This window comes from Periplaneta americana, chromosome 10 (assembly GCF_040183065.1).
Source record: "Periplaneta americana isolate PAMFEO1 chromosome 10, P.americana_PAMFEO1_priV1, whole genome shotgun sequence".
Classification (NCBI taxonomy): Eukaryota; Metazoa; Arthropoda; class Insecta; order Blattodea; family Blattidae; genus Periplaneta; species Periplaneta americana.
The window spans coordinates 37288618-37360706 of record NC_091126.1 but is presented as its reverse complement, the minus strand read 5'-3'; positions in this window follow the sequence as shown (position 1 = coordinate 37360706).

Below are 72089 nucleotides of genomic sequence, written 5' to 3'. Positions count from 1 at the left end.
ATCAGAACACTGCACTATCGAGCTAGCGTCTCTTACCCGCGGACAAGACACTGCCCTAGCGTGCATTCGTGGCTGCTGACGGGTATGCTGTCTCTCCATCCCTTGTGCACGACGAAGCATAGTTCCTTACCCTCCATGCACTCTACCCATTTCAGAGAGTGCTGACGACCACTGCATTACATACTATCATTGACTTTTTTTTATTTTATTGGGTTATTTTACGACGCTGTATCAACATCTAGGTTATTTAGCGTCTGAATGATATGAAGGTGATAATGCCGGTGAAATGAGTCCGGAGTCCAGCACCGAAAGTTACCCAGCATTTGCTTCTATTGGGTTGAGGGAAAACCCCGGAAAAAACCTCAACCAGGTAACTTGCCCCGACCGGGATTCGAACCCGGGCCACCTGGTTTCGCAGCCAGACGCGCTGACCGTTACTCCACAGGTGTGGACATCATTGACTTAAACACAGACAACTTAAGCAACTATTTTTCTCATTATTTTGGAAATAATATGATGTATGTAGCCTATGTACAGTATATATATATATATATATACAGGGACATCATTTTATTTTTACTTGCATTTTTATTGTACCTGCGTTTTTGAATGTACTTGACTCCCACCCCTTTCACTAATGTTCTTGCTAACGTCAGCCAAACAAACTTACGGCCGCTGTTGCTAGCAGAGTACAGTGTGTTTCAGAAATATGTTGTATTTTCTATAGAAGAAAGAGCTTATATTATTGAAGTTTATTTTCACACGGGTACAGTGCGTAGCATAACTGAATTTATCTGTGTGGACTGAGCACAAGTGAAGATTAGAGTTACCGAAAGTACGGTACCCTATAATATGGTACGGTACTTAACAGCATTATTTAAACAAGAGTTTCGTTTTACTGTTTGTAGGTATGAAGGACGATGATGGAAATTGGAATTACAATATAACCGAATGTGAACAACAGTTTTTTTCCTGATTATATCATTACGGAATATATTCGTAGAAATATCATTAATTTGGTAGATAAATTTAGAGCAACAGTGTGTACAGAAAGGAAGAAAAGTGTAAGATAGCCAACAAAGATGACAGAAGATGCTAGAGAAAGGATGCAGCAAAGTCCTAATAAGTCGGTCAAGAAGTTAGCTGTAGAAATTGGGATTTCTTACGGAAGTGCTCACGAAATTCTCAGGAATAAATTAGGTTAGTAATATGCTGAAAAAAGTAGACATTACATAATGAATATTACCGCCTGAAGAGTCAGTTTATGAAAAAAAATTGTCACTGCTCTACTTTTTCTTTGGTAATATACCGCAAAAGTAATGATCAAACTGAGAATCGTAATAGGCTATTCTATTTCCCTGTAACATAAATGGATACACTACTTTTCTCTCCTCCTATAATTATTAAAATGATTTGTTTACATATGTAACACCAAACTCCTGTAATGGAAGGGGGTAACAGTGTTTCCGAGTATAGCCAGGTTAATGTTAAAAATGTTGGTAAAAATAAAGTGATGTCCCTGTATATATATATATATATATGTGTGTCTGTGTGTGTGTGTGTGTGTGTGTGTGTGTGTGTGCGCGTGTGTGTGTAGACACACACTGTGCTTAAATTTTAAATACTTACCTCTCGAGTTCCATTTTCAAACTCGTTCTTTCCTGATCCACCACCAATCCCTAGAACGCAATAGAGCACACGTGACAAAAGTTGACCTATCACGAATCAGCCTGTTCTAAGTATGGTGGTAAAAGCGACAAAGAATCAGTATACTGTAATGACTTTCATTCCGTTATTATTATTTCTCCGTCACTTGATATTTATTATTTTCTCATCGACAATGGATTGATTTCGTGGCAGTTTGTAAATGAAATCACAACCTGAGGGAATATTAGAAGTCATACATTCTCAACTTCGTCAGTATCGTTCCCACATTCACTTATATCTGATATTTCCAAAATGTCTACTGTAGCCCACTCTATCAATATGAGAGCACAATATTCCCAAAGCAGGCCCAAAATATGTGTAAATACTAAATATATCATTACTGTATAAAATAAATGCAACATTTACCGTAAGCCTAGAATCTTCTGTGTTGAGATTTGCATCAACGGACACATTATATTTCAATACCATAGCCCAGTGTAGGCTATATTTTAGCGTATATTATTAGAGAAATATAATCGTCCTCAAACTAAGGAACAGAGTTTATATTTTTTTGGATATTATTTGGAACATAAAAGTAGCCTACTTTACATTTACCGAAGTTATAACTCACGTTTTCTGTCATTATATAATGATAATGGAAAGAAACTAATCTAATTGAACGTAATCCAACTCATCCCACACATTCACACAACATTATTTCTGAAACTACAATAATTTGCTTTCAAATTCTTTCGAGGTGTAGAATACTCAACACTCGGAATAAATATTACGATGGTTAAAAAACTAATATTTACCTTCGGATTTCTAATAGTTTCGGGAAGCTTCCAAGAAGACTATTTCATTAATCTCAAACTGTAATTATGACTTCCCAGAAGGCAATGCAGGGAACGTGATGAACAGTGACCAATCATGGATCAGTCTGTCGTATTTTGGAAAGAGCAAATATGATTCAAATATACTGTTTGTGATTACTTGAATTCCCTTTTTATTTTTGGTCATTTGGTATCTATGAAGCGTCTTTAATAATTATATTATAACTTACTGGAATATTAAAAATCGACACCCCCAACCAGCGGCGGATTTTCAAGGGAGGCTGTGCAATACAAATAATTCGTACGAAAAGAACAGACAGCACTGTAACCTGTAAATGAAAGCTTCAAAATTACTTTTTCCAGGGAGATCTTCAATTATAAAATAAATTTAACAACTAATGGTATAATTTCTTTTAATTTACCTATATATAAACAGTTACCCTTGGTCAAATTCTGAAGGATAATTACTGCGCGCTCCCGACTTCCTTTCTATCATATTTTTAGCATATTTAAATTATTTGTGATCTTCATCATCAACACGAAATTTCCTTGCTGCAGTATGTAGGGGAGAGTCGGGTAGTATCGGACATCGGGTAATATCGGACAGTGCGTTTCTTTCATCTACCACCATATGGTAGTACCTGAATGACATGGTTACGTTTCTCTATGCGACATCACAGAAACGTAACCATGTCAATCAGGTACTATCATCGTGTGGTAGATGAAAGAAACTCACTCTCCGATATTACCCGATGTCCGATACTACCCGACTCTCCCCTAAAATTGAGAAAAGACTCACTGGGTTTTATGGAGTCAATTTTTTTTTTAGATTTGATTTTTTTATTATTGTAATTTTGTCGCACATAAAAAGAGACGTTATAGGAATCTGATAACTAAACAAATTGATTTTTTAACAGTTTTTAATTTAGTAAACATTGCTATTTTTTATTTGGCTATTTGGCGTCGTTGTATCAACTGCTTAGTTATTTAGCGCAGCGAGATATGGCCAAGAATTCGCCACAAATTACCTGACATTTGCTATACGTTTGCAGAAAACCTCGAAAAACACCCAACCAGGTAATCAGCCCGAGCAGGAATCGAACCCGCGCCCAAGCGCAACTCTGGATCAGCAGGCAAGCGCCTCAGCCAACTAAGCTATGCCGGTGGCAAGATTGATATACAGGATGTTAAAAAATAACGTTTACAACGTTTCAGGGATAATAGAGGCGGTAAAAACAAATATTTTTTGTAAGTGACAAAACTTTGGCAGATGCGCCTTTTATTGTGTACGTAAGTGTTAGTATAATCCATAAGGAACGAGACCAATCGTCGTTTTAGAGGTGGTGTTCAAACTGCCGTCCATTGAAGGCATTGCACAACTGGTACCTTCGTACTATGGAGTGTCTGCAACACTCAAAAAGGCCAACGTTGTCTCTAATAATATGTGCAGCTTCAACAACGCGAGCAACTAAGTCTTCTGCCGTATCGATCAGTGTCTCATACACAAAACGTTTCACGTCTCCCCACAAAAAGAAATCCAGTGGGGTTAGGTCCGGTGATCGAGGTGGCCACGGTACCGGTCCACCCCTGCCAATCCAATGATCGGGGAATGTAGCATTTAGGTGGTTCCTGACACGACGATCAAAGTGTGGAGGAGAATCGTCATGCTGAAACCGTATTCGTTTTCAGATGTTCAATGGGATATTTTCTAAAAGTTCTGATAGGACGTCGCGTAGAAAAACAAAATAATTACCATCACGGAGACTGTTAGGCAACAGATAAGCCCCTACACAAACAGAACTAACCAGTGTGTGTTGTGACGGAAGTCAAGTCATCTATCCTTCAGGCAATCTAGCGGCAAAACGGCGCATCTGCTAAAGTTTTGTCACTTAAAACAGAGGTTTATTTTTACCTCCTCTATCATCCCTGAAACGTTGTAAACGTTATTAACACTCTGTATACTGTAAATGAACGATCCTATTAAGCCCCGTCAAACAGTTGAAAAGGTCAGGAGAATATAAATTACCTTTTTAAAATTTACAAATGGTGTCAAATGTTATGTGACTCTAGTGAGCTGGATTAGCAGTCACTTTTAATAGAAAAGATTGTGATGCATTGAGATAATGCTGCAGCAGTAGGGGTACAAATTTGTGTATGAAAGTGACCCTATTCACTTCAGTTTTCAATACCAAATCTATTGCTTTAAAACAGTGGGCAGTTCATGCAATAAGTAATCCCAAAGCAATCGTAGATGGCTTAGTATTCAGATGAATTCCACCAAATTTTGTACTATGAGTTCGTATTTTATAAGTCGAAAATATAGATAGTTTGACATGTGGCTTAATAAAATAACTAACTTCGTGACTGATTTCAGATTTCTTCATTCACATTTCCTAAACATTTATTCAAATTACTTAAAATTATGATGTATCATAAAATTTCTTGAGCACACACTCTAGTCTTAACCCATATCTGCCCGGAACTTCTTCCTTCAAATTTCTTTATAAATTTCACATACCTTCATCGTAAGAACCTAAGAAGTTACGAGAAACAAGAATTTTAATTATATTTCAAGCATAAGTGGCCTCTTGAGGATAGATCTTTAACGACCTACTGGGAAGATAAGATATCTCTAGTGCTAAATAATGTTATGTACCGTAAACTGGGGTTACTTTGAACACACAGGAAACTTTGAACATTTTTTCAGAAAATTATATTTAGTTTTCTAGGTGCTACACTTGTTAGATGGAGGTAAATTTGGTATAAGAATGATTTTTATGTTAATTTACCTCCATCTAAAACAAGTGCAGCATGTAGAAACCTAAATATGATTTTCTGAAAAAATGTTCAAAGTTTCCTCTGTGTTCAAAGTAACTGAAGCGGGGAATTATTACAAATGACACCAATTTTTGGACTTTTAATCAGAATTGAGACTTTTTTATACCATGGCATCAAGTTTGTATCCCTGTGTCTTAGAAGTCTGTCGCCTCGGATCGCAACCAGTGTATGACAGCCATCTGCACCTCTCTGCTGTTGCCACCATAAGACAAATGTCTCAGTTCCGGTGGAGATTATGCTGAAAACTAGCTCAGCAATTGGTGTACTTGATCGAATACAAATTTGCATGAAATTGTTTCTTTTTCTGTAAATGGTCCCAGGGAATCATTTTTTTAGAGCCCTCGTATTTGCTCTCGCGTGGAAAAAATTTGTATAAGGACTTGTTTTGACTTTATTAACATGGTGGAAGAAAAAAGTTAAATTTTTTATCTGCCCCCACGAGAATGTTTGCTTGTTAGCTGTATTATAAGTAACAAAGCTTTCGATAGTTGTAAACTTTTCTGATAGATGAAGGTTTCTATGAAAATCTTCAACATATGTAGAGTGAAAATTCTAAATGGACTAACAAGGGAAGGGTTTCGGCTCGAACAGGAATTTTTGGTTAAAAATTTGTACAGATGCTTACCTCATAACGGTGATGAAGACCGTAAATGCATTCATTTGTGTAACTCTCCATTTGGTTGGTATTGGTCAATACACTTCTTTAAAAATGTACATGAGGATTCTCTATAAAATGCTTGAAACAGCATGGAGCAGAGCAATAAGCACAACACGCAGAAGCAACACCTGAACATTCTTCTGAACCACACTCCAGTGCCGAAAAATCAAATGCTACCTGAATTACATTTTTCAAGTCAGAGACTTGATCACGATTCAAGTAAAAAGCTGACTGCCAGGAATACTGAAGCATAGGGTGGTACACTGGAGCAGACAACTGGTTATGAATAACAGAGTGCATTTTCATTATAAACACTCGATTTCCAAGTTAAGTTCTGGATTATCAGCAAGAGTCCTTATGTAATCTGTTATCCTCCGAGCATATATTTTGTATTGTTAAGGAATTAGATATTCAGAGGCTGGCTATATTTAGTTTTTTTAGGTAAAATGATCATACATTCCATGTCCTAGCCTTGGAATGATTCGTTTATTAAGGTGCGTCCTTGTGCGCATTCAGTGACTCACACAACAGTGTATATTTTTGATTAGCTGCAATATTTTCAGACAGAACGTTGGAGAAAAATGTTCTTAAACGGGATTTAGACATTTTACCACTCGCACTAGCTTCTAGGCTAGGCTAGGCTAGACTTACGGGTAAGGTGTCCCATCCCCTCAGTGCTCTCCCCACCCCTCAACTTGTACAGTGCTCTAACAGACAAACCACACATTACACAAATGAATGCTTTTGGGAGCTTTACAGAGATGTAAAGATGGGCCTGTATACAAAATTTGGATACGAAATTCCTGTTCGAGCCGAAACCCTTCCCTTGTAAGTGTTTTAATAGAGGAAAATCAGAATCATTTATGTGCCAAGGCCAATGTTCCTCTAAAAGTGTTTTGTGCCTCGACAATTACAAACAATTCCTATGGCAACTCATAAATGACATTTCGTGTATCTCCGTCGTGTTTTGATTGTCTAAAGGGGTTAAGTGTAAATTCGTTCACTTGGGAAATATAGCTCTTGCTTCTTTGTTTGTTAGTTTATGTCTTAAGTACAGTGCATATTTGTGCATTTTTTACATAATTAATATAGAGGACACAATTGCTAACACTATGAGCACAAAAGCAGGAAGTAAAAGTGTTCTGATTTAAATTTTCACAGACTCTGGAGAGCAATTCTTGTAAAACACAGGTCTACAAAATAGTCAGGTTAAATGAGGAGCATCGTTTCAAAACGTATTATGTGCAACTTACAATTTTTTTTACATGAACGACGAAAAACTTGATTACTCATAAGCCGGAGAAGTTTGCAAAACACTACACAAAACCATTTTTAAGTACTGGTTTCACAGTTTACAAATATGACGACTTGGAACCATCAGACTTCACAGCATGAAAGATAAATAAATAGAAATTAACAAATTTAATTTCGTCCACTGGGGGACTTAATACGTTTTGAAACGATGCTCCTCAAATATTTTTTCTTTCCACCAGGTATTTTATCATGGTTTCCCCAAGCTATCTTTAAAGATCTTAATGTAGACACTTGCAAAACTTGCAATCATCTCAATGTACTCATGAAAAATAAGGATAAACATGAAATATTTTCATGTAAAATCTCAACTGCAGCCACATCTTACGGCTGAGTCTTCCAGAATATGAAAAAATGACAGCATTGGTTCTATTCGACCAGACAGTGATACTGGTACATGTACCATCACCACTGACTTACACAAAGTTTACTTCCTGCCTCATTTGTCTCACTAAACATGTACTACCTTCGACAGCTCAGATATTACAACTGTATTCATGTATGTGATACTGAAGATGAAATGATATGTACAGTGAGATGCAAAAAAAATGGAACACTATGGAAAACTACGATATTCATTGAAGTAAGACTATTGTAACAAGACTTTGCCACTTTATGAGCCTGTTTTGGTAAATTTAAGATTTGCACAATACTTTTATGGCTATTAACATTAATTTCGACAGATTAGAACGAAAAAATAAGAACAAAAACAAAATTACATTTTTTCTACTTTAACACTGCATTGTAGTGCATAAAAGGAAACTCCATTTTTATTGAACGGTTAATCGTTTCAAATGCCTTTTTATCACATTTAGCACATTTTTCACTTCACTAGACCAATCACCACCGTGTATTCCCTCCTCTAGCCGCAATTACAGCTTCCATCCTCCTAGGCATGCTCTAAATAACATTTCTGATCCAGGTTGTCCTATTCTTGCTGCATGGCTTCCCTTGGCTGGTGTTAGTCTTCTGGTGCAGACACTCGATTCCGTACACGTCTTCCCAGTAAATTCCATATGTTCTCTATGGGATTTAGGTCTGGACTGCGTGCTGGCCAGTCGATTCTCTCAATCCCCACATCTTGGAGAAAGTTTATGACACATTGTGCTATATGAGGTCGGGTATTATCATGCATGAACATGAAGCTGTCCCCAATGAAAGGTGCAAAAGGCATAATGTGGTACCGGTATGTAAGATTTTTTCCACATAGCAGCCGGTGTTTCTTGCATACTAATTCCGCCCAGACCATGATGGAGCCTCATTGTAAATAATAATAATAATAATTTATTTATTTAATCTGGCAGAGCTAAGGCCAGTAGGCCTTCTCTTCCACCCAGCCAGACTCTAATTCTAATAGAATACAATTGGTTACATACTTATTACATTAATATCTAGACCATAAAACAACATGAAAGTAAATGATGAAAGTTGGATAAGTAATGTTAGTGTGACAATAATAAACATTGGTAAGAAATAGTGATAATAATAATAATAATAATAATAATAATAATAATAATAATAATAATAATAATAATGAGATAATTTAAAATTTATTCTGTGATATATAAACATTGAGAAACCTGAAAGAGCTATTATTGTTAACAAGAATTGTTAGAAAAATATTTCGTTAGTCTATTCTTAAATTGGTTTGATGTCTGACAGTCCCTGACATTACTTGGTAGGGAATTCCAAAGTCGAGGAACAGCCACAGTGAAAGAAGATGAATATGAGGATGTTCGGTGGGAGGGAATGGATAATATTGAGGAGTGTTGTGATCGTGTGTCTAGGTTATGATGGGCAGATAAATTTTTAAAACGAGATGCAAGATAGACAGGAGAGGAGAAATGCAATATGTGAAAGAGAAGGGAAAGGCGGTGGAGTTTTCTACGATCTTCTAGACGGAGCCAGGACAACATTTCGAGGGATGATGTTACGTGATCAGCCCGGGGAATATTGCAGACGAAACGGACGCACATGTTATGAACACTTTGCAGTCTTTGCGCCAAAGTAACGCTTAGATCAGTAAACACTGTATCATAGAAATCGAAAGGCACTCTATGAGAGAAAGTACAAGAGAATGGCACTCTCCAGGCCTCCTCCACACTCTCGCCCTTCCATGTGGAGAACAAAGGGCAAACTTAGACTGTAAACAAGACATTAGACCACTGCTCTAACGTCCAGATAGCATGTTGATAAGCAAACTCAAGTCTTGCAGCATGATGCTGCCGAGTCAACAGGGGTCGCGTGGCAGGTCTTCTTGACTGCACAGTTGATTCGTGGAGACATCTCCTAAGTGTCCACAAAATCACTTCAAATTGACGGTCTAGACGAAGTCGATTTTGGACCTGGGCAGCAGTCGTACTCCTATCCTGCAATACTTGAAGCTTTGTAAAGTGGTTGTCTCTCTCGGTTGTGGCTTTGCTACGACCTGATCCTGGAATTCTGCTGTACGAATTTGTTTCTCTAATGCATCTCACAGCTCTGTGAATACTTCTAAATGCTGCTCCAAGTCTCTCTGCTATACAGCGATGTGATCTTCCATCTCCAATGAATGCAACAGCTCTTGCAGAGGCTTCCAGGCTTAACAGTTTTTTGATAGTATAACTTCTTCATAACTGTGTCAAACAGTGAACAAAACACGCCTCTTCGTTGGTTAACTTCAAACAGATTGTGCAATAAATGTTAATAAAGTTTGACACAGATGTACAAGTGGTAATGGTAATAAACAAAAAATGCCCTAAGGGTCTGGCAATGATTATTAGCGTAGTTTTTACACTAAATTTTTCGTTCAGAATATTCCAGTAGCATAGTAAAACAATAAAACTACTTCAGAGTTCAACAGAGAAGACTTTAATCCTTAGTATTTAATCACAAAATAACTTTTTCTCTAGCATTCCACTTTTTTTACACCACAGTGTATTTGGCATCAAGAGAAATATTCAAGAGGTGAGAATCGGATGGCATCTTGTATCCATCTGGCAGTTAATGACATTAACAACTCCATCAATAACAAAGGTAACCTGCGTGTATGAAAGCAACAACTGTATTGCCCAAATAAAACATTGCATGGTATTCTTCGACATGTTTTTAGTTACTACAGGACAACTTAAGAGACATGATGACGGTTGAGCACCATTTCTCAGTTTCAGACAGGGACTTCGCCCTTACCGAAAGAAGAGTGGAAAGTCTGAAAATGTTTAGTCCCTGATTATGTTGGATCAATCATCAGTAGTGCTACATCTGTGAAAGCTTTCAGGAGCATAAAAATGGAAGTAGAATTTTCAATTTTTATAAGGCACTTTCAGGAATCATAGACAGAAAATAAAACTGATGATTATAGATACGATGTGGATGTGGATAGAAAATTAATATCCTGGTATTGTGAAATACAAGAAAATATTCAGTGCATTGGAAGATTGGTCAGTTTGTAATGTACTGTGCAAAGGTTCTAGTGTCCATGACATAGCAGCTGTTAAGTTGGGTTTCCGCTCTGATCATAAACTAATTCGAGCCAAAAAGAAAGATTGCTGCCTATATATATGATAAATTCTAATGATGAAAGGAATAGTTATATCTATATTGATCTGTATGCTCAAAGAACTTTCGACAAAGTTCTTTATGGAGGAAAGTGACTACGGTACTTACAACACTTTTGTTTCTTCCCAAACACATTATTTTGTATAATATATTTTTTAAATGTGTTTTTGCAAATAACCTCGAGACATGGTAATGCCAACTTCACTGTGCATCCAGATGATTTATTGTGTGATACGTTATAAATTATGGAATGTATGCAATTTTACTTGATTATCTTAAAATGAATATTTTGGCATGTAGTACATTTAGAATTTCCACTATACATATGTCTTAAGGTGTGGAAGCAACTGAAGAGTAGGGTAAAGTTGCCTAATTCTGTGATACCCCTAATTCCGTGATACGTTTTTTCACTGACTATCACGGGATTGGGTATCTTGCTTGAAAGTTCACCGATGTCTCAAAAGTAGCTGAAAAATGCACTGTTTCAAGAAAGATGTCTGGCACTATGATCGAACAGCAAAGCTTTGACTGGCATTCAGTTTAAAAAAGTATCACCGAATTAGGGGTATCACGACATTAGGCAACTTTACCCTACTATCAATCACTTCAGAGTTTTCTACTCACCAAAAAAAATTCAAAACTTCTGATGAAATACACATGATGCAGTTATATACAGGGTAATTCAAGACTTCAGCGACAAACTCTGGGGATTGATATATCTCGGAATGAAGATCATTTTTCGTGAAACAACCCATGTTCTCCTATGTCTCCCTTGTGGCAAAGAGCCATCGAAGAAAATACAAGTTTCTGTGACATTAACAAATATGAAGGGAATTATTTTTCAATCATGTTTGCTGACAAGTTACAGGTGCTCAAAGTATCAATCCTGAATCGGATTATATTCATTACACCATCGTAGCAGTGATTATTGGACTCTGTCGAACATTACTGGTCTGTGTGGAATTTGATCAAATGTAATGAATATTGGCACAGTCAGTTCCTCTCTGGTATCAATTAGAATTGTGTACACTTGACATGTCCCCAACGAAAAAATAAAGAGTAGGGGCATGAAGTCAGGTGATCACACTAGCCACGCAACAGGTCCTACTCTCCCCATCCATTGCTCCCCGTAGATGTTCTTTAGATGTGCTCACACAACCAGGCTGAAGTGTGTTGGGACGTCATGTTGGAATCACATCGTGAAGGATACATCTTCCATGAGCAGCAGAAGCAATTTCTGAAGAACCCTCCTATGAATCAGGGCAGCAAAATGACAGGATTCTTGTAACTTCTTTGTAACGGTACTTGAAGTAGTAAATGATTAATTAATTAATAATTAATTGTAAATGTCACTAAAAATATCTTTTTTTCTTTCATGTCACATTGTTCCTAAATGAGGCATCAGAGAGCATAGGTTGTATCATAAAAATGATCCTTATTGCGAGATCTATCGCTCCTGTCCACACATGTGGAGTAACGGTCAGCGCGTCTGGCCGGGAAACCAGGTGGCCCGGGTTCGAATCCCGGTCAGGGCAAGTTACCTGGTTGAGGTTTTTTCCGGGGTTTTCCCTCAACCCAATACGAACAAATGCTGGGTAACTTTCGGTGCTGGACCCTGGACTCATTTCACCGGCACTATCAACTTCATTTCATTCAGACTCTAAATAACCTCAGATGTTGATACAGCGTCGTAAAATAATCCAATAAAATAAATCTATCGCTCCCCAGAATTTGTCACATAAGTCCAGAATCACCCTCTATTCATAGTCAACGTGTCTGGCTGGAAGTCTTTGAAAAAAAAAATAAAGAGCGCTAAAAGTTTGTGAATTTCCCAACCCGATATACATTTGAAGTATTACATGGACCATGAAAACATGTAAGGAGCATGTACCAAAATGCAATCACTCAGGGTCCAAAAGTGAAACAAAATGTAAATAATTCCTTCAATCATTTATAATCTTCATATCCACATTTGGAACTTCAAGCAGAACCTGAACCATTCCTTCACATCCAAACTCAAATCACTCAATCCATGCAAGAAACTCATCACAATGTCGTTGAATGTAAGATGGCCTAGAAGTATAAGATATCTTGTTTGAATTTAATTTTCGTTTCACTAGGTATCTAACAACATCCATCTGTCCCCTCTGAGTGATAGATTTCAAAACATGATTTTAATAACATCACAAGTTGCTCCAAAACTCCGACCAAAAGACTGAGTCGTTACTTGGTGAACATCAAGGAGTATCTCTGCAGTTACAACTGTGTGTCTTGTTAAAAAGTTTTTTTACTCTTCTTCATTTATCTGTGTATGAACATGACAGGCAAAGCTCAAATACTATGTTCATAATTTGCAAGGATACATGATTTTAAATACATAAACAAGGAAAACGTGACATTCCTTATTAAAGACATGCACATAATAGGAAAGAGAGAAATGAATAAAAAATGATGATAAATTTTGAAAGCAGCTTCAAATTATTTTATAAAAATTTTCTGCAAAACATGGTAACAAATAATTCTGAATTTTGAAAATTTAATATTCGGATGAGGATGTAGGCTATCTTCTTGTATAATTGCAACATTTGGAAAACGAGAATTTTGTGTGATTCAGTATTTGTCCTTGGTATGAAAAATACATTTCGGAATTTTGTATTGAGCATATGAGGTTATATCACAGTCTAGTATATAGAGTCGCGAAGCTCAATACGTAGTAAATATGCAAACATTAGATAGTTGCTCACCATTAGGATCGCTAATATTGCCTCATTACAGGCAATGCAAAATAGTACTGTCACAGTCTATTGTTTCTAGCACCCTCAAAACCCAAGCTTCGTGACTGTATATAGGAGACTGTGGTTATATAATAAAACGAGATAATACAGTTTAATTTATTGTTAATATATTTACGGGATTAAAGAATAACAATTACGTGTAATTTGCAAAATAGTGAAATGGATGTGTTCCAGCTTTGCATCATAACTCTCATAAGTACAATAATATAACCAATTAAGGAATTTCTTCTGAATTTTTCCTACTGGCACACTGAATCTGTTAGAAACTGGTTTCCGGATAACCTCAGCATATTCTAATTTAGATCTAACAATCAAATTATACAAACTTATTATAGTTGACATCAAATTTACAAGACCATCTCAAAACAAAAACTTGAACATTTTTTAAATTGCTTATTTAATGATGCTGTATCAACTACTAGGTTATTTAGCGTCAATGGAATTGGTGATAGCAAGATTCTATTTGGTAAGTTGAGTCTAAGGATTCGCCATAAATTACTCAACATTCTCATTAAGGTTTTGGAAAACCTAGGAAAAAACCCAAGCAAGTAATCTGCCCATTGGGGGGATTAAACCTGAGCCCGAGCACAACTCCAGATCGGCAGGCAAGTGCCTTAGCCGACTGAGCTGCGCCAGTGGCTACATAAACTTTTGTGGGCCAAATTTGAGGCGCCCGAGATCAAAATGGGCTATGTGACTTTTTTTCAGAAAATGAGTTATTGACGTCATTGGCAAGTTTGGGTTGAAGACTTTGCACTGTGAAAGGTGCAGTTTCAAAATGGTTTATTTTAGACATGTAAAATGCATCGAGAAAATTAGTACATGTATCAAAATGGGATATGTTATTATTAATGAATTAATCAAAATGGGATATGCCAGCCGTTATTTGAACAGATCAAAATGGGCTATATTTCATATGTTTACGTTATATTTCCAGAGTACATGAAACAGAATGGTCTATGTTTGCCAAAGTTTGTGTGGTTTAAGTTTTTCCGCTAGATTTTTCAGAAAACTAACATGGTTTAGACCTTAGTTACACAGTAATTATACCTCTACAATTCTGTTCTAATTTATAAGGCAAGGACTGTATTGCTATGACAAATATTTATTTAAACTAATGTAATAGGCGTTAATTTATGAATTACGGTAATACTACGTCAGACAGAAGATTACAGGCTTGACTGCTCAATGTATTCATCTGCTAAGAGTGAAAAGTTTTTATGAAATCAAGAATGAGATGTCTCCAGACCTTCTCACTTCGATCTACGATTGTCAGCAAAATTTGGCATTTCCACATCTTCTAACCAAGCAACATATTAAGCCAAGCAATATTACATGTACAATGAAACAGTAGTTGAGCAGAGATAAGACAAAATATTGAGACATAGTGCATTTTTTTACACATGCTAGAACATGAGGCTCCTAAAGGAAATTCTGAAGGAATAGACTGTAATGATATGAATGGAACTGAGAAAATTCTTTTGGTCTCAAATGGATGAGAGTCACAAAAATGCTACTATAATATCGATGATCTGTTGATGGTTCTACAATGAAGATCCATCATCCCTGATGTATGACGGGGTTCTATTCCCTCTTCTTGGGCACAGTTTTCTACCCTGCGACAATATATTCGGAGAATCAAATATAAAAATTAGAGGTAATTGTGTTGCAAAAAGAATATCATATTATCACTGGGAAACATGCAACTGTAATCAAGGTTGGCAATGAAGAATGTCCAGTCCTTAAGTGAAAGAAATTTACAAAAGACATGGTGAAACCGACCAGCTCCATTCTATTTAAGATCACAGAATTTAAACATCTTTTTTCTTCATCTTATTTAAAGGACAAGCATGTTTACGCTTTTAGAGCAAACAATATTTATCATATGGACTGTGCAAATGAGGAAAATTTTTCTGTAGGTTATCAATACATCGATACATCATGGATATAGAAGGATTGTTGTAGAAACATTTTGGATTGTTCTGGGAAGAAGAAGACCATTCACAGTTAAACCTGCAAATTCGTATGACCAGGAATGTGCCAACAAACGAACAAGATGGAGAAGAGGACGTTAATGGCCTTTGCACATGCTTTTCTCTTGTTAGGTTGGGTTAGGTCACGGTGGCTACGGGCGGTTAGGACGACCCTTTGCACATTGGTCATACTAAGACCTATTGTGCACCCCGAATTTATGGGATGAATGAGGATGAGGTTGTACCAGCCAACCGGCCGCATGTCATCCCTCATCTGCTCACCCAATGGAGGCCTCCTACCCTCACACCAATATGGTGACCAAGCAGCATAGGATCCCTTCCAACGGCCCTTCCAAGGTGTCGGAGTGCCCTTGGAAGTGCTCTTAAGGAATGAATCCTGACAGAGATATAGCGGAAGGTCCACACTTGTGGAGTAACAGTAAGCGCGTCTAGGTGCGAAACCAGGTGGCCCGGGTTCGATTTCCACTCGGGGCAAATTATCTGGTTGAGGTTTTTTCCGGGGTTTTCCCTCAACCCAATATGAGCAAATGCTGGGTAACTTTCGGTGTTGGACCCCGGACTCATTTCACCGGTATTACCACCTTCATCTCAATAAGACACTAAATAACCTAAGATGTTGATAAAGCGTCGTAAAATAACCTACTAAAATAAAAATAAAAAATATAGCAGAAGGGTGGGAACCAAAGAACGGTTGGCTATTGAATGAGGTGAGAAAGATGAATGATTTGATATGAAAATCTAAATTCTTTTTCTACACGGGGGGGAGAAGAGAAAATGGAACATTGCAATTAAAATTCCAACCCGGCGTTTGTCTAAGCAACATTCAGGTTAGTTGGTCTGGGAATCGAACCACGGACCCCCCGAATGCGAGTCCCATACGAAACGCTCGGATATTTTCCTTGTTAAAGATTCCTGTGAACATGTTTGAAGAGTGATTTTGTTATAATTTTCGTAAAACCATGCACTTACTCTAATTATTAAGTAAAACACTTCCAGTTTTTTAAGTTTCTTGTGACTGTTTTGGGAATAGTGCTATTAAAAATAAAATAAAAGTATTTCGAAATCTTTATTTTAACGAAATCATGTTCAAAAGCATAATTAGATCAAGTAATGTAAAATTAGAGTAATGAGTTTCAAAATAAATGCATCAAAATGGGATATCAAAATTTAAATTTTTTTACACAACGAATATTTGGACATTATGATTTGAATAAACATGGTAGGCATGTTTACTACTGACGTCTTCATCAATTAGAGCCATTCCCGCATTTGTATCTTTCTTGTATGAGATGTAGGACATTTTTGCATTTTTCTTAAAATTTACTTTGGATGACATAGCCCATTTTGATCTCGGGCCCCTCATTTACAATATAATTAATATGACAATAAAATGTAAAATTACTAGTAAATAATATGCTTATATTTTTACAATCCTTTCTGTTAGTAAAATACAGTATATGGTGCCACAAATTTGTATGAAAATTTAATTGAGGACCGTTTATGCAAAACTTGCTAACTCAAAAAACTAAATTTTACAGGAGACACAAAAACTGAATGGAGACAAGTAGGTTATAGGTGCAACCATCAAACTTTGACACACTACAATGAAGAGAAATAATTCAGTTTTACTAAGATAATTTTAACATCGTGTAGAGGCCTGCTTTATGTTAACAAATCCACCAAAAACTCAATTTTGCAAATTTTGCAGTTAGCAAGTTTTGCAAAAATGGTCCTCAATTGTATTCTTCAATGTAGGAAAGGTCACATGTAGCTATACATTAATATTAACACCATGTGTTTCAGAAAATTCTTTATTATGTACAGTTACAGCATTTTCTCCAAGGGAAGGTACTATTACGGTGTCATTCATCATCATCAGCAGCACTACAGCCCAGCGTGGGCCTCGGCTTCCTTTAGGAGTTTCCTCTACAGGACTCTATCTTTTCTATATTTTGATACCAAGCTTCTTTGTATCATGTGTTACACAGCCCATCCAATGGAGTCTAGGTCGTCCTAGTCTCCTTCTTAAATTCCGTAATCCTTTTTGGCAACTGACTATCATTGATCCTCATGACATGACCCGCACATCTCAGTCTGTATACCTTGATTACTCTGATTACATCAGAAAACTGTCTTACCTCTGGCTGGCTGACAGATGCAGTTTGCAATGCCTTTCTCTTCTCTATCAGATTTTGCATACATCAATCCCTAAATACCCTGCATCACGATTTCATATTCAATCCACACATCACAATCTGTATACCCGGTCATAACACGACACTCTATTGTCATCCCTCTTCACAGAACTTCCACATATTCTTCGTCTTTTAACCCTCAACTGGTATTACTTTTTAAATATACGTAAGGATATCTAGCCATCAGGTGCGTATATTGCTGGTGTTCAAGGTGTGTGCTGGACACCCTGTAAATTCGGTAATCTCATTTTTTATTTTAAGTTATTTTATATAATGCATCAATAATTTTAATTTATCACAATTTAAATGCGTGGTAATCTCATTGGAAGTTGACGTATATAGTTCAAGACTAATTTTAATTTATTACCATTTAAATATTTTAAATGCCTGCTGGTTGAATGTGCACACCATCCCCAGAACGGCTTTCGTTTTATAACATACGCTCTGCCTGACGAAGTGGGATGAGGTCTGGCCTGGTTGTCCTGTCCGTACAAAAGAACATCCCCTGTTGAGAGACTGCTATAATTCTCTGCACGCGCAAGGTGGCATGGTGGGGATACTCGTTTCTCTCAAGCTCGCAGGTCGTCCTGTATATAGGCAGGTCAACTTGTCAATTGTAACGTTACAAAATATTGTGTTTGACGTGTGTGTTTACTGTTTGTGTGAGTGAATTTACTGTGTTTAGGTTTTACTAGGGTTCATAGTTGTGTGCCAGCGCAGGTGAACAATTTAAATTACTTATTTAGTGATAATAGCACATGGAAAAATACACTGTAAAAGATCTTTTGCCATATAGTGAATAAGGGTAGACCTACCCCGCCACTTCCGAATTTAGTGCAACAATATAAAACAATAAGCGAACAATACACTAGACATTTTTCTATTTCACAATATGAAAATGTACAATAGTTAGCGGGTTGTGGAACTTCAAACAGGTTATTTTGCTGGTCATGCTTATTGTTTGATCATAAATAATGCAATTTTGAATAATTTATTTGTGGTTGCCTCCTTTCTCCGGCATTTGCAGGGCAGTCATTGAAACAAGGTGATTAATTTTTAAGACGTTGTGGTGTGAGTACTTTGAATAATATATAAATGTCATTTCCTTTTAATTTTATGTCATTTTTCCATTAGTTTAAGGGCATTTTAATGATCATTTTAAGTAGATTTTTAGATCATCAACACCCGCGCCATAGTTATTAAATATAAATAATACTAAATTATATATTAAAAATGGCAGTTAATGTTGACCCGATATTTCACTTAGGCCTATAATAATTGTGTGAGATAGACCAACTATATATTTTTAACAGAACACCCAGACTCCAGGTTCAGCATACGCCACTGCTAGCCATATGGGTCGATATTGACCTATAGATACCAGTTGGGGGTTAAAATTGACGCTATCCATTCTTGAAATTCATTATCTAAATATGTTAGGGGTTGCCCGACAAATGTTTTCAAGTCCAAAGTGAAATATCTTATTTTAGAAAGCTCAGTGTCCCTTCTTTCTAACTTCACTCAAACCTAATACTCCTATATCGTACTTCTTCATTTCTACCACCATCTCAACCTATTTCCCAACAATAGCCTCAATGTTTGACGTAACACATCTAAGCCCTTTTTTCTTTGCATAGTCGCCTTCTGTGCATCTGTCCCATTCTGAGGCTCTTATTACTTCTCTGAATCATTAAATACCAATGTGAGGGTCATTAGCCCAATGACATGGGCCTGGTGGGTACATCCTCACAGCATCCGGAGCCAGTGCTGGCATGTTTAAATGCTAAATCCCTTGTTGTTTAGGATTGTGGTCTGGCATTTCCTCCATACACACTCAGCAGTCTATGATTTTCCTGCCAATACTCGGGTAGCTAATTGCAGTGGTTTCCCACTGGGCGATGGGGTCGCTACATCCCTACGCCATGTTTATATTAAACCCCCCTAAATAGCTCATTCTAATAAATGAGCGAATGACAAAATTAAAATCTTAGGTAACGTAAACTGGGGTTACTTTGAACACAGAGGAACTTTGAAAATTTTTTTTAGAAAATCATATTTAGGTTTCTATATGCTGCACTTATTTCCTCCATACACACTTAGCAGTCTATGGTTTTCCCGCCAATACTCGGGTAGCTAATTGCAGTGGTTTCCCACCAGGCGATGGGGTCGCTACATCCCTACACCATGTTTATATTAAACCCCCCTAAATAGCTCATTCTAATAAATGAGTGAATGACAAAATTAAAATCTTAGGTAACGTAAACTGGGGTTACTTTGAACACAGAGGAAACTATGAACAATTTTTTTTAGAAAATCATATTTAGGTTTCTACATGCTGCACTTATTTCCTCCATACACACTTAGCAGTCTATGGTTTTCCAGCCAATACTAGGGTAGCTAATTGCAGTGGTTTCCCACCGGGCGATGGGGTCGCTACATCCCTACGCCATGTTTATATTAAACCCCCCTAAATAGCTCATTCTAATAAATGAGTGAATGACAAAATTAAAATCTTAGGTAACGTAAACTGGGGTTACTTTGAACACAGAGGAAACTTTGAACATTTTTTTTAGAAAATCATATTTAGGTTTCTACATGCTGCACTTATTTCCTCCATACACACTTAGCAGTCTATGGTTTTCCAGCCAATACTCGGGTAGCTAATTGCATTGGTTTCCCACTGGGCGATGGGATCGCTACATCCCTACGCCATGTTTATATTAAACCCCCCTAAATAGCTCATTCTAATAAATGAGTGAATAACAGAATTAAAATCTTAGGTAACGTAAACTGGGGTTACTTTGAACACAGAGGAACTTTGAACATTTTTTTTTAGAAAATCATATTTAGGTTTCTACATGCTGCACTTATTTCCTCCATACACATTTAGCAGTCTACGGTTTTCCAGCCAATACTCGGGTAGCTAATTGCAGAGGTTTCCCATCGGGCGATGGGGTCGCTACATCCCTACGCCATGTTTATATTAAACCCCCCTAAATAGCTCATTCTAATAAATGAGCGAATGACAAAATTAAAATCTTAGGTAACGTAAACTGGGGTTACTTTGAACACAGAGGAAACTTTGAACATTTTTTTTTTAGAAAATCATATTTACGTTTCTACATGCTGCACTTATTTTCTCCATACACACTTAGCAGTCTATGGTTTTCCAGCCAATACTCGGGTAGCTAATTGCAGTGGTTTCCCGCCGGGTGATGGGGTCACTACATCCCTACGCCATGTTTATATTATACCCCCCTAAATATCTGGTTCTAATAAATAAGTGAATGACAAAATTAAAATCTTAGGTAATGTAAACTGGGGTTACTTTGAACACAGAGGAAACTTTGAACATTTGTTTTAGAAAATCATATTTAGGTTTCTACATGCTGCACTTATTTCCTCCATACACACTTAGCAGTCTATGGTTTTCCCGCCAATACTCGGGTAGCTAATTGCAGTGGTTTCCCACCGGGTGATGGGGTCGCTACATCCCTACGCCATGTTTATATTAAACCCCCCTAAATAGCTCATTCCAATAAATGAGTGAATAACAAAATTAAAATCTTAGGTAACATAAACTGGGGTTATTTGAACACAGAGGAAACTTTGAACATTTTTTTTAGAAAATCATATTTAGGTTTCTACATGCTGCACTTATTTCCTCCATACACACTTAGCAGTCTATGGTTTTCCAGCCAATACTCGGGTAGCTAATTGCAGTGGTTTCCCACCGGGCGATGGGGTCGCTACATCCCTACGCCATGTTTATATTAAACCCCCCCTAAATAGCTCATTCTAATAAATGAGTGAATAACAGAATTAAAATCTTAGGTAACGTAAACTGGGGTTACTTTGAACACAGAGGAAACTTTGAACATTTTTTTTTTAGAAAATCATATTTAGGTTTCTACGTGCTGCACTTGTTATAGATGAAGGCAAATTATTATAAAATCATTCTCATACCAAATTTACCTCCATCTGTAACAAGAGCAGCATGTAGAAACCTAAATATGATTTTCTAAAAAAATGTTCAAAGTTTACTCTGTGTTCAAAGTAACCCCAGTTTATGGTACCTAGAACATACCCTGAAAAAGGTAAGAAGCTCTGTCTAAATTTTGAATTTTTTAAAATGTTTTTTGTTCTTTTCCACAACTTTGTAAAAGTGGAGCTACCTTGCTTTTGCAGGGAGCCCTTTGATTCTGTTACAAATAGCATCACCGATGGGAAAGGAAATTCAGGCTCCACCTGTAATACAATATTCGGGCGAATTATACTAGAAATATTTTTTTATGGTCAACTTATATCTCATTTCACGATATACCCTATATGGCAGGGGTTGGCAACCTTTTAAGCGTGAAGAGCTATTTTCTAAAATGTGTTTTACTCGGGGGGCGCTAAGCAAAGTGTTGACTTTCACATTTGAATTTCCATCTCTTATTTATTATTGTCCCGCACCATGGAGTTGCGGTCTAAGGCATCCCGCCTAGGACTCGCGTTACGGAATGCGCACTGGTTCGAGTCCTCATGGGGGAGAAATTCTCTCATGAAATTTCGGCCAGTGTATGGGACCGGTGCCCACCCAGCATCGTGATGCACTTGGGGAGCTATGATAGGTAGCGAAATCCGGTTGCGAATACCAGCTATAATGGCTGGGGGGATCATCGTGCTAACCACACGATACCTCCATTCTGGTTGGATGATCGTCCACCTCTGCTTCGGCATGTGGGCGTGAGGCCAGCAGCTGGCTGGTCGGTCTAGGCTCTTCATGGGCTGTAGTGCCACGGATTATTTATTAACAAAAACCACCTGATCATAGCTTATGTTTCATATAAAACAATTTTTGTATTGAAACGGAAGCAAAAACGGCCAATTTTTTTTTTAAGTTTTTTTTTAAATATCTCAAAGAATAACCCCTGAAATTAATGGCATTACTTAAGGTTCATTCTATAGCCTACCGGTATATAGACAGACCTACTGTTCGCAGTAGTATTGTGAGCCACACATTTTTTGATATGGGTCATTATAAGAAAATATGGAAATATGATAACAGAAAGGAAAAAGGTATGGAATGTTTGAAAATACAATTTTAATATTCTAAATTAAAGCTACATACATATAAATGGCAGGAAAAATAATGGTTACGCTGATTTAAAAAATCGAAGTTACCGGTATTTTTCAATTACAAAACAAATGTGCAATTTACACCAATGACATTGCCTGTTGCACCAGTGACACTCCCTGTTGTATCAGTGACTTACAATGTTGAATTGATTGCTTTTAAGGGGATCCGGTACACCCTATCTCGGCTATGTTAAAATCATTACTTTTCATGCAGCTTTTCTCAGGAACTGCTAGTAGTAGGCACTTGATTTTTTTACACGTTATTGTTACATATACTGACCTGAATTTAACACAGCCAATTGAAGGAAAAGTGCATAGTACATTAAATATATATTTTTTTGTACCGGTCCAAATTTTAAGTATAATTTTCAATATATATCAGTACATAATTATTTTCATAATTGAGATTTATTGAAAATCTCATGTTAAATTAGTAACAGGGCTTGTGGCAACGTGCTGTGAAAATTTCAAAGTCCTATGTGTAAAAGAAGCTGAAAAAAACTGCATTTTTTAAGAAAAAAACCAAACTTACAGAAAAACGTTCAAATAATCCAAAATATTAAAACTTTTATTTTCATTCAAAATATTACACCTTTTTTGTCATATATATTGTATACTGTAATAGTTTCATATATTGAATACTGTAATAGAGAAAAAAATTAAGTTGCAATTATTGCAAAAGTATTTTCTTACATATTGATACCTAATCTATACATTTCCCTACTAAATGAGACTGTGCTAGATTATCAATACATATGATCAAAATACAGTGAAATAACAGCTATAGAAAATATTTTTTGCCACAAAACTAATTTAAATTAAATAAAGCCTGCTCATTATTCGTGTGATTACACCATCATATTGCTTATATTAGCCATTAAAGTGCAAAATAAAATTTTGAGTCAGAAGTGATCATTCCAAAGACAACTATAAAACTAAACTTTGTATTCGTTTCTTCCCATATTTAATAAATTACTCCTAATAATATAAATACTAATATCCAGTAAAATTTCAGAGTTATCCCTACAAAACCTGCTTCAAAACAGATGATCAAAATTCAAAACAAATAAAGAGGAACTATTAAAACTATTTGGAATGTGAAAACTTACATGTACCATATATCATTCAAAAGTGGAGATTTCAAAGAACACGAATCTACAAAAAACCAAAAATTGAAAAATTCAACATTTTCAGCTGTTAATGTTATTGACCAAATTAATAATACTTTACCAGATGACTTACGTATAGCCTATCTCATCACATATTGCTATGTGCGTATGGCTTAAATTATAGGAACATGAGAGAAAGAAACAAGCTGCTCTCACAGAATCCTCCTACAAAATGTTTTACGGGAATTCCAGAATAAAACAAAAATATTTTGTCCAAAACTAAATGAGAAAAATACAGAAAAATATTGAAAGTTTTTAGAGTAAGTCTTAGTATTTAAAAGTCACATTACTGTGAAGTAGTAGCCAGCAAAACCTGCTACAAAGATTGAGGAATCTCTACATCACCAGATTGGAGTGTTTGGTTCTGGCATTAAGGAAACCACATCACTACCACGTGAGATCAACTTTTATTGGCCAAAAGAATTTGTGCTCTTTCAGTTAAGTGCAATGTGCAATCCATCAATATCTTGTACCTTTCCAGGGTAATAATTTCACTCATAACGAACAATTACCCACTTGTCAGTGAGTTCATTATCTAAACCTTCAATTGGTTGAAGGAGTCCACTTTCTAGTTACTCAGAACTGTGAGGTAGGTATTTCAGTATGATAATCAAATAAAACACCTTTCCTATGAAAACAAGAACATGTTTGCTGACGTATGTACCAACTAAGTTCTTACATTGAATAGTAAATTTCTGGACACTGACAATTTGATGAATCTTCATTGTTTGTGAAATACTTGCAAGGCTTGGAACATCGGCAAAAGTACTGTTCAGGAGCAGGCCGGGTATGAAAAAAGTTTGATGCTTGTACATTCACTTAGTTCCTTATAACCCACAATGTTTTAGCTGTCGTAATATCTGTACTATGACCAGTGTGTCAGCTGCTCTTTATATTGTGCCACCAATACCATCAGGACCTTCATGGCCATGCCCTGCCTTCCAGAAATTCCAAGAGGTTTTGGCGAACCCTTTCTTGTATGGGTGTAGTAGTTCTGGATGATGGAGCAGGATTGCTGGAAATGGAGATCCTTGAAGCAGCTGACTGAGATACCTGTGCTCCATCACGAATTTTTTTCTTTGCCCTATATGTTGCAGTATTTTCTCTCCACAGTCGTCATTGGTGCCTTTTGTCCTTCTCAAAACGTTCAACTGTAGACTTCTTCTTCTTCTTTCATACATTTTGCGCCTTCTTTGCAGATATTTCTCTCTCTTCGCAGGATCAGCATCCCTCTGCTGTCTGCTGAGGCGTGACCTCTCAGTCCTCTTCAACCCTTTATCCTTTTTTGGCGGCATCTTTCTTGTAAATTCATAGGTAATAAAATTTTGTTATATGGAACCGGAACTAATTTTGCCAAGTTGTTATCAACATGACATTATTAAAATCTCAGTCAATCATTGGTGCAGCAGCTGTATTAGATAGAAATAATTGTTGCACAAACACTGTTGCACCAATTACTTTCCTGTGCTTAGTTTCAATTTTTACAGAGATATAAAACATGGTCTTGCTAACTATGTGTTTTGTTGCTCTAGTTTCAAATGGGGAATTGCATTGTGGAATGTCTGGATTTGTAAATCAAACCTATCTTTATTCCTAGCTTGTTGCACCAATGATATGAAATTTGCTACTCATCATCTGTGAGACGGAATACACAACATTTTCACTTTACATACAGGCATATTAGCTGTTCTGCCATTTTGGAAGCTCCTTACATCATGACGAAACTGGTAGTGATTATGAGCACTATATAGCAAGTGCGGTACTTACGAAAGCTATAAACTTTCTGTTGCACTAATAACATATACATGTGTGGGACACTTTTAATTTAAATTTTTACAATATTAAATTTAATGTTTTCATAGTAACAGTATATATTAGATTTACAGAGCATTCTTTACTTCATAATTCGGTCTATATAACATAAAAATCAGAATAAAGATATACATACCTCAAGCTGTGGTCTGGGACATGAAAAGTTCCTTACTGTATGCTGGTATCTCACTTTTATACTTACACAAAATGTTAGTTTTTTATTTAAATTTACATGACGTATACTATTCTTGAGCACAAGTCCACCAATCCTGAATCATTTCAGATTTTTAATTAAACACAAGACCCCAAATTTATACTCAAGACGATGGACACTGTTGTCTCATTTTTCCTTAGAATGAGCCATATAATATTAGTCTTACTTCAATTGAATCGTGAATTGCATAAACCCCACATGTTCACTTGAATAATTTTTTCATTAGGAAAAAAAACTAATTATCTTCAAAAGCACTTTGTATTTCGAGTGACAATTTTTTTATTTAAACGTAATTACAGGTTCTCTTGTTTAACTGTAATAATCTTTAAGTTTTCTCTTTAGTATTTTCTAAAAAATATCTGAATTGCCTGGACACATAGGTTGCGCAATTCACGAGTAGTAACAATCATTGTATTTCTTTAACCCTCCAGCTACCAAGGTTTTTTACAACTTACTGATACCAAGGGAGGTAATACAATTATCCCCATCAAAATCACATACCAATCTATGTTAAGAATTTGCAATATTTAACTATCTATTTATTATTGACTGTAAATCTCCAGAAAATGTAAAATAATCGTCCTATTTTTTTAAAATACAGTGTGGTTCAAAAGTCCCGTTCCATATTGTTGGAAACTAAAATTAAAAAACTTAAGATATGTTGAAGAATCGGTAGAACAGAGAAAAATTCTCTCTGACACCGGGACTGTAACTCGAGTTTCCAGCTTTACGTGCTGATGCTTTATCCACTAAGCCACAACGGATTCAAGTTCCAATGTCAGATTGAATCCCTCTCATTTTTAATTTGTACCAGTGGCGGTTCCTCGGGGGAGGGAAGGGAGGAACATCCTCCTCACATTTTCTTCTTTTGAAAGTAAATACCATATAAAATATGTGCCTTGAAATTCGAGGAAGATTCGATAATTTTTAAGTTCACAGTTCAGTTGATCGAGTTTTAAATGACGCGCACTCATGTGCTGTAGAAATCTGTGTGGAGGAAAGGCGCTCCATTCCTCCTCTAATGCAGTTAATACACATAGACAACAGCGCACTAGCGGACAGAGAAAGAAGCAGAGTTTTAAAGCAAGTAAATGAACGGCGAGGGAGGAGATCCTCCTCTGAATCAGTCATGGGCGGGAAATAGAAACCGACTGGTCGTGCAGCAAGCTCGCTACCTCGGCCACCTAACGATGTTGCATTCAACTGGACTATAACACATCTAGGAGAAGACACAACAAAAACAGTTTTAACGCAACACTATGAAAGACACCATATAAACTTTTTTTTTTTAATTATAAATCAAAAATATTATTCATTGCACTTTATATAGGCTACTATTCATGGTTTGAAACTTTCAAGGATATTTGAAAGTTAAAGTCGGGTTTATGTAAAACAAAGAGGAAGTAGTTCTACGTAGTTGGCCCCTGAAATTCACTTCTATTCATTGTTTACTAGACAGGCAACAGCCAAGTTGTCAGTTATGTACAAATATATTTGAAACTGAAAGTAGGTACTCCAAACGACATCATTTTTAACATAAAAAATTAATCGGCCACCGGCAGCTTTGAACAATAATGATAGTATGACTTTACAAGAACTGACATTCTTGAAAAGCATGTGATACTGAACTTGTAAAATGTACATGTGGCGACACAGACCACGTGGGTGGGTGCAGTGTTCTCGCTTTCCTCAGATTATTTCCCATTTCCATTTCCGTAAAACAGTTCCGGTTACTAGTTAGTAGCTAGTCTCTTCCAACACGTGTGATGCTGTAGTGTGCTCGAAAAATGCTACGAGGTTGTGAATTTCCTTGTAATTGTTAATTTGCGCAATTATTCAACAATGAATGGAAGTGAAAAAATAATATATTTTGGACAATTTACGAAAATCAGTTTACAAGAAGAGATTATTGCTATACAGAAGGGAAGGCCAACCCCAACACTACCTGGTCTTACATGTGTGCATGTAGGCTAATTTGTAGCATGTTTCATTCAAGAAGGTGTCATTTCGTGCTGTTAACTTCTTTCCTCCTCTTAAGAAATATGCAGGAGCCGCACATACTTTGTTCCTCTTTGTTGGCCTACCCTCATGTACCATGTCACAGTAGACACAATGTCCAACCAAAAGTACAGAGGTGTGCCTTAGTGGATAAAGCGCCAGCACATAAAGCTGGGTTCGCGTCCCGGTACCGGAGAGAATTTTTCTCCGTTCTATCGATTCTTCATCATTGCACTGAAACTCCATATTTATTTCCGTACATCATAGTAACATGATAAAGCACAAGTAATCACTTTGTGTTGCAAGACAGCTCCATGTTCCATCAGACCCCGGCCACTTAGGCACCCGTAATGAGTGCACCTCTGTACTTGTGGTTGGACATGTGTCTACTGTCATACATACTGTGACATGGTACACGAGGGTAGGCCAACAAAGGGGAACACAGTAGGTAGAACTTAAAATGAGAGGGATTCAATCTGGCATCGGAACTTGAATTTGGCATGGCTTAGTGGATAAAGCGACAGCACATAAAGCTGAAAATCCGGGTTCAAGTCCCAGTGTCGGAGAGAAATTTTCTACATTCTACCCATATTTCACTTTATGGTAACGCAGAATTCCTGCATGGAAATATCATTTGTACAACGGTACATCACAGTAATATTTACGAATTGTCTAATTTTGGGAAGAGAACATAAATATATCCCATCAAAGTTCTTCTCTTTACTTCTCTGGTGTTGTAGGATTTTTAAAATTCAACTGTTTTTCTGTCTGAAAAAATTAGGGTTAGGCGGTTTTTGCATAGGCTACATTTATTCAATTGCAATACTATCGATGATTCATTACCCCATAATTATTTGAAAGTGAATCATACAGTTATATCTTTCAAGGTCTATTTTTTGGCCATATTCCAGAACGCAATAGGTCTACAAGCGTGAAAGTCATTTCCAATATTGCTGCTGCTTATCTTCCATATTCTCTTCCACCTCTTCTTTCTTCTTTCCCTTAGAAATACAAATTTTAACCTTTTATTTAATTATCCTATACCTGCTGTGAGGTTATATACTGTCGATGAAATTGTTTATAGTAAGACGGCATTTTGGCGAACTGAGAAAGAGGAGTCTCCAGGAATTACTTGACTTTTTTGTTACAGTTATGAAAACCCTGCGAAGAAAACCAATTAGTTAATCAGTCCAAAAGCAGATTCAGATCATCAAAGCAGCCCCTTACTCTTCACCTACGATAGTGGCTGAGAAGCAAATGTAAATCCATATTTCTATTTAATTAATGTATGTTGAAGGTCATGAGTTTTTATTTCGACTAAAGGCTTACTTACTTACTTACAAATGGTTTTTAAGGAACCCGCAGGTTCATTGCCGTCCTCACATAAGCCCGCAATCGGTCCCTATCCTGTGCAAGATTAATCCAGTCTCTATCATCATATCCCACCTCCCTCAAATCCATTTTATTATTATCCCCCCATCTACATCTCGACCCCCCCCCAAAGGTCTTTTTCCCTCCAGCCACCAAACTTACACTCTATATGCATTTCTGTATTCGCCCATATGTGCTACATACCCTGACCATCTCAAGTATCTGGATTTAATGTTCCTAATTATATCAGGTGAAGAAAACAATGCATGCAGTTCTGCGTTGTGTAACTTTCTCCATTCCCCTGTAACTTCATCCCTTTTAGCCCCAAATATTTTCTTAAGAAACTTGTTCTCAAATACCCTTAATCTCAGTTCCTCTCTCAAAGTGAGAGTCTATGTTTCACAACTGGGAATATAACTGCTTTATAAATTCTAACTTTCAGATTTTTTGACTGCAGACTAGATGACAAAAGCTTCTCAACCGAATAATAACACGCATTTCCCATATTTATTCTGCGTTTAATTTCCTCCCGAGTGTCATTTATATTTGTTACTGTTGCTCCAAGATATATAAATTTGTCCAACTCTTCGAAAGATAAATCTCCAATTCTTATATTTTCATTTCGTGGAATATTCTGGTCGCGAGACATAATCATATACTTCGTGTTTTTGGGGTTTACTTCCAAACCTATCGCTTTACTTGCTTCAAGTAAAATTTCCGTGTTATCCCTAATCGTTTGTGGATTTTCTCCTAATATATTCACTTCATCCGCACAGACAAGAAGCTGATGTAACCCGTTCAATTCTAAACCCTCTGTGTTATCCTGAACTTTTCTAATGGCATATTCTAGAGTGAAGTGGAAAAGTAAAGGTGATAGTGCATCTCCTTGCTTTAGCCTGCAGTTAATTGGAAAAGCATCAGACAGAAACTGGCCTATATGGACTCTGCTGTAAGTTTCATTGAGACACATTTTAATTAATCGAACTAGTTTCTTGGGAATACCAAATTCAATAAGAATGTTATATAAAACTTCTCTCTTAACTGAGTCATATGCCTTTTCGAAATCTATGAATAACTGATGTACTGTACCATTATACTCCCATTTTTTCTCCAATATCTGTCGAGACCAAAGGCACAGGGTAAAAATATTTATTACTCGAAGCTTGTATTACATTTATAAATGTTAGAATATTTCATCGAATAATTACTACACCAAAATAATTCACTTATCGTTTCATATTTTAATGTACACATTTAAAGGGTGAACCAGTTCCCCCCCCAGGTGTTCGAATGACAGCATATACTATAACTAAAAATCGTAGAAATATGAAAAATTAACTGAATAATCTTGGTGCAATTGGTTAAAAAATTGTTGAAAACTGGAATTCGCTGAAATGCAATGACTAACACGTGAGAAAAGATTTCTTAGGGTGAAAAGATGGAAAGTGACTCCTGAAAGAAATAGAGAGCATAGAAATTGTCAGAAAATACCAAAAGCTATCAGTAGTAGAACATACCGGTATTTATTTCCACATTTAATTAATTCTTATTTCACATTAAATTTGGTAAATTATATAGGTCACATATTGAACTTAAGAAAATACCTCTCTCTCACAACACAACATTTAAAATAAGCCATGTGGCTAGAAAGATTAAGGCTAAGAATGCGTATTCCATGTACGGGTCATCGATGTTGCGCAAAACAACTCTTAAGTATTTCAACACAAAAACCAATATTATAATATTTATATAAGGCAGAAATTGATCATCCTCCATTTTCTTCCTTTCTTCCAGAAACCTGAAAAAATGCCAGTTCATATTATTAGTATAAATTCTATTCTGTTAACCTAATAAATACTTCACATTAGTAATAGCACTAAGAATAGATGTAAATATGGTTGGTGATAAATCTAGCCATCTAATGGGTATGCCAACTTATTACGAAAACAAGACTTCATATTTTCAAATGCAGCATTTAAATCTTACATGGTAAGAAAAATTTCTATTCAGATTATAATGAGCTTATGTCCGAAGGAACATAACATAACTATCAGGTAAGAGTTCAACAGACTAATTTCATTGAGTTCAGTAAGAGGAATCTTTATGCTAAAGCAATTATGATTTCCTTTCACTTTTCTGGGCTTTTATCGTCAGCTAGTCAACTGTGTCCAAAAGTGAAGGTCTTGAGAGAGAAATTCCAATATAAGGCTACTAGAATTAGATGTAGGACAGATAATATTCAATATGGCGGATGGCATTTGGACTTTTTATACTGTCATCAAGAAACGTACTGGATCTATCTTGTCTACTTTATGAGGGAAGACAACAAGAATAACCATCTCTAATGGGTCCAGTATGTATGTATGTATGTATGTATGTATGTATGTATGTATGTATGTATGTATGTATGTATGTATGTATGTATGTATGTATGTATGTACTGTAATCTTCATCTTACGATGTTTGGTGACATATACACGTCCGTTGATGTGACATATTAATGAATTTAAATACTATTATAGTCACAATCATGCCATGGTATGAAAGAAAAATTTCACAACCTCGAGTGGGAATCGAACAGGAGAACAGGAAGTCGCAGGTTCGATTCCCGCTCGAGGTTGTGAAATTTTTCTTTCATACCATGGCATGATTATGACTATAATAGTATTTAAATTCATTAGTATGTATGTATGTATGTATGTATTATTATTATTATTATTATTATTATTATTATAGTAGTACTAGTAGTACTAGTAGTAGTAGTAGTAGTAGTAGTAGTAATAATAGTAGTAGCTAATTAAACAACATTTGGAATTGAAGATTTTATTCAGCAACTAAAATTCAACGTGGGCGATAAACAGTGGACAGATTTTGTTTGAAGTCCTTTATTAGGTACACAGTTCTTTTCGATGTTCTTAATCTACGACATGAACCACCCAGCCCTAATTTTCTTCTGGAGGAAGCCATGCTAAGGATTTTTATCGCTGTTTAAAATCATCGCTTTCTGTGGGATTTCAAGAAGTGCTAGATTTAGGTCTAGGCAACCTAGGCAGTTGCCTAGGGCGGCACTTAATAGAGGGGCAGCATTTTCTCTCTCTCTTTTTCTCTTCGTTTTTTCTTTTCTTTTTTTCATTTTCTTTTTATAGTGAAATTTGTTTTTAAAACACTTGTTGGTAAATCTTTTCTGAAGTTTGTTTTCGAACACCTTGTGGAATCCATGTTGAATCTTTCGTACACTACTTTTAACACTTGAATATAAATAATTGATTAAATGGCGATCTTACAAATGTTAATTGTGTAAGCATGTGCGGCTTACAGAAAACAGAAATACAACATAGCATTCAGAACAGAAAACACACTACAAAGACATCTCAACACACAAACAACACAAACAAATAAATACAACCACACAGGCGTATACAAACTCACATGCAATAGTTGCGACAGTTGCTACATTGGACAGACAGGCAGATCATTTCAAACTCGATACAAAGAACACATTAAAGCAATAACCAGAGGACACAATACATCTACGTATGCCGAACACATAACTAATGCTAACCACACATACAATAACATAAATACAGACATGGAAATCCTACACATTCAACCCAAAAACCAAAAACTCAACACACTAGAACAATATGAAATATACAGACACACTAAAACACACCCTGATCAAATTCTCAACACACAGATCAATTTCAGAACACACACACTATTTGACACCACATTTCAACACTTTTCAACAATCAAATGCATCCACACAACAGGCAGCGAAGTTCGAGATGGTGCCGAGATCTAGTAGGCTCTGAGAATGGTATGAAGAAGCACCGAAACAGTTGTAAGCCGCACATCCTTACACAATTAACACGAGTAAGATCGCCACTTAATCAATTATTTACCTCGTGGAAGTCGGATATTATTTTGTTATCGCATTGTCGTGGTCGTGGTGAAGGTAAAAGGAAAGTATGCACCTGCATAGTTATATTGTAATGCCAGTATCACGTTATTATTCTATGAAACTGCTTAAATTTAACTTCTTGTATAAACAAGAATGCACTGTTGAAAAGCAAATTGGATGTGTGTTTATTATTTATCGCTATGAATACCGGTAGTAACCAGAACTCTCACTTACATTTCCAATATAATATATTGTCAACTATACTATTTAATCACTTTCTAGCTTGTGCACTATAATTCGATATGAATGATTTATTCCGTAAAGAGTTGGAGTTTATTTTTCAATTTACTTTATACTTCCTATCGAAGTAAGAAATACTCGTAATAATAATTATACAACCAACAAAACCAGTACTTAAAAATAGACCACAGTTTGTCTTTTAAAATCAATTGTGTTTCAACAATCAATAGGTTTGATTATATTTCTCTGCATCGAGTCTGATGTGCTTCGTCAGATCGACTTTGGTGACATGATGAATGATTTCTCTGTGAAGAAAGTGCGAAGAAAATCTTTATAATTTACAAGTAAAATGCATGTATTTTGATTCCAGTAATTTATTGTTTTCTGAATTGTAACATTTCATTTTAAACTAATTTAAACTCAACACGACCAGTATAATAGCCGCTTATAAACTGTTCGTGATAGTTGGAGGGGTAGCAAATTTTAGCACTGCCTGGGGTTGTCACTATACGTAAATCCAGCCCTGGTTTCAACCAGACAAATTTGGATCGAAGCCAACAAATATTGTCCCCATTTGCCCCCCCCCCCCCAGTGATTATGAAATCGACACAGAACTACGAAGCTTCAGATGTTTCTGCATTTATGATATCATGAGGTAATCCAAAATCCTAGAACCACGTCAGCCAGCTATTTTTATACACATTTCACACAAAAATGGAACATTTATCTGGAATAGAGACATAAGCAATTAAGCAGAATTGAATTATATTGAGTTGTGGTAGGAATACAACTATGCAAGGAAATAAAATATTTGTATGCCACTAATTCTACTTTATTAGTTACGAATGATGTCGCCAGCAAGTCAAAACTGATTCGACAAAATTTGTCACATTTCATTTCCTGTTAAACTTCAATTCAATCGTTCACATACTTACAGCAGGCCTATTCTCAAAGTAACTTGGAGGGTGCGTGGAAACTCAGGTTCAGTTCTCAATCTGGAAGAACAGTAATTCGAAAAGGTGAGACACAGATATGAGTACAGATTCTACACTGGGAGATTGAATGTTTCTTGTAGATATTGAGCTCAAACATGCATGAGCTACGTATGTCTAGGGGAGACTAGTGTAAAGCAGCCTACCTGGGTAAAACGGCCATGTGTAAGCATACCTTTAGCAGTGATGCCATATTGCTGATTATATAGTGCACTACGTCAGAACTGCTTCTGAAAGTGATCTGTAAAGTCGTGGATGGTTGTCTTAAAAATTTGTGATTATTTCGATATAAAAACTGTTTTTGGAGGTTCTGATCTAAGATATCTACTTATTATTTGGTATAATTTAATACATAATATACATAACGTGAAATGTTTATCTACTGCTTGATATAATAGAGATTATAAAGTTCAACATGCATGTGTTCAAAACTACTTCAAGATGGCGGTGTTATGCTATAAGTTTGTTTGTTTAGATGCATGTGTTCGGTGTAAAACGGCCATGCATGATGGTCGTTTTACAGAGTACTTGGCCGTTTTACACAGTGCTTGGCCGTTTTACACCGTGCTTGATGGTTTTACTCTGATATCTCCATTCTCTGATGAAATACATTGAAATACTAGAATTTTTAGAAGTAATTCGGTTTCTTTTCCAGTTTTAACTATAAGTAGACGTATTAGGAACACTGATAGAATTTCTTGGAATAGAGAAAATATGAGGGAGGTCATTAAAGCTGTTCAGGAAAAGAAAATGGGAACTGTAAAGGCAAGCAAAATTGTATGATGTGTCTAGAACCAATATGAGATGGCGAGTCGAAGAACACAATATACTGAAGATGCCATGTGCTGGAAAGCTAAAAGAGAAAGCTGAAACAGCAGAGTTCAAGAAAATAGTTACAAAAAGAAACATGTATAATAAAATAATTTTGGAAAAAAAGAATACTAAGAACATTGAAATTACAAGTAGTGAAAAGAATTTAGATGATGAAGAAGATGCTGAATGCATATTTTGTCAAGAAAATATCTACTCCATTTCAGCTAGTGGTAAAGAATGGGCTCACTGTATGTCGTGCATGAAATATGCTCATGAAGAGTTTGTTGGACTTGATTCTGTAGCAGACAATGATTTCACCTGCGATTTGTGTTGCTAGACTATTAAATTTAAATGTTGTAATTCATGTTATAATTGATACCATATTAATGATTTGTTTTCAATTATATTATCTTAGATTAACATGTTCCACTTTCACGATAATAAATAATATTGTGTAACTATATGTATTTTTCAACTGAATAGCTTTCCTATCATATTTTTCCTAGCATAATATACACTTGGCCGTTTTACACAGATGCCAGTGTAAAACGGCCATTATATTACACTTCTGAAAAATTTTAATTTCGACAATATATATATTTTTTTTTTTCAAAATTTAAAATAGGCCATATCACTGTCCTTGGATGATATGCAACTCACACCTTTAAATTTAGACCTTTGGGCACACCGAAAGTTGTGTAAAGTAACTCTTTATTTTAAGTTGGCCGTTTTACACCAGTTTCCCCTGCATGCCATCGAGTTCAGTGACGTGGCATCGTGATCTAAATAATATCACTAGGACTCGAGTTATGGAATGTACGCTGATTAGAGTTCTGATGTGGAGGGACTTCTCTAAAGAAATTTCGAACATTGCATGGGATCGGAGCCCACTCAGCATTTTGATGAATTTGTGGACCTACGATAGGTTCCGAAATCCTGTTTCAGATAGGTCTACCAGCTGTAATGGCTGGAAGGTCATCGTGTTGAGAAGAGTTATCCTTGGATGATCGTTCACCTCCGCTGAAATATGTGGACGTGAGGCGAGCAACTACTGCTCAGCCTTCTTATAAGATTATATTGAAGAGCTATGGTACAGACATTTCTCTAATGGGTTTCAATGATGTATTTTGAAGCAAGGTCGAAAATAAAAAATAGCCCTACAGCTAGTATTGCGTAATGATCCGTATATACTGCGGAAGCTACTCAATGTCAGTAATAGCTATAGGAGGTCATTCAAATTCACTTCCAAATTTAATTATTTATGAATATCGTAATATATAAGGTAGACTAGAAAAAAATCATATCATTGTGTTGGTGAAATAATGGGATATTATTTTTTACAAAACACTAGGAATAATTCGACCATTTTGTTGTTCAACATGCATCATTCTACGTGCGACACTATACACAGCACTGTGCACAAATGGACTTGGAATATAATTTCTTCCGAGATAGCATCTTTGAGTAACTGTAGGGTTGTTGGGTGTGTCACAGAAAAACCTTGTTTAAAGTAAATACACCTACATCTAAAATTTAGCAGGATTGAGATCTGGAGATCGACGAAGTCACATTTTTTTAAGTTGCCTACTGTTTGCACAATAATGAAAGATCCTTCGAATTAACAAACTGTTTTCCAATACGCCAACTTGCATAAAGATTATAATTTCAAGATCTTGTTTCTTCAGTCTAGCACTGATGAAGTTCTGTAACACACTGTAGAGTGCTCCCTGTTTACTGTGACATTAGGCCTATTTATTGTGACATACCGGTATTTGTCTTCTTAAAAGCAATATAGGCCAATGATGAAGTAATGCAATTTACTGCAGTAACTTATACGGAGTTCAGGGTATGATTTTCAATTTATTGAAAACCATGTCCAGCCTGCGTTTTCATTGTTAAGTTCGTAGCCTAATCTTATAGCAATGTGTTTTTATTCGTACCGCACTTATCTTGTTGTCTAGCCTTTGAAATTGAACCTAACATTGTTCAGAAATTAACGCTGTACGTTTATTTAACACACAATTTGGTAATTCAACTTAATAAATAAGAAAAATATAACTCTTTTGACACAAGGATATGGCTGAACCGTCTGTAACCGCTGAGGTGGCCATCTTTGTTTCTTACTATGGTCTGAGTATTGAAGACGGTCTTGGTAGTGGTACAGGTAACTTAAACACAGATTAGTAGGCCTACATTCAATAAAACATAAGTATAATGCCCCACAAAGAGAAATTACTTAATAAAAATCCCTCCTAAACGTCACAGGAGCTGAGAACAGTCCAGGGAGGAAATGAACATGGCCGTCAGAAATAGCCTACACGGAAAATAATATATCTTAGAAAACAATAATAATAAAGACATAGATAGGCTTACTACCACTGACTTAAGCACAGACAAATTAATCAACTATTTCACTCACTAGTTTTGGAAATATTACCCTATTATATATAATATACACTGTCGCCTAATTCAAAGGGTGACGCAGTTGCATTAAATGTTCCACGCACATCAAATTTAGCATGAACAAATCGCATAAATAATCGCCTGTCGACTAAGCTAATGTCCAGTTGCTTTTATAGTGTTTTACCAATGAAATAAATAATGTTGCTATAATGAAATAATGATAAAAGACTGAAACTAACCTAACTGAATGTGTCGTTACTTTAGCTTATTCACATATTATTTCCGAAAATGCAATAATTTGCTATTCCGATTTTTTTAAGGTGTATAAAATAACTAAAAATTAAATACCTCCTTATCTCTGGAATCGTTTCACAATTCACAATTAATTATTTGGCGTAGTATGACACTGATATCATAGAAGGCAATAGAGGACACGTGACAAACGTTGACCTATCACGGATCAGTCTGCTCTATGTATGGCGGTAAAACAGACAAAAAACAGATATATTGCAATGGCTTTCATTCCATTATCATACATCTCCGTCACTTGATAAATGTAGGCTATAATTCTCTCATCGACAATGAATTGATTTCGTGGTCCCTTGTTAATGAAATCAGAACTTGAGGGAATATTAGAAATCATACATTCTCAACTTCAGCGTTCGAATCGTTCCTACATTCACTTACATCAGACATTTCCAATATGTCTGCTGTCGGCCTACTCCATTAAGGGGAGTAGGTCATTATCGCATGCAAAATAATGGTAAAAATAGCCTATCTTCAAACAGTCATAAATATAATACTATTTATCAGAGGTCTTTCATTTTTGTTAGCTATGTGTGTATACATATTAAGCTTTAAAGTGAAAAAGAATGGTTACTCTAGAGTAAATCTTTATCCTTAAATTAATTTTTTTAATTAAGCACAATTTTTTTTTATAAATTCACTACATGTCTGTGATTAGGTTCACTCTATTCAATTATTATAGCACATATTGAATTGAAAATTTGACCACTTATTGCGAATAGATACTAAAACATACCCTACTAAAATTATTCACGTATCTGTAATATTATGGGTATAGGGCTAATAGCAATCATCACCGTCAAAAAATTAAAAAAAAAAAAAAATGAAGATTAGTATAAGCCCTATGCCCATAATATTACAGATATTTTAATAATTTTAGTAGGGTATGTTTTAGTATCTGTTAGCAGTAAGTGGCCAAAATTTTAATTCAATGTGTGCTAGGATAAGTGAATAGAGTGTACCTAGTCACAGGTATGTAGTGAATTTATATAAAAATATGTTTAAATTCAAAAATTAATTTAAGGGTAAGATTTACACTAGATTAACCATGCTTCTTTCATTTTAAAGCTTAATTTATATACATACATCACTGAAAAAATGAAAGAGCTGTGATAAATAGTATTACATTTATGACTGCTTGAAAATAGGCTATTCTTACCATTGCTTTGCATGCAATAACGTCCAATTCCCCTTAACATCAGAAAACAATATTCCTAAATGAGACCCAAAATTTGTGTAAATACTAAATCTATCATTATGAAATAAACGCATCATTTACCGGAGTATTTTAGGCCTATGCGTAGAGACATGCATCAATCGACACATTATATTTCAAAGCCACAGTGCAGTGCATTTGGTAGCGTAGCCTATAGGCTAGTTAGAGATAAATAATCGTCCGCACACTGAGGTACTCAGATTTTTTTTCTTTTTTAGATATTATTTGGAACGTAAAAGTAATTTATATTTACCCATGTTATAACTCGCGTTTCCTGTCATTATATGCTATAATGAACGTGAAACAAACCTAATCGAACGTCATTCAGCTCTTCCACACAACATTATTTCTGATTCTACAATAACTTGGTTTTAAATTTTTTCGAGGTGAAGAATACTCAACACTTGGAATAAAAATTACGATGATTAAATTTTAATACTTACCTAAAGATTCCTATTAACTTTGGCAAGCTTCCAAGAAGATAGGACTATCAATATACAAAATTAATGTCTTCTGTAATTGTGACATCCAAGAAGGCAATGCAGGACACGTGATGAAGGGTGACCAAACATGGAACAGTCTGTCGTATTGTGGAAAGAGCAAATATGATTCAAATATGCTGTAATAGCTTTCATTCCGTTCTTATTTTTGGTCATTTCGTATCTAACATTTTCTCACCGAATCTGGATTAACTTCGTGGTATGAAAGCGTCTTTAATTAATTTAGAATTTGCGGGAATATAAAGAATTAACACCCTCAACCAACGGCGGACTTTCAGACATGTAATACAAATAATTCCTACAAAAAGAACAGGTAGTGCTGAAACCTGTAAATAAATGCTTCAAAATTAATTTTTCCAGCTAAGTAACATATTTCATTAATTTTGTGTTACATCCTTTTTCCCGGGAGGTCTTCAATATAAAATAAATTTAACAATTACCAGTATAGTCTCTTTTATTTTATGTATTTATAAACAGTGGCGGTTCCTCTGAGGAGGGAAGGGAGAACGTCCTCCTCACAATTTTCTTCTTTTAAAAGTAAATACCAAATAAAATATGTGCCTTGAAATTCAAGGAAGATTCGACAATTTTTAAGTACACAGCTATAAGAAAACCTCGGTTGATCGAGTTTTAAACGATGCGCGCTCATGTGCTGCTAGAAAACTGTGAGAAAGATGCGAGATTGTTTGTGTAGAGGAAAGTCAATCCATTCCTCCTTTACTGCAGTTAGCACACATAGACAACAGCGCACTAGCGGCCAGAGAAAGAAGCAGAGTTTTAAAACGAGTAAATGAACGGAGAGGGAGGAGATCCTCCTCTGAATCAGCGCATGGGCGGGAAATAGAAATAGACTGGTAGTGCAGCAAGCTCGCTACTGCTGCCATCTAACGATCTTGCATTCAACCAGACTATAACACATCTAGGAGGAGGCACAATAAAAACAGTTTTAACGCAACGCTATGAAAGACACCATATAAACTTTTTTTTTAATTATAAATAAAAAAATATTATTCATTGCACTTTATATAGGCTACTATTCATGGTTTGAAACTTTCAAGGCTATTTAAAAGTTGAAGTCGGGATTATATAAAACAAAGAGGAAGTAGCCTAGTTCTACGTTAGTATCGCAGATCTTTTTGGCCCCTGAAACTCACTTCCATTCATTGTGTACTAGACAGGGCAACAGCCAAGTTGTCAGTTTTGCACAAATATATTTGAAATTGAAAGTAGGTACTCCAAATTACATTATTTTTGACATAAAAAATTGGCCACTGGCAGCTTTGAACAATAATGGTAGTATGACTTTACAAGAACTGACATTCTTCAAAAGCATGTGATACTGAACTTGTAAAATGTACATGTGGTAACACAGACCACGTGGGTTGGTGCAGTGTTCTCGCTTTCCTCAGATTATTTCCCATTCCCATTTCCGTGGTTCCGATTACGTGTTAGCAGCTATAGTCTCTTCCAACACCTGTGATGCTCTAGTATGCTCGAAAAATGCTGCGAGGTGAATTTCCTTGTAATTGTTAATTTGTGCAATTATTCAACAGTGAATGGAAGTGAAAACACTATATATTATGGAAAATTACAAGAACAGATTATTGCTATACAGAAGGGAAGGCCAACCCCAACACTACCTGGTCTTACATGTGTGCATGTTGGCTAATTTGTAGCATGTTTCATTCAAGAAGGTGTCATTTCGTCCTGTTACCTTCTTTCCTCCTCTTAAGAAATACGCAGGAGCCGCCACTGGTTATCCTCTTTCAAATTCTGCGCTGGAGCAGGTTTTGTCAGCACAATCCAGAGTTCCCTTCCATCATATATTTACCATATTTAAATTATTTGTAATCTTCATCAACAGGAAATTCCCTTGCTCTAGCATATAAAATTGAGAAATGGCTCACTGGGATAAATGGAGTCAATTTTTTTAATTATTTTATTTTTTTCCTAAGGTAATTTTGTTTCCCTTAAAATAGAGGTTATAGGAATCTAAGAACTTTTCAATTTGATTTTTAACAAATTTTAAGTTAGTAATCATTGCTATATTTTACTTGATTATTTCACGTCGTTGTATCAACTGCGGTGTTATTTAGCGCCAATGGACTTGGTGATAGCGATATGAGGCCGAGCATTCGCCATAGATTACCTGACATTCGCAGAAAATGTCGGGAAATATCCACTCAGGTAATCAGCCCAAGCAGGAATCGAACCCGCGCCCAAGCGCAACTCCGGATCAGCAGGCATGAGCCTCAGCCAACTGACAAGCAAACGTTCTGATGGGGGCAGATAAAAAAGTTAAATTTTTTTCTTCCACCATGTTAATAATATCAAAAGAAATGTTTATACAAATTTTGGTCACTCGACCGCAATTACGAGGGCCATAAAAAATAAGTTCGCCAGGAGCCATTAACAGAAAAAAAAAAACACAATTTCATTTCACAAATTTATTGGAACAGACACAGCAATTGTTGAGCTATTTTTCAACATATTTTCCATCGGAATTGAGACATTTCTCATATCATGGGATCGACAGAGAGGTGCAGACATAGTCAAACGCTGGTTTCGATCTGAGGTGGCTGACTTCTACGATACAAAAATTGATCCCATGGTATGACAAATGGCTCAATTCCAGTGGGGATATGTTGACAAATAGAGCAACAATTGCTGTATCTGTTTCAATAAATATTTCCATGCAATTGTGCTTTTTTCTATAAATGACTCCATGGAAAATCACTTTCTGGACGACCTCGTAATTGCGGTCGAGTACCCAAAATTTGTATAAGCACATCTTTTGACATTATTAACATGGTGGAAGAAAAAAATTTAACTTTTTTATCTGCCCCCATCAGAACATTTGCTTGTGAGCTATGCCAGTGGCCTTGCTATTTTATAATCAGTTGAATTTCGCTAAAATATTTGAGGTGCCTAGAAACCAAGCCTGCAATTTCCATTTTGAAAAATGTTACAGTGTAAAGCAAAAAACTCTTAGAGGTGTTATAGGAACGAAAATTTGAACAATGACTATGTGTATATGTGAATTGAACACGAGAAAAATAATTTTAAATATAATTTTTACTTTAAAGCTACTGTGGAGCAAGACAATAAAGCTTTACTTTTGGAGATTGCTGTTTTTCCATCTCATATTTGGATTTTGCTGTCTTTGCATCTGAGATGAGGAAGATTGCCAGGTTGTAGCAGAGTTCTAAATTTAGTTTTAGACTTGTAATTTAATTTTCGATTACAGAAATAATATTATTGGCATAACAAGTTATACAGGTACACGCAAAATAATTGTTCGCATATCCAAAAATTCTAAAGTCATTTTACATCTTGCTAAAACAACATAGAGAAAAGAATGTAAGTAATTTTCTACATATATAATTCCGAATATTCTTCCATTGCATCAATAGTTAAATCTGAGTTTTCTATTACTTGTCTTTTAAAATATGTTTTCAACACGAAACAGTGTGCTTAATTGCGACAGGCTCATGTCAGTCGATTTATTGGCATGTAAAAGAACTCCTGCGGTACAAAATTCTGGCACACCGGCAACGCTGATATAACCTCGGCAGTTGCAAGCATCGTTAAAATAAAACATGACATTTTTCTTTTCAACACAATTCAGAGAGTCTGTTGAGTGGGGAAAAAAGAATAGACTCGAATTAGGAAAACATCTCAACCTCTTGGACACTTGAAGCTTGAATTGGTTTGGGAGGTTATATGAGTGTTATTTTCTCAGTGCTATTCGTTTTAATGGAAATGTTATGACAGCTAATTTAATAAATTCATTGAATAAACACGCAATAAACAAATATGTAAGGAAAAGGGAAGGTGGCTAACGGTCACATAGACAAATAAGTATTTCTGTTTGGCTAATGTGAATTTTTTAGGCTTTGCTTCTCAGAATGTACAAAATGATCATGAAAATTGCAGCCTCTGCTTCTAACCCCAGTTTTCAATTCGAAAACTCACCCATTTACAGCAGATTTTGCTTCACATAACCTTTTGATATGTCGAGAAAACACCAAAAAGAATTCTATGCTGCCATAATCTTAATTCATTTTTAAAAAATCGGAGATTACTGACTTTGTTTCTAGGTATATCATTCGTGCTATTTTGATTGCAGCCGGTGTAGCTTTGTAACTAATCATGTGAAGTACATATTTACAAAGTTACTTCTTTTTACGATTATTTTTACTAAGAATAATACTTTATTTTATTTATTTTATTTTATTGGGTTATTTTACGACGCTATATCAACATCTAGGTAATTTAGCGTCTGAATGATATGAAGGTGATAATGCCGGTGAAATGATTCCAGGGTCCAGCACCGAAAGTTACCCAGCATTTGTTCTTATGGGGTTGAGGGAAAACCCCGGAAAAAACCTCAACCAAGTAACTTGCCCCGACTGGGATTCGAACCCGGGCCACCTGGTTTTGTGGCCAGATGTGCTGACCGTTACTCCACAGGTGTGGACAAGAAGAATAATAATACTACAGGGCAGATTTAGCGGGGCTACTTTGGTTCTATTTTATTAACAATTGACACGGAAAGCAAATTATTGTAAAAGAATTTTGAGGATATATACCATCATGCCTTCAAAACTTTAATGGATTCGTGAAGAAAAGCATTAAAATAACATGAAGCAGAGACAATCCACTTGGCAAATAAACCCATACATGAGGATAAAGTAAATTTTATAGCAGAAGGTGAGCAGTATAGTACCTATTCTCACCATAATCTGTAGGTAGGCCTACTTTTGATGCATTAGACAAAAAATTTAATGTTGTATAACAGGTGTATCAAACTTCATGATCTGGAGCAGAAGAGAAAATGTGTTGCTGGAGACACAATTGCTATGTTTCAAATGGTGACATACTTTGAATAATTAAAGTTCTTTAAGTTTTCATTAGATTTTACTGTACTCCTAACTTCCTGGCAGACCTTCATTACATCCAGAATTATTATCATTGTTAATATTTTATATATTTTTTTCTATTTGGTGACTTTGGTTGTAGAGTAAAAAAAATGCAAATGTGTTATACCCCAGATCACAGATAGATTGCTCATTCCTATGTTAAAATCGGTTGCACTTTGAAGAGAACAACTGCCAGGATCACCACCCATCTGCCGTAAGCGAAAACGAGATGGCAGTACAGTCGCTAATGCAATTCAAATGGGAGATATGACGTGACTCCTTATGTAACAACTAGATGGCAGCATAGTAAACCTGACGAAAGTTGTTACCGTCAAAGCCTATAATGCAGAGCAATCTGGGTATATATGATCTAGGGTTATGCTAAATAATTGCAGAAATATCAATATAAAAATTAAGTCGAACTTCAAAATAATAGTAACAACATCCTAATTATGTAAGAATTAGAATTTTTAAACACTGAAAGGTATATTGGAAAACAATAACATATATTGACACACAGTATAGTAAATGATTTTTAGAAGAGATACTAGTGAAGAGACAGCAAAAACTGAATAATTTTTTGTAGTACCGGTACTAGGCCTACACATAACAAAGTCAGAACACGATGAAAGAGTAATGGAACGGAGAAAAATTCTCTCTGGCACCGGGATTTGAACCCGGGTTTTCAGCTCTACGGGCTGATGCTATATCCACTAAGCCACACAGGATACCCACCCCGGCGCCAGACAGAATTGTCTCGCATTAGCATCAGCACGTAGAGCTGAAAACCCGGGTTCAAATCCCGGTGCCGGAGAGAATTTTTCTCCGTTCCATTACTCTTTCATCGTATGATGACGCAGAATATCTGCATGGAAATATCACATGTACTTCGGTACATTAAAATAATATAAAGTCAGAACAGCTTTCAAGTTTTTCACATTCTGTAATAGTTCTTCACCTTCTTCATTAACATTCAGCAAAATTGATGGTTTTCTTCGAATTTAGTTTTGTTGTCTGATCTGTCACAGATCTTTTAGCTTTCTCTTCTTGTTAACTCTCTTTATGCTTTTGTAATAGATCATTCCTTAGATCTGATGCATTTTTAGCAGCATGTATCACCTTCTTTGACAATTGTAGTTCCAATACCCCACTTAATTACTTACTTACTTACTGGCTTTTAAGGAACCCGGAGGTTCATTGCCGCCCTCACATAAGCCCGCCATTGGTCTCTATCCTGAGCAAGATTAATCCAGTCTCTATCATCATACCCCACCTCCCTCAAATCCATTTTAATATTATCTTCCCATCTACGTCTCGGCCTCCCCAAAGGTCTTTTCCCCTCTGGCCTCCCAACTAACACTCTATATGCATTTCCGGATTCGCCCATACGTGCTACATGCCCTGCCCATCTGAAACGTCTGAATTTAATGTTCCTAATTATGTCAGGTGAAGGATACAATGCGTGCAGCTCTGCGTTGTGTAACTTTCTCCATTCTCCTGTAACGTCATTCCTTTTAGCACCAAATATTTTCCTAAGAACCATATTCTCAAAAACCTTCAATCTCTGTTCCTCTTTCAAAGTGAGAGTGCAAGTTTCACAGCCATACAGAACAACCGGTAATATGATTGTTTTATAAATTCTAACTTTCAGATTTTTTTGACAGCAGACTAGATCACAAAAGCTTCTCAACCGAATAATAACAGGCATTTCCCATATTTATTCTGCGTTTAATTTCCTCCCGAGTGTCTTTTATATTTGTTACTGTTGCTCCAAGATGTTTGAATTTTTTCACCTCTTCGAAGTATAAATCTCCAACTTTTATAGTTCCATTTCGTACAATATTCTGATCACGAGACATATCGTATACTTAGTCTTTTCGGGACTTACTTCCAACCCTATCTCTTTACTTGCTTCAAGTAGAATTTCCGCGTTTTCCCTAATCGTTTGTGGATTTTCTCCTAACATATTCACGTCATCTGCATAGACAAGAAGCTGATGTAACCCGTTCAATTCCAAACCCTCTGTGTTATCCTGAACTTTCCTAATGGCATATTCTAAAGTGAAGTTAAAAAGTAAAGGTGATAGTGCATCTCCCTGCTTTAGCCCGCAGTGAATTGGAAAAGCATCAGATAGAAACTGGCCTATACGGAATCTGCTGTAAGTTTCACTAAGACACATTTTAATTAATCGAACTAGTTTCTTGGGAATATCAAATTCAATAAGAATATTATATAAATCTTCTCTCTTAACCGAGTCATACGCCTTTTTGAAATCTATGAATAACTGATATACTGTACCCTTATACTCCCATTTTTTCTCCAATATCTGTCGAATACAAAAAATGTGATCAATATTCGATCTATTACGCCTGAAACCACACTGATGATCCCCAATAATTTCATCTACATATGGAGTTAATTGTCTCAAAATGATATTCGACAAAATTTTGTACGACGTCAATCCAATGCTCCACCAGGTGCAATAACTGAATCATGTAGAGTATGCTGAGCAATTAAACTGTTAACATGTATATTTACAAGCCACTCCTTGTTCACGGAAAAGCCTCTCTCCAAAGATGCATTGCCATGGAACAGTAGGTACAAGCAATTTTAAATAAAATCATTGGAAATATCAAGTTTGGCATATAGCAATCTGAGATATATGACTGCCATGTTTTTCTTTAGATGAAGATGTACTCATGTATACTATTTCTTCACTTGATCTTCTGATAACAAATTTCTATATTCTTATTTGGTAGCAGGGGCGGCTTTCGAAGGGGGGCTGCGGAGCTGCAGCACCCCCAGACATTTGTGGCTCTTGTCTCGGTTTATGCTGTGAAATACATTTATTATACAGTCTCTATTTAGCGGCTCGAATTTTTTATAAAATTTTATAAAATTTCGCTCTCATTGACATGCACGCAATCGTTAGTGAAGTCACTTCCTCCCCTGGTGCTGCGAGAGCGAAACCAGAGGCAAGGGCTATAGGATGAAGCCACTTCCTCCCCTGGAGCTGCCAGTCTCGTCTCGGATGCTTTGCGCGTTAGTTTTACCTCTCCCTCTGCTGCCCTTGCCACGAATCCAGAGTTTCCAGGCACTGCAAAATTTGCAGCAGTTTGTCAGTAGCGCGCAGTTTTAAATACATTTTCTTTAATGTTGTGAGTATAACAAGTGCAAAAATGTTTAATTCTGTACAATATTTACAGTCTATTCAGTTCAGTACCTTAACAATTCAGAAGAAATGTGAAATTAAGTGCCCATCAGTTGAATCTCATAATGGAAAGACCCGCTAAACAAAATACAAAGGCTCGCATATTTTTTGCTAATTTATCCACTATCCCTGTCTTCTTCTCTCGATCTCCTCACAGTGTGTATTAGATTAATGTGTTTCAAAGACAATTCCATCAGCTGGGGCAACAAGATGGAGTTTAAAATAAGAACAGTAAATGTTGTTCATGAGAAGAAGAAGAAGCCATTGCTAGAATGTTTTCAAATCATAATGGAATCTGAAACATCTAACATAACAATAAATGAGGCAAGCACGGAACAGTGCACAGTTGAGCAGCGAGATCTGTGAAAATGAAAACCCTAAAAAGCGTCGTAAGGTCGAAGGGATTCAGACAAGGGTTGCGGCAGCCAAAGAAGTGTGTAACCTCATTATCACACAAGCTAACACCCGATTCCAGTTCATAGATAATCCTATATTATCTTCTCTTCTGTGTCAAGAAAAATTGGAATGCTACAAGAGCTCATTTCCTGAAAATGACCTAAATGTATGTGTGAAGCTTTTTCCAATGTTCGATAAATACAAACTAAAAACGGAACTCACTGTGTTGTATCAGAGACAATAATTCAGAAATATCAGTGACGCAGTCAAGCTCTTGCAGTTTCTTGTATCTGAGAACTTGCAGGCCTCATTTTCAGAAGTTGTGGAACTACTACGCATAGCTATCACCATACCAATGACAACTTCATAACTAGAATGTTGCTTTTCGTGTTTGAAGAGAGTAAAATGCTATCTTAGAGATACGATGAGAGAAGAGAGACTGACCGCATTAGCTATGTTTTCCATTGTAAAGACTATGTTAAACGACATACCGGATTTTAATAAGAAGATGATTCAAAAGTCTGCAACCTACAAGACAAGGCGCATGGAACTAATCTTTAAATAAAATAAGTTGCTTGGTTAATTTTTGTATGCAGCCCCCCTTAATTCAATACCCACGAGCAGCCACTGTTTGGTAGTATCAATTTTTACACTTGACATACGGTCTCAATAAGAACTTTCAATGCAGTACCAGTAGTCACTCTAAAATTGTTAATGGGTGAGTCAGGCATTACTTTAGGATTAAGTCAGCTATCCTATTTGACAAACTTCTAGTTGACATGACTCTTTGCAATAACATCTACACACAATAAACAATGAATTATCTGCAAATTTTTCTGAAGTTTACAATGTGTAATTCATTCAGCCCTTTGCCTTTCAAAGCTGCTGAACCGGCAAACTCATTATCTACTCTTTTGAAGGACTTAAGGTTTGCTGAAATGTTTAACTTTATTGGTACTCTTTTCTTACAAGTGTTGGCTCTCTCCAACACTTCAAGTCTGACAATATTCCTGATCAAATATTCATACATGCCATTTAGATCAGAATACAGTACATGAAGGGTAAAAATGGGGTGTTTATTTGCTGCTTGAACACGTGTCAATTTAATTGAAGGGTATCTGAGAGCACAAATCTTATCTTAGCTGTTATATCACCAGTAGCAAAGTTTTTGATATTTGTAAACGTTTCTGATAGATGAAGGTTTCTGTGAAAAGCTTCAAAATATGAAGAGTGGATATTCAAATTGGGCTAACAAGAAACAAGGAACCCCTTGAGTGCGAGGTCGCAAGTTCAATCTCTAGTAAGGCACATTTGAAAGTGTTGAGTTGACAACTATGACAGGAAATTATTAGCTGGTAATGACCAACTATGTGCTTCAGGAGGGCGACAGAAAATGAGTGTCTGTGAGGTGCAGAGATTAACCCTCTATGGGATGTATGTATTACACTTCACAAAATGGAAATCATGATTTCAAGGGAGGCAATGGATGTTTACATAACTTCAAGCAGCGGTACAGAATTAGAAGACATAAGATAACAAAATTTCAAACAAAGTGTCAACTTGACGATGCAAAAGCAAACTGCGGAATTGCCCAGAAATTTTGGAGCTGAGACAAAGAACTTATCCCATCGTTGAGTAAGGAATTTATTTGCAACTCCGACCAATCGGGATTTGAAGAGGAAATAAATATGGAAGGAACTCTGGATATTAGATGTACCAAGAGAGTTGAATCAAGATCAACGAATTTTAAATGCTCTAATGCATTCATATACAATTATGCTGACTGTTAATCTGGATGGTAAATTGGCTGGGAAGTTATTTATTGTGCTGCGAGAAGTTGGAGGTGCTCTGCCCCTATGATTCTTTCTCGTGTCAGTGATTTTGCAAGGGCAGTAGGGAATATTTACCTCACAGCAAGCATGAGTGGGAAAATGGGTTTAGCAGAACTACAGCTATGGAATGAGCACTGCTTTTGACCAATAGCTGGAGCAAATAACTTTCTTTTGCTTGATTCCTGGTCTGCATATAAAAATCATAGTCCTTTAGAGCAAACTATCCCTCCTGAAAAGTGTGTGACATTGCAATTCATACCATCTGGAACCACTGGACAATATCAGCCTCTGGATGTTTGTTTTTTCCGTGCATATAAAACATATTATCGCACCATATGCAGCTACGCCTTAAAGGATAGCGAGTTTCGCGATAAAATCCACGACAGACTGTTTCGCATTTGGTTGCATGACATCACATTCCATCAGTTTTCGTCACCACGAATGATTCTATATGCATTCTTTAAGAGTGGATACCTAGTTGAACGTCCTGAATGGTTTATAGCTCCCAAGAAGTTCGCCTTCGATCTTAATGGTGCAAACCTTTGTGTTCATTATGAAGCATCATTTTTCCTTAGGTGTTCAGGGTGCAAGTAAATGGTTTCTTTTGAACAATTGAAGCGTCGGCTGCAACAACATTGTAAGTTACAAAATTTTCATTTGGCTTGTTTCCGTGTAATAATGTTGTCTGTCATGTTACCATGCTATACTCCTTGGCTTGCAACTGTCCATCAATGCAGTATGTGAAATTTGTCCACTCAAAAGTTTGCTACCCTATAACAACAACGTTGTACGTGTACACATTTTTGCAGCTCCTGTAAATTTTACCAAATGTAATTTATAACGTTGTTCCAGCCGATGCTTCAATTCTTGAATGTCGACGATGTCCATTTTGTAAAGTGTAATACCATACATCCCTTAAAGGGTTGATCTCTGCACCTTCCAGACGCTCATTTTCTGTCACCCTCCTGATGCACATGGTGGGTCTTTGGCAGCTAATATTTTTCCTGTTATAATTGTTAACACAACACTTTAAAATGAACCATACTAGAAATTGCATTTGCGACTGTGCACACTTGTAAGTGTTTTAATGGAGGGAAATTTGTTATGATCATCAAAATCCTTTATGTGCCAAGGCCAATGTTCCTCTAAAAGTGCTTTCTTCCTCGACAATTCCAAGCAGTTCTCATGACAACTCACAAATGATATTTTGTGTATCTCCAGCGTTTTTGATTCTCTAAAAAGGGTTAAGTGTGATTTCGTTGACTTGGGGAAAAATTGCTCTTGCACCTTTGTTAGTTTATGTCTTATGTAGGCTACCCATTTGGGCATTTTTTACATAATCAACATGGAGGACACAGTTGATAAAACTATGAGTACAAAAGCAGGAAATAAAATTGTTCTGATTTAAATTTTCACAGACTCTGGAGAGCAATTCGTGGAAAATACAGGCCTACAAAATAGTCAGATTAAATAATTTATTTTTCGTCAGGTTTTCGTCATGGTTTCTCCAAGCTATCACTAGAAATCTTAATGTAGACACACTCAAACCTTGCAATAATCTCAATGTACTCATGAAAAATAAGAATAAACATGAAACATATTCATGTAAAACTCAACTGAAGCCACATCTTATGGCTGAGTTTTCCAGAAAATGAAAAATGACAGCATTGCTGCTATTCGACCACACAGTGATACTGGTAGGTACCTAAATGTACCATCACCATTGACTTACTCAAAGTATTCTCGCTGGCTCATTTGTCTCACTAAAATATGTATTTTCTTCGACAGCTCACAAGCAAATGTTCTGATGTGGGCAGATAAAAAAGTTAAAATTTTATCTTCCACCATGTTTATGTCAAAAGAAGTGCTTATACGAATTTTGGCCACTCGATCGCAATTACGATGCTCTCCAGAAAGTGATTTTCCCTGGGGCCGTTTATAGAAAAAAGTACAATTACATAAAAATATTTATTGAAACAGATACAGCAATTGTTGTGGTATTTGCCAACATAGCCCCCACTGGAATTGAGACATTTGTCATACCATGGGATCAATTTTTGTCTCATAGAAGTAAGCCGCCTCAAATCGGGACTACATCTGCATCTCTCTCTGTCGATCCCATGAAATGAGAAATGTCTAAATTCCGGTGGAAAATATGTTGAAAAATAGCTCAACAATTGCTGTGTCTGTTCCAATAAATTTGTCTGATGAAATTGTGTTTTTTTCTGTTAATGGCCCCTGGCGTACTTATTTTTTTACGGCCCTCGTAATTGCAGCCGAGTGGCCAAAATTTGTATTAGCACTTCTTTTGACATTATTAACATGGTGGAAGGAAAAAATTTAACTTTTTATCTGCCCCCATCAGAATGTGTGCTTGTCAGATATTACAAATTTGAAATTCATATACTGGAGAAGAAATGATATGTACAGGGAGGTGCAAAAAATGTGGAACACTAAGGAAAAGTATGATATTCATTGAAGGAAGATTATTGTAACAAGACTTTGCCACTTCATGAGCCTGTTTTCATCAATTTAAAACATGTACAATATTTTTAGGGCTATAAACAGTAATTTCCACATATTACAAGGAAAAAGTAAGAACAAAAAACAGTGTTATACTTTTTCTCTTTTAACACTATATTCCACTGCACAATCAGTTAAATAAATGAGACAGGGAGATCAAAAACCCGGTAACTCCAATTTTTGACAAAATTGAGTTATGGGCTGGATGACGCTTTTTAGTTTGTCCCGCATGCGTGGAAGGCAAGAATACACTAATATCGACATTCATCTGCATTCTGTGGGCTGTTTTAAAACTCGTGAAAGTCATAACTCCACTTACTCCATGGAATAAGAGAGTTTTTGCATTCCAAGCTTAATTTCCCGCTAGGTGGCAACACTATCGCTCAACTAGCTGAGTAAAGTCATACGATACGGTATTCAGAATGTCACAAAAATCTATGAAATCCATGTAAGTAAGACTATTAAAGGCACAACATTGAGTCGATTAATTTTCAGAAACCCAATACCGATATATCATTCCCCATTCAACTGAAGTACAATTCAGCATTGCCATTGAAAGAAGAAAGCAAAATGGCTTGCAATATTTAATGCAGTTTATTTCTGAGGAAAGTAGGATGAATTACCAAACTCTGTTTGCAGACAGTAATGATCTAGAATCCTGATGCACAGGAAGAACATGAGAGTGAGAAAAAAAACAGAATCTGTAACATGAATGAGACTGTGTTTGTGGTTTTACTTATGTATTTTCATGTGTTTTATGGTAATTTGTGATTTTCTGTCTCATATATTTGAAATTAAAAAAAAATTAGCAATGTCAATCTTAATAATAAACTTCCATTTTCTCGTATATTCCAACGTTTCATAAAGGCATTATGATATACTTACCTTTTTCTTCACATGGCTCATATTTATTCACTTTTTCAATTCATACATTGTGGAAGTCAGAAAACCAGTAACTCCAGCAGTGTTTATTTCAAATTGTAGCATAAGATAATGTAAAAATTTAGGGTTTCAAGTCTTTGATTGATAAAGAATGTAATAGATAAATGTATAATATTTAAAGTTACTAAGACAGATGATAAGTTTTTTCTCTCTCCTCTAACATTTGGTTTATAGGAATTAGGGAGTTCTTGATTTCCCTTTCTCAATTTGGTCCAGTTAGTTAAATAATTGTTGCAAACTGAAAGTCGCTGAAATTTAATGACTAGACTTCGTTGAATTGCCACACGCAGCATGCTATCAGGTTGCCGATGTACGGTAGTATAGAGGAGGTGGGCGACCGCCTGGTCTTGTAGTATAAGCAGTTCATGTTAAGAGTTGTGACATGTCCAAATAGATAGAGCAGCTACAGCTAATGTATACCTATGTAAGCACTTGTTTTTGCATTACTGTGGTTGGAATAGTCAAAGCTTAACATTTGTTCAGTGCAGACAAGAATTATGCAGAACATTACAGTAAAATAATGGAGGTAATTGATGCATTGGATAGCACAGACAGTTCCACTGTTGCAGCTATAAAATAATTGCCTTCTGAATATTGGAAGATATTGTGTTCACTGACTCTAATTTTAAAATCGTGTGCAAAAGCATCACCCTGTTAGAATCGTCTAAACTACAACTCTCAGAAGCCCTTGTATATTGGATAAAGTATCACAAACCGTTATTCAAAATAAAAATTCACTTATTTCAGAAAAAGTGAAATGTAAGTTGAGAAACATTATTGCTAAAAATTCTGCCTATTCACAACTTCGTATTATAAATGATGTGGTATCAGGTCACGACAAGACGTCTGAAGTTGGTGTACTAAAAAGTAGTGACTTTCCGTTCTTCAAATATGCACCTATTACATCGTGTGATGTTCAACGTACATTTTCCCAAAATAAAAACTGTTTGAGTGACCGTCGGAGGAGATTACTTTGCAGTCGCTCAAAATGTACGTAACTCTTCACTGCAATGCACATATTCAAGAATGATGTCAGTATCTTACATTAAATTTTAAGAGTTAATATATCTCACTATAAAATAATTGTGTATTTACATGTTTAGACATTTCCTACTTCAATGATCATTCATTATATTTCTTCAATGCAGGATACAGGTTTTATTGTAACCGCAGTATACTGCTCAGTGTTTATATCAGAAGCATATTCCATCATTTGCACGCCCCTTTCTCATACAGTCTATATCGCGTGCGTAGTAAACCTTGCGATTCTCGTGGCAATTCCACGAAGTCTATTAATGACTAATACATGACAAAAGATTTATTAGAGTAAATGAATGGAGAGTGAATCCTGAAAAAATAGAGTGCATAAAAATTGTAAGAAAACATCAAGGAAGGGAAGGAAGAAGTATATACACATATCTTTAGAATTATTGAATGTTTAATGAATGAACAATGTTTACATTCAAATCATTTCAGAACTTAGATATTCAAATCATTTGAGAATTTGAGGAATTAAACTGTGAATATTACACATGGGTATTGTAACCCTCTCTACTTATTTATTATGTCATCAAGGATAATGGTTAAGAGAGGTGCAATCAGTATGGCCAAAAATGTAGAATAAGGCTCGCGCAATTTAAACAGGGCCAGAAGCATTATGAACAGTAGCACAATCAGCACCACATAATCAGCGTAGAGCTTAAATCCTCGAATCAGCGCTTCTCGCAAAGCGTTCGGATTTTCTTCCATGCTTCTCACGAACCTGAAAACAAAACGCCAGGTGATATTATTAACATGAATTCTCTTCTGTTAACCTCATAAATTCCTCACATTAATTACAACATTAATAACAGATGAAAATATGGTGGATGATATATCTAGCCATCTAATTGGTATGCCAACTTATTTTGCAAACAAGATTTATATATTTTCAAAGTAGTGTTTAAGGTAAATCTTACTTGAGAAGAGAAATTTCTAGGCAGATTATAATGAACTCATGTCGCAAAGAACATAACATGACATGACATAACAGGTATGGTTCACTTGGTATGGGAATTCCTCGGAACGGGCATTTAATTAAATCGATTTCATATGGACAGCAGTGTACACACGATTCGATTGCCCCCCCCCAAATATGTATACCGGTATATAATTTAAATGTAATTATCACGGGAGAATGGAACGTCTGAAATGGACAGACAAAATAAGAAATGAAGCTGCGTTGGAAAGTGTGGATGAAGAAAGAATGATGCTGAAATTGATAAGGAAGACAAAAAGGAATTGGTTGGGTCATTGGCTGAGAAGAAACTGCACTGTAAGGAATGCTGACCGGGAGAAGAGTTCGGGGCAGAAGAATATGTCAGATGATAGACGACATTAAGATATAGAGTGAGTCAGGAAGAAAGGTTCACAGTGTGAGAGGTAATAATATTGGTGATTCTGAACAAAAAAGTTTATATGAACATATGCCCTGTTCTTAACAGAATCTGACATACAGCTGTTTGAAAATCACGGGCTTCAGTCTCATATCCTCTATCAGCACTCACATGCGGACGTAACCATTGATGACCAACCATTAGGCCAGTTGTTTTAGATAACCGTCTTAACAGAGTATGGTATCTTGATTTCCTCCAACAAAACGTGTTGCCAGAATACTTGAATGATATTCCTTTGACAACACGACCTAGTATGTTCTTTCAGCACGATGGAGATCCTGTACAGTGACGCAGTACCTCAATGAAACGCATCCTGGGCGTTGGATCGGTCGCGGTGGAGTCATTTCTTTGCCACCGAGTTCACCCGACTTACTGCATTGGATTACTGTGTGTGGGATTGACTTAAGAGAGAAGTCTACAAGCGCAAAGTGGTAACAATGGAGGAACTTATCGCTCGCATTTTACATGCTTGTGCTCAAGTAGAGCAATGTCCGAATCAGCTCAGATCAGGAACACAGCAGTTGTCTACAAGAATTGCAAAGAACATTGAAGTTGACAGTGGACTTTTTGAACATGTTTTGTAAAGAAAAGTGCACAATTAAACAGAACATAAGTTATCATTGTTTTAATTTACTATCACCTACACTTTTCCCGATTAGTTTTCTCCGAAACCGTTATGAACAGGACATATGTACATATAAACTTTTGTGTTCAGAATCACCAATATTATTACCCCTCAAACCATGTATCTTTCCTCCTGAACTCTGTATGTGGATCATATGCGGAGACAAAGAGAAAGGCTGAAAATAGAAGATTGGAGAATACCTATTATTTGCACAACACAATTATTGTTTTTCTACCTTAATTACTATAATATTTCTACCATTTCAAAGCTTTAAATAATTCTGAATTTCATTACAGTACGGCGATATTGTTGAACGACAAAGGAAATGTGGCGAAGATAACTGAAAAACTGATAGAACAAATTCGTGGATTCAGCTTACAGATTTAGTAGTAATTGGTCGCATGCATGTGTATTAATAGGTGCAGGTAATTTAAACATAAATACCTCCAATAAAGGTGTGTATAATGTTCGAACGAGAAATTACTTAACAAAAATCCTTCCTAAACGCCCCAGAAGCTGAGAACCGTGCAGAGCGGGAAATGAATATGGCTGTCACAAAGACGCGGAAAATAGTATTCTTAAAAACACCATAATAATAAAGACATTAGATACTACCACTAACTTAAACACAGACAAATATTTTATTCATAAATTTTGGAAATAGTATGATGTATGTATATATATACTCGTATATGATTAAAATTTAAATACTTACCGGTACCTTTCGTCTCCGACAATTTTCAGCCTAGTGTTTTCCTGAATGTATTACTGCGCCACCAATATTCTAGAAAGCAATAAAGGACACGTGACAAACGTTGACCTATCACGGATCAGTCTGCTCTATGTATGGCGGTAAAACAGACAAAAAACAGATAATATATATTGCAATGGCTTTCATTTCATTATTATATATCTCCGTCACTTGATAATAAATGTAGGCTAATTCTCTCAACGACAATGAATTGATTTCGTGGTACCTTGTTAATGAAATCAGAACTTGAGGGAATATTAGAAATCATACATTCTCAACTTCAGCGTTCGAATCGTTCCTACATTCACTTACATCGGACATTTCCAATATGTCTGCTGTACTCCATTAACATCAGAAAACAATATTCCTAAATGAGACCCAAAATTTGTGTAAATACTAAATCTATCATTATGAAATAAACAGAACATTTACCGCAGTATTTTAGGCCTATGCGTAGAGACATGCATCAATCGACACATTATATTTCAAAGCCACAGTGCAGTGCATTTGGTAGCGTAGCCTATAGGCTAGTTAGAGATAAATAATCGTCCGCACACTGAGGTACTCAGATTTTTTTTCTTTTTTAGATATTATTTGGAACGTAAAAATATTTTATATTTACCCATGTTATAACTCGCGTTTGCTGTCATTATATGCTATAATGAACTTGAAACAAACCTAATCGAACGTCATTCAGCTCTTCCACACAACATTATTTCTGATTCTACAATAACTTGATTTTAAATTTTTTCGAGGTGAAGAATACACAACACTTGGAATAAAAATTACGATGATTAAATTTTAATACTTACCTAAAGATTCCTATTAACTTCGGAAAGCTTCAAAGAATATGGGACCATTAATATACAAAATAAATGTCTTCTGTAATTGTGACGTCCCAGAAGGCAATGCAGGACACGTGATGAAGAGTGACCAATAATGGAACGGTCTGTCGTATTGTGGAAAAAGCAAATATGATTCAAATATGCTTTAATAGCTTTCATTCCGTTCTTATTTTTGGTCATTTCGTATCTAACATTTTCTCACCGAATCTGGATTAACTTCGAGGTATGAAAGCGTCTTTAATTAATTTAGAATTTGCGGGAATATAAAGAATTAACACCCTCAACCAACAGCGGACTTTCAGAGGAGGCCGTGTAATACAAATAATTCCTACAAAAAGAACAGATAGCGCTGAAACCTGTAAATAAATGCTTCAAAATTACTTTTTCCAGCTAGGTAACCTATTTAATTAATTTTATGTTACATCCTTTTCCGGGGAATTCTTCAATATAAAATAAATTTAACAACTACCAGTACTGCCTCTTTTATTTTATGTATTTATAAACAGTTACCCTCTTTCAAATTCTGATGGATAATTACAGCGCTGGAGCAGGTTTCGTCAGCGCAATCCCGATTTCCCTTCCATCATACGAGGCGCATCCAGAAAGTAAGTTTCCCGATTTTTTCCCATTAAAAGTAAACGTAATTAGCCATGTCAATTGCGCATGCGTAACAGATCTATGACGTATCAATCATATGCCAGCCGGACAGGTCCCGCCTAGTGCCAGTAGCGTGGCAGCAGTGGTCCGAAATGGAAGCTCTTATTCCTTCCCCCGCCACCTGCGAGGTTCGGTCGGTGATAAAGTTCATTAATGCTCAAAGCATTGCGCCAATTGAAATTCATCGGCAGCTCTATCAGGTTTATGGGCCGAACATCATGATTAAGCAGATCATGCGTCGCTGGTGCAGGCAGTTTTCCGAAGGTCGTCAAAGTGCCCATGATGAAGAGCGCAGTGGGCGACCGTCCCTCATCAATGATGATCGCGTTGAGCTGGTGCGGCAGTGCATCGTGGAGAACCGTCGCTTCACGATTACGGAGCTGAGCAGCCATTTTCCGCAGATATCGCGATCCTTGTTGAATGAGATTGTCACTAAGCACCTGCTGTTCAAAAAAGTGGGTGCCGAAAAATCTGACACCCGAACACAAAATGCAACGTTTAGAAGCAGCACTGATATTTCTGCAATGGTATCACGATGACGGCGACGAGTTCCTCTACAGGATCGTCACGGGCGATGAGACTTGGATTTTGCACTTCACCCTGGAAACCAAGCAGCAGTCAATGCATTGGCGGCATAGTGGATCTCCGGTCAGGACGAAATTCAAACATATGCTGTCTTTACGGAAAGTGATGTGCACGGTGTTCTGGGACAGGAAGGGCATTCTGCTCATTGACTTTCTTCCAAGATGTGAAACAGTGAACGCTGACTGTTACTGTGAAACACTGCGAAAATTGCGACGTACCATTCAAAACAAGAGGCGTGGAATGCTTACTGCATGTGTTGTGCTCCTCCATGACAATGCTCGTCCACATACGGCTCGGCGCACAGCAGCTGTTTTGACGGAATTTGGCTGGGAGTTGTTTGATCACCCACCCTACAGTCCTGATCTTGCTCCCAGCGATTTTCATGTTTTCTTGCACCTGAAGAAATTCCTGTCCTCCGGTGAGAATTTTGGCAATGACGAAGATCTGAAGACGTCTGTCACAGAGGCGGCAGAGTTCTACGACAGAGGGATACAAAAGTTGATCCCACAATACGACAAGTGTGTCAATTCTGATGGTGGCTATGTTGAAAAATAGCTGAAACATTGCTGTACTTGTTGCCAATAAATGTTTTCCTGAAAGTGTGTGTTCTTTTTTTTTAAGTAGGGAAGCTTAATTTCTGGATGCACCTCGTATATTTACGATATTTAAAATATTTGTAACCTTCATCAACAGAAAATTCCCTTGCTCTAGCATATAAAATTGAGAACTGACTCATTGGGATAAATGGAGTCAATTTTTTTAATGATTTTATCTTTTTCCTAAGGTAATTTTGTCGCCATTAAAATAGAGGTTATAGGAATCTAGGAATTTTTCAATTTGGTTTTTAACAATTTTTAAGTTAGTAATCATTGCTATATTTTTACTTGTTTATTTCACGTCGTTGTATCAACTGCGGTGTTACTTAGCACTAATGGACTTGATGATAGCGAGATGAGGCCGAGGATTCGCCATAGATTACCTGACATTTGCAGAAAATGTCGGAAAATATCCACTCAGGTAATCACCCCCAGCAGGAATCGAACCCGCGCCCAAGTGCAACTCCTGATCAGCAGGCAAGAGTCTAAGCCGACTGAACTACGCCAGTGGCCTTGCTATTTTATAATCAGTTGAGTTTCACTAAAATATTTGAGGTGCCTAGAAAGAAAGTCTGCGATTTCCAATGTGGAAAATGTTACAGTGTAAAGCAAAAAACCCTTAGAGATGTTATAGGAACGAAAATTTGAAGAATGACTATGTGTATATGTGAATTGAACACCAGAAAAGTAATTTTAAATATAATTTTTACTTTAAAGCTACTGTGGAGCAAGACAATAAAGCTTTACTTTTGGAGATTGCTGTTTTTGCATCTCATATTTGGATTTTGCTGTCTTTGCATCTGAGATGAGGAAGATTGTCAGGTTGTAGCAGAGTTCTAAATTTAATTTTATGCTTGTAATTTAATTTTCGGTAACAGAAATAATATTATTGGCATACCGGTAACAAGATATAGGGTAAATTAGGGTCTGTTGGACAGTCGGGCATGTTGGACACTGTACTTTTACGTGTTACCTCGCCACTTGTGGGCACCACATTTTGCTAGAAGTCAATGACGGAAGTAGCCACAAGTGGGGCTACTTCCATAATTGACTTCTAGCAGAATGTGGTGCCCACAAGTGGCGAGGTAACACGTTAAAGTACAGAGTGTCCAACATGCCTGACTGTCCAACAGACCCTAATTTACCCTACACGCAAAATAATTGTTCGCATATCCAAAAATTCTAAAGTTATTTTTACATCTTGCTGCAACAACATAGAGAAAAGAATGTAAATAATTTTCTACATAGGTCTACACAATTCTGAATATTCTTCCATTGCATCAATAGTTAAATCTGAGTTTTCTATTACTTGTCTTCTAAAATATATTTTCAACACAAAACAGTGTGCTTAATAGCGACAGGCTCATGTCAGTAGATTTATTGGCATGTAAAAAGAAGTCCTGTGGTACAAAATTCTGGTACATCAGCGACACTGATATAACCGTGGCAGTTGTGAGCGTCATTAAATAAAACATGACATTTTTCTTTTCAACACAACTCAGAGAGTCTGTTGGGTGGAGGAAAAAGAATAGCCTTGAATTAGGAAAACATCTCAACCTCTTGGACACTTGAAGCTTGAATTGGTTTGGAAGGTGATATGAGTGTTATTTTCTCAGTGCTATTCGCTTTACTGGAAATGTTACGACAACTAATTTAATAAATTCATTGAATAAACACGCAATAAACAAAAATGCAAGGAAAAGAGAAGGTGGCTAATGGTCACATAGACAAATAAGTATTTCTGTTTGGCTAATGTGAATTTTGTAGGCTTTGCTTCTCATTATGTACAAAATGATCATGAAAATTTCAGCCCCTGCTTCTAACCCCAGTTTTCAATTCGAAAACTCACCCATTTACAGCAGATTTTGCTTCACATAACCTTTTGATATGTCGAGAAAATACCAAGAAGAATTCTATGCTGTCATAACCTTAATTCATTTTAAAAAAATCGGAGATTACTGACTTTACTTCTAGGAATATCATTCATGCTATTTTGATTGCTGCCGGTGTAGCTTTGTAACTAATCATTTGAAGTACATATTTACAAACTTACTTCTTTTTACGATTATTTTTTTAAGAATAATACTTTATTTTAATTTATTGGGTTATTTTATGACGCTATATCAACATTTGGTTATTTAGCATCTGAATGTTATGAAGGTGATAGTGCCAGTGAAATGATTCCAGGGACCAGCACCGAACGTTACCCAGCATTTGCTCGTATTTGGTTGAGGGAAAACCCCGGAAAAAACCTCAACCAAGTAACTTGCCCCGACCGGGATTCGAACCTGGGCCACCTGGTTTCGCAGCCAGATGTGCTGACCGTTACTCCACAGGTGTGGACAAAAAGAATAATAATACCACAGGGCAGATTTAGCAGGGCTACTTTGCTTCTATTTTATTAACAATTGACACTGAAAGTAAATTACTGTAAAAGAATTTTGAGGATATATACCATCATGCCTTCAAAACTTTAATGGATTCGTGAAGAAAAGCGTTAAAATAACGTGAAGCTGAGACAATCCACTTGGCAAATATACCCATACATGAGGATAAAGTAAGTTTTATAGCAGAAGGTGAGCAGTATAGTACCTATTCTCACCATAATCTGTAGGTAGGCCTACTTTTGATGCCTTACACAATAAATTTAATGTTGTATAACAGGTGTATCAAACTTCATGATCTGGAGCAGAAGAGAAAATGTGTTGCTGGAGAGACAATTGTTATGTTTCAAATGGTGACATACCGGTGTTTTGAATAATTAAAATTCTTTAAGTTTTCATTAAATTTTACTGTACTCCTAACACCCTGGCAGACCTTCATTACATCCAGAATTATTATCATTATTAATATTTTATATATTTTTATCTATTTGGTGACTTTGGTTATAGAGTAAAAAAAATGCAAATATGTTATACCCCAGATCACATATAGACTGCTCATTCCTTTTTTAAAATCGGTTGTACTTTGAAGAGAACAACCGCCAGGATCACCACCCATCTGCCGTAAGCGAAAACGAGATGGCAGTACAGTCGCTAATGCAATTCAAATGGGAGATATGACGTGACTCCTTATGTAACAACTAGATGGCAGCATAGTAAACCTGACGAAAGTTGTTACCTTCAAAGCCTATAATGCAGAGCAATCTGGGTATATATGAGTAGCTTAATATCAAAGACGGACATCTGACCTCAATCGAAATTTAGATAGCTGTGGTTTTTTATACAACATATCATGCTCTTTCCAGTTATAGTGAAACCATATGCAAACTTTAACACTACATTTATAAAATAAATTGTGTTAAATATTACAATGAACACTGTGAATTAAAAAATTGCCTCTAATCAAAACTATGGAGACAACAGATGTCCGTCTTTGATATTAAACTACTCATATGATCTAGGGTTATACAAAATAATTGCAGAAATATCAATATAAAATTTAAGTCGAACTTCAAAATAATAGTAACAACATCCTAATTATGTTAGAATTAGAATTTTTAGACACTGAAATGTTTATTGGAAAACAATAACATATATTGACACACAGTATAGTAAATGATTTTTAGAAGAGATAGTAGTGAAGAGACAGCAAAAACTGAATAATTTTTTGTAGTACCAGTACTAGGCCTACACATAACAAAGTCAGAACAGCTTTCAAGTTTTTCACATTCTACAATATTTCTTCACCTTCTTCATTAACATTCAGAAAAGTGATGGTTTTCTTCGAATTTAGTTTTGTTGTCTGATCTGCCACATATCTTTTAGCTTTCTCTTCTTGTTAACTCTCTTTATGCTTTTTTAATAGATCATTCCTTAGATTTGATGCATTTTTAGCAGCATGTATCACTTCTTTGACAATTGTAGTTCCAATGCTCCACCAGGTGCAATAACTGAATCATGTACAGTAGACTGAGCAATTAAACGGTTAACATGTATATTTACAAGCCACTCCTTGTTCACGGAAAAGCCTCTCTCCAAAGAAGCATTGCCATGGAACAATAGTTACAAGCAATCTATATTAACAATAAATCTGTAGCCAAAATTTTTCTGGTAATTTTCGATTTTCCAAAAATAATTAGTGTTAACATGTATAATTAACCATCCTGAAACCGAAAATCGCTTTTTTGAAATTTTTGTTTGTATATCTATCTGTCTGTCTGGTTGTTTGTTACCTTTTCACGCGATAATGGCTGAACCGATTTATATGAAAATTGGAATATAAATTAAGTTCGTTGTAACTTATATTTTAGGCTATATGACATACAAAATACTTTATTTAAAAGTGGGATTATAAGAGGGCCTGAATTAAATAAATCGAAATATCTCTTTTATTATTGATTTTCGTGAAAAATATTACATAACAAACGTTTCTTTAAACATATTTTCCAATAAGTTTTATTCTATACAAAATTTTGATAGGACTGATATTTAATGAGATAAAATTAGTTTTAAAATTATAATAACAACGCATCTAAGGCACTGTACTGAAATAAAAACAAATGACTTCGTCTATAAGGGGCCTTGGACAACAACAATCGAAAGCTATTTAACATAGCCTAAGAGAATGTTTCTGTGTTTGTATGAAGTAATATTGCAAGCTAATTAATTGTTTAATTATTATTTCATCATTGGAAAGCGTAGTTTCTCTAGATCATACATGGGCACAATTTTCGGTTACGTGAGGCACTCTATTTGAAATAGTTCATTCACTAGGAGAAGAGACTGCAGATTAGGATGGGAAATATAAACTGCTGTGACCTGCGTCACCTTATCGTAATCGGTAAGGCTGTCTGTGGCGAATTATTAGGAAAGTGCTTGGTTAACGTGAGAGACTCGAAAACTTCTATTCAATTTGGCAAATTAATTCAGCAGCTCTAATCATAAACCTCTTTACTATTTCTTCATCATTGAATTGATTTAAATCACAGGCGAGAAATTGCGTAACTAGCCAATAATATTACACCACATTGTCTACATTTATTTTCTTGAATATTCTGGCGTTTATCAAGATTACTTAATAGATTTGCACGTTCTCGACCTAAAATAATTTCAGAAAATCATATTTCATTTTCTACGCACATTTGATATATATATATTTTTTTTAATTTCTTTTGGAAATAATACTTACAGACAACATTTAATTCCTCATACCTTTTAATGCAGTGTGTTTAAGTTATAATGCCGTATTTAGTATACTGTGCAAATGTTAAGATCATAAATTTTCTTCGGAATAGTACCAAAAATAACATTTAATTTGTCTTACCTTCTAATTCAGCATGTTCTTTATGACATAAGGAGTAATGTCGTTGTATATTAAATTTATTAATGCCTAATAGGATTTTCGAGCATAACATAATTACATCGTATGTTCTCCCCTTCTAAACAGCAAAAAAACTCTTCCTCCCATTTCTCATGAAATAATCGTTTTCTAACGTGTACACACTGCTTTGATAATGCCATTATGCCACCACTGTTATTGCTTATGAAACTGATATAGAACCTGTCCGAGCCTAGGAGCTGCGTGAGGGAGGAACGGGGACTGTGAAGATGATGTCACTCAGAGTGATAAGCTCTGTGAAGGTCAGTGAGGCATTATTTCTCAAGTGAGGCACGATGCCCATCTCTGCTCTAGATGGACATAATTCTACAATGTTATTACAGTAACTTCTGAAACATATAGCAAGTAATATAAAGTATACACATTAAAACTAAATGATTTTGTCAATCTTCATTAAACTATGGTTGCATGTAATAACAATTAAGAAACATGTTAAAGGAATTGTCATTGCAACAAATGATTGCTCTCTGGACCAAAATGACCGCAGTTTAATTATTTAAATAAAATTTAAATTAAGTAACATATTAAACGATTTATCCTTCTATCAAACACGAATGTTCCCTGGATCAAACGTCCTATTTTAATTATGTAATTACTATATATTTATTTCTAACAGGTGCAGCAGAGAGCACGGGTACAGCTAGTTTTAAATAAAATCATTGGAAACATCAAGTTTGGCATATACCAATCTGAGATATATGACTGCCATGTTTTTTTTTAGATGAAGTTGTACTCATGTATACTATTTCTTCACTTGATCTTCTGATAACAAATTTCTATATTCTTATTTGGTAGTATCAATTTCTACACTTCGCATTCGGTCTCAATAAGAACTTTCAATGCAGTACCGGTAGCCACTCTAAAATTGTTAATGGATGAGTCAGGCATTACTTTAGGATTAAGTCAGCTATCCCATTTTGACAAACTTCTAGTTGACATGAATCTTTGCAATAACATCTACACACAATAAACAATTAATTATCTGCAAATTTTTCTGAGGTTTACAATTTGTAATTCATTCAGCTCTTTGCCTTTCAAAGCTGCTGAACTAGCAAACTCAATATCTACTCTTTTGAAGGACTTAAGGTTTGCTCAAATATTCAACTTTATTGGTACCGGTACCCTTTTATTACAAGTTTTGGCTCTCTCCAACACTTCAAGTCTGACAATATTCCTGATCAAATATTCGTACATGCCACTTAGATCAGAATACATGAAGGGTAAAAATGGGGTGTTTCTTTGCTGCTTGAACACATGCAAATTTAATTGAAGGGCATCTGAGAGCACAAATCTTAGCTTAGCTGTTATATTGTCAGTAGCAAAGTTTTGGATATTTGTAATTTTTTCTGATAGATGAAGGTTTCTGTGAAAAGCTTCAAAATATGAAGAGTGGATATTCAAATTGGGCTAACAAGGAACAAGGAACCCCTTGAGTGCGAGGTCGCAAGTTCAATCTCTAGTAAGGCTCATTTGAAAGTGTTTTGTTAAAAATTTTGACAGGAAATTATTAGCTGCTAATGACCCACTATGTGCATCAGGAGGGCGACAGAAAATGAGTGTCTGTGAGGTGCAAAGATTAACCCTCTATGGGATGTATGTATTACACTTCACAAAATGGAAATCATGATTTCAAGGGAGGCAATGGATGGTTGCATAACTTCAAACAGCGGTACAGAATTAGAAGACATAAGATAACAACATTTCAAACAAAGCGTCAACTTGACGATGCAAAGCAAACTGCGGAATTGGCCAGAAATTTATCCCATCGTTGAGTAAGAAATTTATTTGCAACTCCGACCAATCGGGATTTGAAGAGAAAATGAATATTGAAGAAACTCTGGAAATTAGATGTACCAAGAGAGTTGAATCAAGATCAACGAATTTTAAATGCCCTAACGCATTCATATCAGTAGCAGCCGGTGATCGAAATCCTCGGTGAGGCCAGATGCAACTAGTTTAAGTGCCTCCGATAGAGAATGTTTATTTATGATATTAATTATTATTATTGATATATTATTATTATCATTATTACTGTATTATTATTATTATTATTATTATTGTTATTATTATTATTATTATTATTAGTCTATTATTATTATTAGTAATGAAAAATAATAATTTCACTCACCAAATAAGCTCTTATGCTGCGAGTTTCAGTGATTGTTTCAGTATGATGAAGCAACCCATATTATGTGTTGAAATTCCCCTTTCTTTCTTTTCTTTTTATTGTTTTCCTTTGACAGCAACAAACAAGGCCAACAGAGAAGTTTATTTTGCACCACATTGCCACTTAACCATTTATGTTGCCCATACCAGGATGCAATAGAAACTCGCGTTTTAAGATTATATGTCAGAAAAATTGTCGGCGATGTCGTAGGTATCTCGGTTGGCTCTCTCTTTATTTAAAACTTCCTTTCATTCAATATTATTTCTTCTCGAAAAAGGCACTCTAACAATGTATTAACTACACCAGCATTATTTCTCGCATTTGTTGTACAATAGTACAACACTCTCGCTTAAGTCATAAACTAAGACATAAGAGGAGAGAATAGTGTGGGTCTCTGCCTGCCTAAGAGCTGGAAAATTTGTTATTTATGGCCTATTTAGGAAGACAAGTCACACTATTCCCACACCACTCTACCCTTGAGGCCGGCCCATGGTTGGGAGGAGTGAAACCTGACCAGGCCAGACGAATTGTGCCTCAGTTACAACGTTTCAAGTGCAACCTCAAAAGCCCGGGAAGACACACGAAAATTCACAAGCAGACCCGGCACGAGCGATCCTGGCCTCATGAACAAATTTTACTGCAAAACAGGTCTATATACATCACAAGCCAGACCCGGCACGAGCGATCCTGGCCTCATGAACAAATTTAACTGCAAAACAGGTCTATATACATCACAAGCTAGACCCGGCACGAGCGATCCTGGCCTCATGAACAAATTTTACTGCAAAACAAGTCTATATACATCACAAGCTAGACCCAGCACGAGCGATCCTGGCCTCATGAACAAATTTTACTGCAAAACAGGTCTATATACATCACAAGCCAGACCCGGCATGAGCGATCCTGGCCTCATGAACAAATTTTACTGCAAAACAAGTCTATATACATCACAAGCTAAGACCCAGCACGAGCGATCCTGGCCTCATGAACAAATTTTACTGCAAAACAGGTCTATATACATCACAAGCTAAACCCGGCACGAGCGATCCTGGCTTCATGAACAAATTTTACTGCAAAACAGGTTTATATACATCACAAGCTAGACACGGCAAGAGCGATCCTGGCCTCATGAACAAATTTTACTGCAAAACAGGTCTATATACATCACAAGCTAGACCCGGCACGAGCGATCCTGGCCTCATGAACAAATTTTACTGCAAAACAGGTCTATATACATCACAAGCTAGACCCGGCACGAGCGATCCTGGCCTCATGAACAAATTTTACTGCAAAACAGGTCTATATACATCACAAGCTAGATACGGCACGAGCGATCCTGGCCTCATGAACAAATTTTACTGCAAAACAGGTCTATATACATCACAAGCTAGACCCGGCACGAGCGATCCTGGCCTAATGAACTAATTTTACTGCAAAACAGGTCTATATACTTCACAAGCTAGACCCGGCACGAGCGATCCTGGCCTCATGAACAAATTTTACTGCAAAATAGGTCTATATACATCACAAGCCAGACCCGGCACGAGCGATACAGGCCTCATGAAGAAATTGTACAGCAAAACAGATCTATATACATCACAAGCTAGACCCGGCACGAGGGATCCTGGCCTCATGAACAAATTTAACAGCAAAACAGGTTTATATACATCACAAGCCAGATCGGGCATGAGCGATAGTGGCCTCATGAACAAATTTTACTGCAAAACAGGTTTATATACATCACAAGCCAGACACGGCACGAGCGATCCTCGCCTCAGGAACAAATTTTACTGCAAAACAGGTCTATCTACATCACAAAGTTTTCAAATGCTTCTACAGCGATATATGCTTCATTCATATAACTAATACATTACATAAAAACAAAATTTGATTTCAGTTAAGCCAATTGACTGAGGCCCGGCCTCACTTGCCTCAGTCAATCAGCCGCCACTGATTCATATACAATTATGCCGACTGTTAATCTGGATGGTAAATTGGCTGGGAAGTTATTTATTGTGCTGCGAGAAGTTGGAGATGCTCTGCCCCTATGATTCTTTCTCGTGTCAGTGACTTTGCAAGGGCAGTAGGAAATATTTACCTCACAGCAAGCAAGAGTGGGAAAATGGGCTTAGCAGAACCACAGCTATGGAATGAGCACTGCTTTTGACCAATAGCTGGTGCAAATAACTTTCTTTTGCTTGATTCCTGGTCTGCATGTAAAAATCATAGTCCTTTACAGCAAACTATCCCTCCTGAAAAGTGTGTGACATTGCAATTCATACCACCTGGAACCACTGGACCATATCAGCCTCTGGATGTTTGTTTTTTCCGTGCCTACAAAACATATTATCGCACCATATACAGCTACACCTTAAAGCATAGCGAGTTTCGCGTTAAAATCCACGACAGACTGTTTTGCATTTGGTTGCATGCCATCACATTCCATCAGTTTTCGTCACCACGTTAGGGCCTATACCAATATGATTCTATATGCATTCTTTAAGAGTGGATACCTAGTTGAACGTCCTGAATGGTTTATAACTCGCAAGAAGTTCGCCTTCGATATTGATGCTGCAAACCTTTGTGTTCACTATGAAGCGTCATTTTTCATTAGGTGTTCATGGTGCAAGTAAATGATTTGTTTTGAACATTTCTTGAATGTCGACGATGTCCATTTATATGCTGTAAATTGAATAGTAGTCTGTATAGCTCACTTGATGAATTGTATATGCTCCAAATTGTATAGTATTCTGTGTAGCTAAACTGATGAATTTTTTATTATTAATATGTTATTTCAGTGCAGAAATTCTGCGTCATCATTTGATGAGAGGATTCGATCCGACATCAGGATGGAAATCCGGTGCGGCTTAGTGGATAAAGCATCAGCACGTAGAGCTGAAAACCCGGGTTCAAATCCCAGTGCTGGAGAGAATTTTTCTCTGTTCCACTCTTCAATCATCAAATGATGCATTATTTATGATTATAAATTGAATTAATCTACTTGATATTAATTGTACAAATTTGTAGGGGTTAATGAAAGTATACTTGTATATTGAATTAATCTGCTTACTTTGTATTGTATATGTTTGTATAGTTTTGGCTGATGAATTGTATATGCTTTAAATGAATAGTAATCTATATAGTTCTATTGATGAATTGTTTGTGTTTGTAATTTGAAGTAGTTTGCACGATATGTATTATCAATTTTTGTATATCACAACTGATTGATTTGTTTATGCCTTAAATTGAATTAACTTGTTTTGTATTATACATATAGCTCAGCTGATGAATAATCGTTTGCGTTTGTAAATTTAATAATCTGATTGGCTATGTATTGTATATTTTTAGTAGAGCCATCGATGTAGTGCAGTCGGGAGACTCTCTGGACTGCTGATCCGGAGCTGTGTTCAGGCTTGTGTAGGATCCCCCTTTGGTCTCATTGAATGGTTTCTTCCGAGGTTTTCCCCAGCTGTGAGACTGAAGCCGGATGGTCTATAGCGAGTCCTCAGCCACACTTCATTTAATCCCTTTGGTCTGATTACGTGGTTGGGGTTTTTTCCGAGGTTTTCCTCAACCAAAAGGCAAATGCCGGGTAATCTTTTGGCGAATCCTCGGTCCTCATCTCACTACATCTCGCCAAGATGTTGTAAAAAATTGTAGAAAATTATAAAAACTGTAAAAATTGTAAAATATTGTAAAAATTGTAAAAATTTGTAAAAATGTAATGTAATATTGTAAAATTTTCACTTGTTCCACATCTTAAAGCTTCATTGCTCATGTAAGATCTATGGAATATAATAAATGAAATGAAATGAAATGAAAATGAAATGAAGTGTCATACCATACATCCCATAGAGAGTTGATCTCTGCACCTTTCGGACACTCATTTTCTGTCGCCCTCCTGATGCACATGGTGGGTCATTGGCAGCTAATATTTTTCCTGTTATAATTGTTAATGCAACACTTTCAAATGAGCTTCACTAGAGATTGAATTTGTGACCTCGCACTCAAGGGGTTTCTTGTAAGTGTTTTAATGGAGGAAAATTTGTTATGATCATCAAAATCCTTTATGTGCCTAGGCCAATGTTCCTCTAAAAGTGCTTTGTGTCTCGACAATTCCAAGCAGTTCTTATGACGACTCATAAATGGCATTTTGCCTATCTCCGTCGTCTTTTGATCATCTAAAAGGGGTTAAGTGTGATTTCGTTGACTTGGGGAAAAATTGCTCTTGCACCTTTGTTAGTTTATATCTTATGTAGGCTAACTATCTGTGCATTTTTTACATAATCAACATGGAGGACACAGTAGACTACAAAAGCAGGAAATAAAATTGTTTTGATTTCAATTTTCACAGACTCTGGAGAGCAATTCGTGGAAAACACAGGGCTACAA